We start from the raw sequence: 71,942 nt of genomic DNA on the forward strand, positions 1-71,942 counted from the left end.
AATGTTCACGTTCTTTTAAAATAATAATAATAAAGCGGTAAAAAGTTAAAATTGGCACATCGGTTCATAAAGTATTAAAATCAGATAAATAAGCCGAATATAACAGTTGAGCAACCGTGCTAGAACCACGGACTCGGGAATGCCTAACACCTTCTCCCGGGTTAACAGAATTCCTTATCTGGATTTCTGGTACGCAGACTGTAATATGGAATCATTCTTTTCCTCGATTCGGGGTTAAAATTGGTGACTTGGGACACCCTAAATCTCCCAAGTGGCGACTCTGAAATAAATAAACCAATCCCGTTTTGATTGTCCTTTAATTGGAAAAACTCCCTTGTACCTTCTCGGGTGCGGAAAAAGGAGGTGTGACACTCATTTCACGCTTGGATCCACTGAAGTATATTTTCCAGAACCCTATGCCCACAGGGAGGTTAGCGAAATGACAAATATTACTCACGGAGTTCGACATCGTCTATGTGACGAGGACGGCCATGAAAGCCTAAGAATTGGCCGATCACTTGGCTGAGAATCCTGTTGATGAAGAATACGAGCCATTGAGGACGTATTTTCCTGATGAAGAAGTGATGCATATAGATGAGTTGGAACTATCTGATGAACCAGGTTGGAAGCTCTTCTTTGATGGAGCCGCAAATGCGAAAGGAGTTGGAATAGGAGCGGTACTTATATCTGAAACAGGACATCATTATCCTGTTACGACACAGTTACATTTCTATTGTACCAATAACATGGCTGAATATGAGGCATGCATTTTGGAATTACGGTTAGCTACAGACGTGGATGTCCAGGACGTTTTGGTCTTGGGAGACTCAGACCTCCTGGTGCATCAAATCTAGGGTGAATGGGAAACACGGGATTTGAAGCTTATACCATATCGACAATATTTGCACGATCTGAGCAAGCGATTTCGATCAGTGGAGTTCAGACACATCTCAAGAGTTCACAATGAGGTTGTCGATGCTTTGGCCACTTTAGCATCGATGTTGCACCACCCAGACAAAATTCATGTTGACCCGTTGTATATCTAGGTTCGTGATCAGCATGCATATTGCAACATGATAGAGGAAGAAATGGATGGCGAGCCATAGTTTTATGATGTCAAGGAATACCTCAGGATGGGGATATACCCAGAGCAGGACACCAGAGATCAAAATAGAGTCATTCGGCGATTGGCAAATGGATTTTTCCTCAGTGGAGGAGTGTTATACAAAAGAACACCAGATTTGGGATTGCTGAGATGTATAGATGCTGGTCAACCCATGACAGTGATGACATAGGTACATGCGGGAGTTTGTGGGTCACATATGAACGAATATGTATTGGCGAAGAAGATTCTTCGAGCAGGGTATTATTGGCTCACTATGGAGCATGATTGTATCAATTTCGTGCGAAAATGCCATCAGTGTCAGATACACGGAGATTTGATTCATTCTCCGCCAACAGAATTGCATACAATGTCAGCACCATGGCCATTTGTTGCATGGGGCATGGATGTTATTGGACCGATTGAGCCGGCAGCTTCCAACGGTCATAGGTTCATTCTGGTCACCATCGATTATTTCACCAAGTGGGTTGAAGCTAAAACTTTCAAGTCGGTAACCAAGAAGGCAGTGGTGGATTTCGTTCATTCCCATATCATCTATAGATTTGGGATCCCCAAAGTGATCATCACGGACAATGGAGCTAATCTTAACAGCAGTTTGATGAAAGAAGTATGTCAATAGTTCAAGATTACACACCGTAATTCCACCCCGTATCGTCCCAAGGCGAATGGCGCGGTTGAGGCAGCCAACAAGAACATAAAGAAGATATTGAGGAAGATGGTAGAAGGGTCCAGGCAATGGCACGAAAAGTTGTCATTTGCATTGTTGGGATATTACACTATTGTCCGCACTTCAGTAGGTGCAACTCCTTATTTGTTGTTATACGGAACTGAAGCAGTGATACCGGAAGAAGTAGAAATTCCATCCCTCTAGATTATCGCTGAGACTGGGATTGATGATGATGAATGGGTCAAAGCCCGATTGGAGCAGTTGAGCTTGATTAATGAAAAGAGATTGGCAGCAGTATGTCATGGCCAGTTGTATCAAAAGAGGATGGCAAGAGCATATAATAAGAAGGTGCGTCCCAGGAAATTTGAAGTAGGACAATAGGTGCTGAAATGAATCTTGCCACATCAGGCCGAAGCAAAGGGCAAGTTCGCCCCGAATTGGCAAGGGCTGTTTATTGTGACCAGAGTGTTATCCAACGGCGCCTTATGTCTGACAGATGTCGAGGGAAGATGCATCGACATGGCTATCAATTCTGACGCAGTCAAGATATATTATGTGTAATTCCTTTGATTGCAATTGATGTTTGTCTGTTTGTACTTGACATTTATCGGAGAATGAAATGACGGAGGTAATTCTTTCTTCTATCCAAACACTTTAACCTTTGCTTCCCCCTTTGAGCCTTATTTATTCTTTCATACCCCTCTCTTGGAATCACTAATGAAAATGAAAAAAAAGGAAGAAAAAATAATAACAAAACAAAAAGAAAAGCCACAAGAAAAAGAAATACAAAGGAATCGAATGAACTACGTTCGACCTGATTCCTCAAAGAGGATACGTAGGCGCCTCACGGCTCGGTCATAGTATAACAAAAATCAAAAAAATCCCCCAAACAAGAAAACTAGGGCAGAAGTTACGTTTTAAATTGTGGAAAAAGGTTTGATTCCGAGAGTTGTAATGTTTTACCCATTAAAGTTATTTTGAATATTTTGATATCCTTTTCTTTTTAGCCCCACACAAAAACCCATATTTTATGTCCAAAAAGACCTCCCGATCAGTATCCGAGAGATGTCGAGCAGGCAAATGAAAGCCGAGAATAACACACTGATCCCCGACTGAAAGAGGATAATGAGCCGATGGAATTGATAGCCAAAGGAATCCCCAGTAGAGAGAATCTTATCGGCAACACTCCAATCCCCAGCTGAGAAAGATAAAATAAAATGAGAGAGTCTTATGGTGAAAACCTTCACAGGCATCGTAAGGCGACGAAAGCTGAGAGAAACAAAATGAGAGAGTCTTATGGTGAAAACCTTCATAGGCACCAGAAGGCGACGGGAGTTGAGAGAAATAAGAGAGTCTTATTAGTGAAAACCCCTCGAAGGACACTATGAGGCGACAAGATAAGATTGGCGGAAAGGATCCGTCGAGGCATCAAGCAATGCAAAAGTGTTGATTTGGCAAAAAGAGTTCGGCGCCTGCATATCCCCCAGTGAAATGAGGCCACAAGAAAGATTGATTGATACAAATAGACTGTGTTGATTAATTCGGAATGCACCACATGATCGTTGGGATCGGTTATATCATTCAGATAAGTCCTTTTCCTTTTCTTCTCCCCAGCATTCGTTCGGAAAAACTTCTTCTTTTTCCATCTTTTGAAATCATCACTTTTCATTTGTTTTAAGAATATTTCCTCCAGCAGTTTGCTTTGAGAAAGATTTTTCAGAGCTTACTACCAGTTGCCAAAACGGTGCAAAGCAAAATGCGAACAGGACAGGCCAAAGATAAGGCGACAAAGCGAAAAGAAGTTTGTCGCAAGAACAAATGATGAATGGGTCAAGATTCCAAGAGGACCAAATTTCCAGGGGAAGTTGGAGAAAAACAGAAAATTAGGAAGTTGAAAAGTTATGGATCAAATTCCAAAAGGATCCCCAGCAGATTTGCAAGATGCAGGAACAACTCCGACAGATTGTCGACCAAGTTCCGCGATGGTCGGACAACACAGAGCGGGGAAGGAAGAGAAAAGAAAAACCATCCCCAGCAGGAATATCATCCCCAGCAAATAATATCATCCCCAACAAGTTTTGTAATAAAACGCAAAGCAGGGAAAGGGAAAAGGGGAAAAACCATCCCCAGCAGGAGTGGCACGACCACTCATCACATTTTAAACTAACAAATTTTTCTTTGATTTGAAGTAGGGGAAAGGAAATGTTATTGACAGCGGGGAGACATGGCCACAAAGAAGATTATCAAACTGGGGCAGAAAATTCTCTCATTGCGAAAATTTTCTTGAAATCAGATACCCACTTGAGGAAGATGGAAGATAACACAAGTTTTGAAGGAAGTGGAATCCCCAGCAGTTTACGGGAGAAGGCAATACAAGTTTTAAAGAAAGTAATCCTGGAAGAAGCAAGATAACCCAAGTTTTAAGGATAGTGGTCTTTGAATCAGTATCATCCCCACCATTGTTAAAAGGAGGAAAGTAACTAGTCTTAAAGAAGGAAGATAATTCCCCAGCAGTGTTATCCCCGGCAGGTTTCAGAGAAGTGAAAACACCAATTTGAGGAAAGTAATTGCTGAAGAAGTCAGGAGCCCGCCTGGAGAATGGAGGTTGTTATAATTTTAAGATGAAGTCAGGAGCCCGTCTGAAGAACGGAGGTTGTTATATTTTAAGTTGAAGAAGTCAGGAGCCCGCCTGTTAGAACAGAGGTTGTTATATTTGAAGTTGATGAAGTCAGGAGTCCGCCTGTAGAACAAAGGAGTACACATTCAAGTTGAAGTCAGGAGCCCCCCTGCAGAACAGAGGAATACATTTCAAGATCAAGTCAGAAGTCAATAATGCGGAGGGTTACTACAAAAATCCCCAGCATAAATTCAAGTTCAGAAATCAAAATCTAGTCACAATAAAAAAAGAAGAAGAGGAAAATAAAAAGAGAAAAAAATGAATCCAAAGTGCAGAAGTGGAGAAAAGATGTGGTCTGTTCAAGACATAATTGAAGTCACGAGCTCTGCATGTCCCGTCCTGATATGAAAAAGCTGAAGAAGATTGAACCAACACCTGTAGCTAACAAGCATCAAGATTCAGATCAGAGTCCGCATGAAGCACCAACCAAGATTCAAGATCAGGCTTCAGAAGACTCATAGATAAAAATCTTGTAACTAGTAGCTCATAGGCTTAGTTAGTCTTTTTCATGTTTTTGATTTTGATGGAATAGCAGGACCGCGGACCGGAACCTCGACGGAACGGAACCTCGATCGGCTCTTCACCTCGGTATACTCCATCACCTTACTCACTTCTGAACTACACGTGACCTGATTCCTTTATAGCCAAGGATATGTAGGCAGCTCAGATACCCGGGCTCGGTCACAATCTCTCCCTTTCCTTTAGTTTTAGTCTCTCCGAATAAGGGTCGGGTCAAAACATGTCTAGTCGTTCTTTGTTGGAAAACTCTTCGTATTTTCAATCAAAGAGGGGCCGCTGTAGACGTGTAGTTTTTGACCCTCCCCAAGATTTTTTCATATTTTAGCGCGTAAATATTTAATTTAGGCCTAATATAGCTATTTCAACTCATTTTAACTCTTTTATTTTATTTTCTGACAAGAAAAATAAAAATTACAAACAAGTATTTTAGTTTATGTACTTTTCATAAAGAAAACAATTTTTAAAAAATAGTACCTTATTTTTATCTTTATATAATTTCGAAAACACAAAAATAGTTTATATTTATTTTAATTAATTAGGATTAGCTTTGGTATTGTACAATATTTCTATTTAGTTTAATTAATTAGGATTAGCTTTGGTATTGTGCAATATTTCTATCTTATTTTAAAATGCATTATGTAGTATTTCAGATTATGAAAAAATACAAAAAAAATATATATTGCATCTGCATTTTGGATTTTATTTTATATTTTTAGATTAATTAAGTAAGTTGTTGTTGAAAAAATAGAAAAAGATCATAAAAAATAGTCATGTTACATTTTACTCTTTAATTTTTAAATTTTGGCAATTTTCTTTTAATTTGGTTTTTAATTAGGTGTAATAAGTATTAGGGTTAATTAATTTAATTGCCTAAGATAATTTGGGGATAGAAATTAATTTAGATTTTATTTAAAAAAAATGAAAAAAGAGTCTTACATAACTAATTAGGAAACTTCTATATTGGTAGAGTAAAACTAACACTAATGAAAATTAAATAATAACACTAACTAGTGGATAATTAAAGAAGTTAAAAGTATAATTTGTAATGGAAGATGCACTAATTTGATGCCTATTTAGAGATTAGAGAGCTGGAGAAAGAGGGAGGGGGAAGTTAAAAAGATAGAGAGATAAAGAGGAAAAAAAGATGGCTTCTTCTTAGCGGATACAGGGCGTATACACTCGATATACAGTCAGTATACATTCTATATACACTAGAGATACTCTCGATATACACTGGATATACACGGACAACCAACGAAAAGAGGGTCTTCTTCCTCCTAAAAATTCTACATCTAGAGCTTAACATCCACCATGAAAGAGCCATGAGAGCTCATCTTCTCCACCTGAAAAACACCCCATAAAACGCCCCAAATAGTCCACTTCCAAAACTGTTCCGGCGAGTTTCGAGGTCGTCGAAGAACGTAATTCTGAGGTTTCCAATTCGAGGTCTGGATTTTGCTTGCGGTTCCTGTTTGACTTTGCCGCCGTTATTTTGTTTGAATTTGGAAGATAAGGTCGGCTCCTATTTTCTAGCACTTTGATAGTACTACTGTATCAGTGTTGATCTTCTCAGCTAGTTTGGTTATTGTCGATTTTGCATCCCTGTATTTGTTTGACGTAAAATATTTTATTATCTTTGGTTAGTTGGAAACGTGAGTTTAAGTTGAAGGCCTTCTGATTTATTTGAAGGTTGCTGAAGAAGTACATGATTTCCCTTTGAATTTAAAACTCATTATTTAGAAAGTAAACAACAAAAGCTATGGAAATTGTTAGCTAAAGTTGAAAAGTATTGCTATTTATATCATTGTGTCCTTTAGATGTATTTTAACGATGTGTTGTATGTAGTTGTCAAATTAGTGCCTTTATTTATTATATTAGCGGTTAACTTTAAAGATGCCTGAATGATGTGTTGTATCGTATATCTACTTGTGAAATGACCATGTTTCATATTATTAAATCCTATGAATATTCTCACGATATTTTGTCAATAAAGAATTTAATACCTTTTGATCTCTTCTATTTTGGTTTCACCTGAACCTATGTCAAACAATTTTGATATGCTTGTTTTCTGCACATATTGGAGCAAAACTTTAGCAGTAATGTACCGCAAATGTATCCACAATAGTTCTCCTATTGAAGATGGTTTTCCACAATATATTTTGTTCATAATCCATAGCCCGCATATAACTAATTTTAACCCTTTAGAAATCGAGGCGTGCCATTAGTTGAATTTTCTATGGCCCTCGCAAATTTGAAAGTGCGTAGTTGTTTTAGGCGCGTTATTTTAATAATTTATCTTCCTAAACTCGGGTGCGCATTTATATGACCCAAATCTAAATCTCAACAATGTTGGATAAAATACGTCACAGACCGCGGGTGCATTTATGTGACGGGGTTCAAGACGTGTTTTAGATGACGTTGAATTTTTCTTAAAAAATTGAATAAAGAAAAGCGGTTTAAGTTAAAATTTGCACATAGGTTTAAACATGTACTAAAATCAGATAATATGCCAATTATAACAGTTGAGCGACCGTGCTAGAATCACGGAACTCGGGAATGCCTAACACCTTCTCCCGGGTTAACAGAATTCTTTACCCGGATTTCTGTGTTCGCAGACTGTAATACAGAGTCAATCTTTTCCTCGATTCGGGATTTGAACCGGTGACTTGGGACACCATTAATTATCCCAAGTGGCGACTCTGAATTTTAATTAAAATAATCCCGTTTCGATTGTCACTTGAATGGGAAAAGACTCCATTTATTATACCCTCCCCAGGGTGTAGGTGAAAAAGGAGGTGTGACACTAAGTTCTGCCTCTGCCTCTGACGCGACCTCGGCCTCGATCTCTGCCTCTCGTAAGAGCTGCCACTGGGGGCTCCGGCTGCTGTCCAGCTAAAGATGCAGTACGTGTTCTCGCCATCTGCGAGAGAACAAGAATAGAAGAGTTCAATTATCAATGATAGAATTAAATCGCACGACAAAGACGAATAAAAGTGAAATTGTTCCTAAAATCCATAGCCTCTGGAAGATAAGTATAGACGTCTCCGTACCGATCCTCCAGACTCTACTAAGCCTGCCCATGCCTCGTGAGACTTAGGTAACATAATGCTCTGATACTAACTTGTCACGACCCAGAATTCTCACCTTCGGGACCATGATGGTGCCTAACATTTCACTCGCTAGACAAGCCAATATTAGAGTAAATATTCTGCCATTTTAAACAATTCAAACAAATAAACTCATTTAAACTGAAATAAAGCTAAAATGATGTGCGAAAAGATTAAACAACCAAAAATGTCTCAGTACAATCCCGAAAATGGAGTCACAAGTGCTCGAGCTACTAGAGGTACTACAAATAGTGTCCAAAATAAGTAAACTTGTCTCGAATGAGCTGAACAATAAATAGGGAAAGAGGAAAGGGCCTTCAAGGTCTACGGATGCCGGCAAATCTACCTCGAGTCTCAAAATGTGCCAATTCGAGCTGATGCACCTCACGTTCAACTAAGACCAGTACCAAAATCTTCATAAGAAGTGCAGAGTGTAGTATGAGTACAACCGATCCAATGTACTCCGTAAGTGTCGAGCATAACCTCGACGAGGTAGTGATGAGGCTATGACAGGACATTCACATAATTAAACATGTACAAGTGAAGATATACGTGCAACATAAAAGCAAACAACAACAACAACAACAAACCTAGTATTACCCCACACTGTGGAATCTGAGGAGGGCAGTGTATACGTAGACCTTATCCCTACTTTGTGAGGATAGAGAGGATGTTTCCAATAGACTCTCGGCTCAGGAAAGTATAAAAACCATATTATTGAAAATATAGACAAGAAATACGTACGATTAAATACATACAATTGTGAGGGGACATGAAAAATGGGAACAAGATATGGTAACTACAACAGGAAAGACAACATGAGACAGTCAAACAAATCATCAACCAATAGAATGGATCATCACAATGAATAAAAATGACACGGCACCACCCATCGTGCTTTTATTCTCAATTTCACCATAAAATAATAATAATGGCACGACATTACCCATTGTGCTTTAACTCCCAATCTCTCCATGAAACTGTAAATACGCCATGACATCATCCTTCGTGCTTTAACCCTCTTGCTCACCATGTATTAATCAATAAATGAAGCGATAAATGGCACCACATTATCCTTCGTGGTTTAACACTCTCCTTTACCATGTAGCAATGAATATAAACATCTTGGAGATAGAATAAGCAAGAATTAGCCTTACGTCAACAACGGTTCAAAAATATCAAACCTCAACTTCCAAAAATACTCAATTATCATAAATAGTTCATAGATATGGAAAGAACCATCAATTAAGTAATAAGCTAGTCTAAGCATGGATATGATAATCAAAGAAGACAATAAATTACAAGGAAATTAGTCCCACCCGCATGCTTTAAACAAATAACAACGTATATGTATTCGTCACCTCACATATATGTTGTACCCACACATTTAAACACGTAGCAAATAGGCAAACAAGTCCTAATCCATCAAGTCAAGGTTAACCACGATACTTAACTGGCTCCGCAATCGACTCAAAGTTCAACCACGGCTTTGCCTTTCGAACAAGCCTCCGAACTAACCAAATCTAGCAAATTATTAACCAAACGATTCAAAATAAGCCTTAGGAACTACCCACGAATGAAAGGGATTCAATTTAGGTCATTATTGAAAAAGTCAACAAAAGTCAATCTCCGGGCCCGCTTGGGCAAAACCCAAAATTCTGACCAAAACCTGATTACTCATTAAATTATTTCGAAATCTAACCTTAATTCGAGGTCAAATTCCAACTCTACAAAAATTCCTAATTCTACACAAAACCGCAATTCCTACTATGAAAATTCTAGATTTAAGATTCAAATCTTATGAAATGTAATGGATAATTGAAAGAAAGTAGGTTAAAGTCACTTACCAATGAATTGGAGAAGAAGAGCTCTTGGAAAAATTGCCTCTAAGGTTTTTTAGGGTTGAGAATTTGAAAGAATGAGCTAAAATTCCGTTTTTCCCTTCTTAAGTCCAGGTGCAGATGTCGCAATTGCGACCTGGGGTTCGCAATTGCGACCAATTGCGAACCCCGCAAATGCGAAGTCTTCACATTACTGCTGCTAAAAAACGCAAACAATGTGTTCGCAATTGCAAACCTCAAGAGATCGCAAATGCGAACCCAGATCTCGCAAATGCGAAAACCAGCCCCCAGCCCCTGCTCACAAATGCGAAGAATTGATCGCAAATACGATCCCTTGGTGCCCAGTTATTCTTCGCAAATGCGAACCTGAGAGAGATTTTGATAGTTCGCAAATGCGAATATTGACCTCGCAAATGCTAGATCAGAGGCTGCTCCAGAACCAGATATTGCACCAACTTTTTTCTTAAGTCTAAACCACTCTGAAGCCTATCTGAATCTTGCCCGAGCTCTCGGGGCTCCAAACAAATCTTGTGCACAAATCCAAAAATACAATATGAACTCGCTCGCGCGATCATAAAACTAAAATAATACCTAGAACTACAAATCGGTCACCAAATCAAATGAAATTTTTAATGAAACTTAAGAATTTCTATTTTAACAACTAGACGTCCGAATCACATCAAATCAACTTCGTTTTGCACTAAATTTTTCAGACAAGTCATAAATATAGTAATGAACCTATACCAAGCTCCGAAACTAAAATCCGAATCCGGTAGCAATAAGTTAAATTTTGATCAAATTTTAAATTCTTTAAACCTTTAAACTTCAAATTTTCGGTAAAATGCGATAACTCGAGCTAGGAACCTCCGAATTCGATTCCGGACATACGCCTAAGTCCCAAATTACGGTATGGACCCATCGGGCCATCAAAATACAAATTCGAGCCATTTTCTTAAAACATTAACCGAAGTCAACTCAATTGAATTTTTAAGGCACAAATTCACATTTTAATCAATTTTCACATAAATGCCTTCTGGAAAAAGACACGGACTGCGCACTCAAATCAATGAAGGCTAAAAGGGGCTATTCGAGGTTTCGAAATATAGAATTAAGGTTTAACTCTAGATGACCTATCGGGTCATCACATAAGCTAACACCTAGCACTTCTCAATATCCCCAAACTGATGGTCAAACTGAAATAATCAATTAGAGTTTAGGTAGTTTGCTTCATGGATTAATAAAGAAGAATCTCACTATATGCAAGAGTCCATTCGAAGTCGTCTATAGTAAAAATCCTCTTGGACGACTTGATCGTTTCCCTCTTCTTGTTACTTATTCTTTTAATGGAGATGTTGTTGATCAAGTTAAGCAACTCAAAAAATTACATTAGAAAGTTCGTGCACATATCAAAAAGAAAAATGCTAAATATAAAGAAAAGACTGATATGCATAAGAAACAAGTGATAGTCAGGGAAGGCAACCTAGTTTGAGTTCATTTGAGTAAATAGATATTCCCAAACCGCAAGTTTTTGAAATTACAAAAGCAAGTTGGGGGACCTTTTAAGGTGCTGCAAAAGATTGGTGATAATGCTATCACTTGGAGTTTCCTAATGACTTAGAACTATCATCTATCTTCAATATAACACATTTTGCTTCTTACTATCCGATGACTTGAGGGCGAATCCTTTTCAGCTAAGGGTGAATAATGAACAAAAAAGCTCAAATTATGATGCTAGAGAAACACAAGTAAAGATCGTGAAGATGCCAATGGATTTGGAGAATTGGGCCATGAATTTAAAATGCTTACTAATTAGTATTAATCCAATTGAGGCCCAAGAATCTCAAGAGATTTAAGAAAGTCCAAGAATTCATTTAAGATTATGATTCTTTTCCTTAAAGCTTAGATTTTTTTTATTTCTTGTTTCCTAGTAATTTAATTCTTATTTTAGTAGGATTATATTTGTAGTTCTAGTCAAATTGTGATTGTTATTTGGTATTCCATTCCTACTAGAATTTGTTTTTCTATTTTAGTTAGAATAGGTTTTTCTTAACTTTTTTTTTTAATTCTAGTTTAATTAGGATTAGTTTTTCTTAACCCCATCAAGCTTAGTCATCGTAAAGCCTCTTAAAGGACTCAATATGTTGAAAATAAATATTGGTGATTAGTTTTTCTAAGCTCTTGTTTAAAAACGTGATTTATCTTTTATTTTGTTCTTCTTCCTTTATTCAACACTTCGTGCAATCTAGCAGGATTGAGGAACGACTAAGTAAGGTTTTTTCTTCGTACATTCTTCTCACGTGAGTTTGAAGAATGCTTTTAAGTAAGGTTTTTTCTTCGTACATTCTTATTATGTGAGTTTGAAGAATGCTTTCTCTAGTTCTATGAAAAACTTTGACGGAGTGCTTTTATTTATTTTTCCCTTCTTAGTGCTTGTGGTGCAAAACCTAGAAAGTAGGCCATCTTGTACTTTTAGTCATGAGGATCGATAATGTAAATAGATTCCTAATGTAAGTTTCTGAATTGCATCCACTCTCTCAGAGCACACACCAGTTAAGTTGATGAATTGCTATTAAAAATGATTAACTAAAAAGTAGTTACCTAAAACTGAGAGACCTTAGATTAAGCAAACAAATGTTGATATTCCAAGATCGAACATACATTAACTTATTTTTCAACAAATAATTAAATTAAATAATATACAAATATACAATAAACAACAATTGTTCTCTTACAACAATGAGAACAACACATTTAATAAGTATATATAGTTGGAGGTAAGGCAATAGGTAAACCAAAATATAAAGAGAAAATACAAATCAAAATCAAACAAAATTACATCAGAAAATTTAACATTGAAGAATGACTGCGGGAAGGAAAGAACATACAACTGCAGAAAATCTTCACCAATCATCGTATTTAACCTTCTGGTTTGGATCACCGTGGGATATTTCTATTAAATATAAATGAAGAACTATCCACACTATATTGTCCAGAAAAATTGCTGGTACTATTTGTGGTGGAGTTGGAATTGTATTGTCCGGATAAGTTGTTGAATCCTGTATTAGAGTCAAATTGAACTGTATAAAGATCTGATGATTCATCTTCATTCTCTTCATGATGTCCATGTCCGTTCGGCCAAGGGTTATTTTTGGTGAACTTTCTTAAACTTTCAAGTTCCATTGCCACTTCCTTCATAGTAGGCCTATCTTCACCATGCAGACTAAGACAGCTCTTCACTAGCTCAGCCACCTTTTGGAGTTGCTCAAGACTTCCTTCCCTTACTACTCTGCGATCAAGAATTTGAAACAATTGATTCTTTCTCACGGACAAAACAAAATACTCTGCCAAATTTTTGTCCTCGTCATTTCTTTCCCTCGAAATAGGTTTCATTCCTGTCAAAAGTTCTGCAAGGACTACTCCAAAACTATAAACATCACTTTTCTCAGTCAACTGACTTGTGCGAAAATATTCAGGATCCAAGTATCCTAATGTCCCTTGAACCAATGTAGCGATATGTGTTTGATCAAGAGGGATTAATCTGGAAGCTCCAAAATCTGCCACTTTCGCAGTGTAAACATCATCCAATAATAAATTAGCAGACTTGACATCTCTGTGAATTATAGGCATTGCGGCGGATGAATGAAGATAAGCAAGTGCACTTGCTGTCTCAGTAGCAACTCTTAGCCGATTTTGCCAAGATAACCAAGGCGCTCCATTTCGGCTGTGGATATGCTCATAAAGAGTTCCATGAGAAACATATTCATAGACCAGTAAAGGAACTTCAGCTTCCAAACAACATCCAAAGAGTCTCACAACATTTCTGTGATTGACTTGAGTAAGAATAAGTACCTCATTAATGAACTGCTCAACTTGATCCTCGTCCACAAACTTAGATTTTTTGATTGCAACTATGCGATTATCAGGTAGAATACCTTTATAGACAATGCCATTTCCACCACGACCAAGAATTCTATCATTTGCATAGTTGTTTGTAGCTTTCTTCAACTCTTCTGCTGTAAAAACTTTGGTTGCTTCCACACCACCCTCGTCAGAAGATATTCGTTGTTTCAAAAGCAAACCGCCATTTTGTTGAAAGAATTTTTCCCGAAGTTTAATGAGTTTTCTTTTCTTGATGCTGAAATAGAGCCAAGTTGTCCCAACCACTAAGGACATGAAACCAACTCCCATACCTGTGTTCATAAAAACAAAATTTAAACCCCTTTTTATTTGAATTAGAGAGAGAGCATGATATTAGCTATAAATATGAATTATTTTCACTTCAAGAAACTAGTACTTGTTACTATGTTTAAGCAATTCCATGGCTCATATTGATAACTTGTAAATATATATATAGAGTTATGAGCTGTACTTTCACTTGAAAATCTTATGCAAATGTCTAGTGAATTCACAAGATAAGCATTTGAACTTTTGACACAAGATAGTTTAATTTCCACTCAAGTTTTCTCGTAAAAGAAATTATGCAATCCTTGTTGATTCTACTCAACATTCTTGGACATAGAGGGATTAGGTCAGAACTACGTTACTCATATTTTTGTTTGATTAAGTTGTATGCATTAACATACTATCACAATTCAAACTACATAGTATGTACTACTATGCGAGTAGAGACAAGTATAATTACCTACAGAAAACTTGATCCATGGGAACTCAGAGTTCGAGCTCGGTGCATTACAACCACGACCATTCTTTCTGCCATCACCGGTATAACCTTGTGGACAAAAACAATTGTAACTTCCCGGTGTGTTTATGCAAATTTGTTCACATGAATTGGCATTTGGATCTGCACATTCATCAATATCTGGCACACAAAAAAAGTATTAATTTGTGATGCTTAAGCACCAAAAAATGGAGTCTGATCTAGTAGTCAATAAAGTGTGATGAGAATCACAGAAGACCGTATTCAAATCCTAAAAGAAACAAAAACTGCTTAGAAATCTCTTTTAATATGCCAAAGTTTTGGTGAATAGAGTTATCTATTACGTGTCTTGGTGAACCAAGAGAAATTAATTCTTGATGTTTTTTTTTAATCCTTCTTTTTTTGTGATTATACCCTATTGTAAGATGACAGACGAATTGATGTTACACCATATTCTTTTATCGTATAGCTCTAAAAAAGTATAAAATCATATAGCTTAAATACTTTAAAAGCTAAACAATATTTATATAGCTATGAATCTTTAAACACTACTGCTAGATTGGTTCACCTCAAAAGTCAACTAAATATTTTTCTTAGAGTAAAGTAATATTATTATCCTTTTTTTTTTTTTTTTGATTTTGTGATAGTGCAAGTCCGAAAATTTGAAATCTATCTTTTTCAAGTACCAAATGAGATTAAAAAAATTATACCAGTGATGATCAAACTACCCCACCCTATCTCCAACATTAGGTCAATGTTTTAAAATTGCCTTGAAAGAACAACTTGGGAACTACTATTGATTTTCTATGGATAGTGGTATAAATAAATAAATAAATAAAAAAGACAAATTTCCCATAAGCAAAAAGAAGTTCAAATTTATGTGTTAAAGTTATCGATGAAATAGTTTGGTAATATCATCATAAAAAAATGTGAAAGTAGAAATAGTTAAATAATATCATCGATGAAAATTGCCTCGAAAGAACAAATAGAGAACTACTACTTCATCTGGTCCACTTTAATTAATTTTTTGGCTGTATTCACACATATTAAGGAATTCATCTTTTAACATTAATTAACAATGAAAATGACTATATTAACATTAATTTGTTCATTAAAAGTTAAATATAACAAATACTTCAATGTTAAAAAAAATAAGTTAATTCCTAATTGATATTTGAAAAATCAAATATTATGAAATACAAAAAATACCAAAAGATCAATTAAAGTAGAGGGAAGGTAGTACTGATTTTATAGGGATAGTGGTATTAAAAAAAGATGACAAATTGCCCATAAACAAAAAGAAGTTCAAATAATGAGTGAAAGTTAGCTGGTACCAATGATGGGTGAAATTCAAAAATAGTCAGATTTACAATTGGTAATTGAAAAATAATGACAGTTTCAAAAGTAATCGAAATTTAGCAACTTTTCATGTAAAGATAACTCTGAACGAAAATACTGTTCAAAATCCAGAAAATATTCCAGTATAATATATTGGAGTTCTAGTATAATATACTGGACTTCCTAATATATTGGATTTCCAGCATAATATGCTAGAAGTTCATACACATGTGCTCCAATCTTCAGTATAGTATGCCGGAACTTTGCGTATTGCAGCAAAATAATTGCTATTTTTCAATGACTTTACAAACTTTGGTTATTTTTCAATTATTAGTCCGGAAACTAGCTAGCTCGTGCTATTTTCACATGAAATAGTGATAGTAGAAATCAAGTTACCTTGGCAGCCTGGGCCAATGTATGGATTGCCTTCGTATCCCGAGTTGCAGTTGCACCTATAACCACCAAGGCCAGTATCAGAATCAACGCACCGACTATTTTCCAGGCAAGCATAATCGTTTCGTTTCTGTGCTTCAACACAGCTAACATTTCCGATGGCCCAATCTACCACAATTGGAACATTATTCATAATCTTCTCTACAAAATTAAGATCACCGAGATCCTGCAAACCCTTAAATTCGAATCTACTTGCCTCACCAAGAAATGCATAGCCACATCTATTAAACGACCAAACAGCAGTGTGATTTAATTTCGAGCTTTGCATAGATGTGTTGAAATATTTCAAGCCTTTTGGTATTGTTATTTGGCAGCAACCAGCACCCATACATCTTCCTTCAATTACTTGACTGGAACTCATGCAGACAGTGGGGCAGCCATTAGCGAAGTCACGTCCAGCTATTACAGCAGCTTCATCACAACCAACGACAATGAATCTGTAGAGGTGAATTCATAACTTTATATAGGTGTAAAGAGAAGGCGAAATCAACTTACTTTTTAATAATCCCCCAATCCGTCTAAGTTTAACCGGGTTGAGTTATGAGTTATGACCAGTTTGTTGATTTGATCCAACGGATTAAACAAAAAATGACCCATCAAAATATTTGGTCAAAGCGATTCAAAAATAGTGTAACCCAGTGGGTCAAGTGTAATACAAACCCAAACATACATAAGCTAATAATTTAAGAAAAATACATTTGTTTTCACTTCTTCTTTTTTCAAAAAAGCAAAATAGAAAAGGAGAGTGTATGTTAGGAGGATTGATTATCAACCGTTATTTGACGCAGCTTCACTCAAGCAAACTTTGCGTGAGCTGGATCATGAGACGTTTATTGATTTGACATAGTCTGCTTCGTTTAGATTTGACCTAACACGTCCATTTGCCACTATAACTTATTACTCAAATATAAACATTGTTAAAAATGTTTAAGCAGAAAGCCAGCATTGAAGTACCTGTTGAGGGAAGAGAAACTGTAAGGATTTGAGCTTCCTAAATTCATCCAAGCAGGATCATCTTGGAGCAATACTCCTGTAGATGAGTAACACCTTCGATTTAACGTACTTGATATGCGCATTTCAGCATCAGAAATATCGTAAACTTGTATGTTCCCAATGAAGGGTGATTGAGAACCAGTCGTATTAGTAACACAATTGATTTCAAAATTTGGATCAATGGCACAACCAGATTGTAAGCCAATCCCAAATGGATATGGAACTGTAAGATTTCCACACTGTTTCGGACATCCTGGTTTCGTGATATTAGCAGCTTTGGTGATTGTGTTGGTAGGGGTGGTGGTGTTTGCGGATGGTGAGGTAGTGTTAGTGGGTGGTGGGGTGGTGTTAGTGGGTGGTGGGGTGGCGTTGGTGGGTGGTGGAGTGGAGGTTGGAGGAGGAGAAATGGTGATAATTTGGGCAGTGGCTAATGTCAAGATTATTAGCACAAAGGAAAAGAAACAGGAGAGCTGAAAAGAAAACAGAGAAACTAGCTTATGCTGCTGCATGGTTTTTGGGAGATACTAATGCAAGACGAACGAAATGAGTAAAAGATATTCATTCATATATAGAACTATAAGTACAGAGTGACCTTAGCTTGTTAGATAGTACAAAATCATTAATTTCATAGAACTTTATTTTCTTTTTATCTGATATTGCGAATGACAGTGAGGTATGAGTAGAATAAAGATTTCGATTTGACAAATTCGAAGTTTTAATTTGTCCTGAAATAATGTGCCTACCAAACAGCAAAGACTTTGACAAAATCAAAGTCGACGAGGAATCACTAAAATGAATGCAAGGAAAGTGAAAAGAGTATTCAATAACTGGTGGAAGTAAAATAATTAAGATATGAAGCATGTTGATCCAGACTCTAACTACTGTTAATGAAAAAGAAAAAGGGATGATTTAAGTGTTTCTGGGAATTATTTTTTCTGGCTTGTATCCATGCATTACGTTTAGTCAACGTTCTACTCTTTCTTCTTTCTGTTACAAGAAGTCATGCACCATTTCGAAGCATTGTAGGTCTCTAATCTTGTACAGTGATTCTTTGACCAGGTGTGTTTTATTAAGCAAATGAGAACAGAAAGGGGTTAGGCCTTACCTCAAAATACTAACACAAGAATGGAAAACCAACCCATTCTTCAAAAGCATGGAGTAGGTAGATTATATCAGATCCTACTCCATCTCTACCACTTCTTAACTTACAAAGAAATTGGCCTTATCATATCTAGTCCTAATGCTTGGAAGCTGACACTTATCCAGTTGAAAAGGACCCTTAGCATGTTTAGGAAGATCCTGAAAAGTGTAGTAGAAGGAGTCTTTCCCAGAAGTAGCTGCCAGCTTTGCCAAGAAGTCCGCAACTTGATTAGCTTCCCTGAAACAGTTATGGTTGTGTTGGCAAAATACATGTTCTATGCAATATCTTCAATCACTTCTTTATGCTTGTAGTTGTTGGTATGCTTCTCTTGAATCATTTTAGTAACTATTTGTGAGTCTAGTTCCAAAACCAAATTGGTATAGCCTTTTATGAATACCCCATTGGACTCCAAATCTAGGTGCTAATGCTTCACTCAAGTTGTTACTACTGCATTTAGCTGCGATAGAAAATGCCATGATAAGATCGCCATTATCATTCCTGACATCTCAGTTTGTGTACTACTTCACAGATGTGTAGCCAAGATCATTCTAGTTGCATGTAGGTAAGCTAAGATTCATCGCAACCTGAATAGTCCATTCTATTTGCTGTTTCATTTTGTACAACTTGAAATTTTTTTGATCTCCATAATTACAAGCACAGCAAGCTTTCCAAATTTCCCAACATATTATTATAGGAGTAATATGCAAAAACATTTTGTGCTCAATTTTCACGACTCCAGTTTTCCTCCTTAGGATGTTGTAATGGAACATAGTCTCTAAGACTAGGTAAGCTTAACATTCATGAATACTTAAAGGAATTTAACAACTAAGATAACAAGATAATTCGAAAAACTCATAATAAATCCGAAATAGAACATCTATAACAAAACTCCCAAAACTGGTGGAACTGAGTCATAAGCTCTACATGAATATACTGCAAAATCTCTAGTATAACACTGTCTAGATAAAGAGTAAACACTAGCAAAATAAGGGCAGAAGGTGACTCCGAGGCCTACGAACGCCTGAAAGGTATACCTTGAAGTCTCTGAACTGAATGATCCACTCACTGATGCCTAGCCTGAGTCGAGGTACCTGGATCTATACAAAAAAAGTACAGATGTATAGTATGAGTACACCACAACGGTACCCAATAAGTATCAAGCCTAATCTTGGTAGAGTAGGGACGAGGCCAGGTCAAGATACCTACTAGGATAAGAAAAACTGAACAAGTATAGTATATTCTAATAATGAAAACGAGAAAATAGTGGCAATAAAGCAAAACAACAAGGTAAGCTACAACTGAATTTAAAGCAACAAAGACAACAAGGAAGGTACACAAATTATGAACATCAAAAAAATAATGCAAAAAAATACAAGTGAGGTAAATGAGAGATAACAATAAGAATCACAACCAAGGTACCGCCTCGCAACCTCATTTCACAATCACAATTTTTTCTTATATCGCCGCGTGAGCCTGACATTTAGATAGTTTTGAAAATATTTTTTCCGAAATAGCTGCATGTACTTTAGCCCATCTTATGTCGCCGCATGGCTTCAAGTAATTCCCTTACTAGTAACACGCACATAAATCCCACCATATGCCGCCGCATGCACATTAACCCCTAACCTTATACTGCCGCATATGCATCAATATTACAACACAATAACAACTCACACCGCAAGTGCCCATATGTCACAACTTGCCAAAAATAAACAATACCAAAATTTCCATAACATATAGCCCACGGCTCAGCCACAATATAAATAAGAATCTCAATAATAACAATAAGAACGAGAATTTCTCAATGAGGAAAGATATCTCAATAATCAACAACTTCAACCTCAAGGAAATATTAGCTCTCATAACTTCAACTTCAATAACTCAAAATGAAGGTATTTTCATGGAATGACAATTTCGACTTCAGAATAACAAGACAATAAAATAAGTAACATGACAATAAGAGAGATAACAAAGGCAACTAAAGCATAAAAGAGCATGTTTGACAATAATGGATAGACCATGTGATAACAATCTCAAGTAAAGTATGTGAGGGCAATTTAACAATGAAAAATATAACATGATATCAAACTTCCTAATCTAATGAGTTGTATCATCACTTCTTATCAAATGTTATTGAAAATTGTTAATCTCTTTGTTCTTTCATATTTATATGTCAAGATCTTTTAAATTCTTGATAGGTTACAAGTACTTTGGTCATACGTACTTTACTTTATGTTTTGATGATCTAACAAACTTACTATCCAGAACCAGATAAGGAACCTATTACACATTTACAAGACCTTAAGATCACCAGGTTCTAGGTTGAGATCCAGCTTGCGTTATGATTTAACCCTTCAGATTGGAAGGAACAACTGAGGGAACATGTCCCTACCAGTTCCTGAGGAGACTGTACGAAGTCAACTCTCCAGCTGGAAAGATGCTGCCTGCACACGCTACAGTACAAGAACAGTGTTGCAGTCAACTTTTCAGGGAAGACTTTTTACCTACCTTGCTTACATCATTGTAAGTGATGTCACACATGTATATATACAATCAAGGGAGGTAAAACACAATCACTTAAACTTTTCAGAAGCTCATTCACGTGACCATCCAGCAAGGAAGTTTCAAGTGCTTCAAGAACAAAGAACAAAGCAACTACGGACCAGTTCCCATATCGAGTCATTATATGTCCTTAGTTGAGTTGTAACTTTGTAATAGTTCTTCAATTGTAATTCCTATCTAGCTTGTTTAGAAGCATTCTATAGGAACCCCTTTGTAAACCTTAAACCAGTATGTTTGAGTCTTGGCTAGAGTTAGTCATGTTGTAAAGCCTTTGTAATAGAGTTATTACAAAGTGGCTTGTAATAGAGTATTGCAAGTTAGTGAGGGATTAAGAGGTTAATTTATAGGTTGCATAGGTTGTAATATAAAAGTTTCTCAGTAGTGAAGTTGAAATCCTACAAGGGTAGGTCGTGATTTTTAATTTAGTTATTGTTGTGTGTGTGTACTGTTAAATCTGATAGAGAACCTGGTTCTCTATAGAGTTTGGCGGACCCTTATATTCTATCAATTGGTATCAGAGTGGGTTCTTTCTATCAAGTTAACGCCTAGAAAGGATCCTCATGGTTGCTCCTCCAAACTTCGAAGAAGTCCAGTCTACTTACAGACCACCTAGGTTCAATGGACTGTACTATGGATGGTGGAAAACTAGAATGCATGGCTTCATCATGGCTGAATATTCTAAGATATGGAATGTCATATGTGATGGACCCTTTGTCCCTACCAAAAACCTTGACGACCCATCTGTAGCCATTCCCAAGACAAGGAAAGAATTCAATGATGCAGATAGAAAGGCCATAGAGAAGAACTTTCGTGCAAAGAAAATTCTGGTGTGTGTTATTGGTCCTGAAATAAAATAGGATATTAGCATGTCAGTCAGCCAAAGAAATCTAGGAAGCTCTTCAGACAGCTCGTGAATGAACAACACAGGTCAAGCAATCCAAAATCGACATGCTCACAACTGAATACGAGCTCTTCAGGATGCAAGACGATGAATCTGTCCAAGAAATGCATACCCTGTTCACCTCCATCATTAATGAGCTTCACTCCTTTGGTGAAACTATTCCAAGAAACAAGCTGATTAGAAAAATCCTCAGTGTGCTGCTCAGTTCTTGGGAAAGCAAAGTGAATGCCAATACAAAGGCGAAGGACTTGAAGAGCTAACTATTGATTAGCTTGTTGGCAATCTAAAACATATGAAATGACCTCTGTCAAGACAGAAAACAATGACTCAAGTGGTGAGGATGGTGATATGGCATGCCTAACAAGAAGATTCCAGAAGATGGTTTATAGGAATGGAGGCATTCCAAAAAGGGGAAGTTCTAGCAAGCCAAAGTATTATGACCTCTGTCATAAATATGGAAAGCCAAGGTATTTCATCAAGGATCGCCCTCTCCTAAAGCATGATCAGTACAAGAACAACTCTGACAAAGCAGCCAAAAGGAACCTGGTTCCTGATAGACGATTCAATAGAAAAAATGTCGCTGACAATGTCGTGAGAAAAACTCTTGCTGCATGGAGAGATTCATCAAGCGAATCTGGATAAAATGATGAACCAGGTAACAGCTCTATGATGGTAGTAGAAAGTGAAGCAATCTAGCATGATTCAATTTTTGCTTTGGTTGCCCAGTTTGATGATGAAGATGACAAAGACGATGAGGTAATTTTTCTGGATGTTCAGAGAAATCTGAAATCTTATTCTCCTAAGAAACTCATGTCTTTGGAAAATATGCTAATCAATGCTTATTATAGTCTTATAAATGACAGATATGCCTTAACAGTTGAACTAGGAGAAGTAGAATAGTCTAGAGATGACCTAGTAATAGTTGCAATTGAGTTGAGAGAGTCAATTGAGAACCTGAAGAAAGAAAGAAATGTCTTAGATAAAAAGATTGCAAATGTAGAACAAGAAAGAGATGACCTTCTAGTGGTAGTAATGGATTTGAAGGAAACAATTGGGAAACATAAAATTGAGAGTAGGGCTGAAAATTATCAAAAGGTAAAGGAAGTTGCAAGCGAGGCACACATTAAGCTTGAAAGTGAGCTAAATTCAGTGAAGTTTAGTTTGTGGGTTGAGCTTGAGAAAAACGAACAACTTCAAGAAGAACTAGGTATAGTGAAGAGTGATCTTGAAAAATCACTCAAGTAGACCTGGTCCTCGATGCTATCACTGCCATGTACACCAACAATGGGGGAAACAGGCAGGGGATTGGGTTTCAAAGGAAAAATATTCCCTACAACCCTCATAACAAGTATGTTATTGTACCTGACAATTGGTTTTGCACCCATTGCAGTAACAACGGGCACCATAAAGAAAACTGTAATGCCAGATTTTAGTCACATCAGAAAAATAAATCCTTTGCTGAAAAAGTAACTACTAGTAGAGAACTTGCCCCTCATTTAAAAAACACATAATGCCTGCATGGACCAAAAGATCCCCGATTCACCCCTTTCCTCATGACAAAAGACCCAAATAAGTTTGGTTCCTAAAGCTAACTCCTAACTCTTCTTGTGTAGGGAATAGTGAAAGGAAGCAGCCTACAATTGTACTGGATAGTGGCTGCTCAAAGCATATGACTGGAAGTGCAAATGATTTCCTTTCACTTAAGGCCCTGCAAGGAGGGAGTGTATCCTTTGAAAATGGCAAAAAGGGATACATTCTGGGAGTCAGAAGGATTGCGAAGTCTCTTTCTCACTCAATCTAAAATGTGTACTATGTGAACGGATTGAAATACAACTTGCTAAGCGTTTCCCAAATCTATGACAAGGGAAACAAGGTGGAATTAGTGTCAAAACCTGTACATCACAAACTTGGTGACTGGTGAGGTGGTGCTAGTGGAAAAAAGATACAAGAACATCTATATAGCTGATTTTGAGTCTCTGAAGAATGGTGATCTAAGCCGTCTAAGCGTCGTTGATGATGATGTTGAATTATAGAACATGAGGCTAGGTCATGCAAGCTTCACGTTGTTAAACAAATTAGTCAGGAAGGACCTGGTTCGTGGTTTGCCCAAGTCAAGCTTCAAGGATCATAAAGTATGTGATGCTTGTGTAAAAGGGAAGCAAGTCAGATCCTTATTCAAGCCCAAAAAGGAAGTCAGCATTGCAAGGTCATTTGATCTCCTTCACACGGATCGATGTGGACCTATGAGAGTGCCAAGCAGAGGAGGAAAGAAGTACATTTTTGTGATAGTTGATGACTATTCTAGATTCACCTGGACTTTGTTCCTCAGGACCAAAGATGAAACCTTTGAAGTGTTTGTTGCCTTTTTCAAGAAGATCCAAGTGAAGATAGGTAATAAAGTAGCCTACATTAGGTCTGATCATAGGACAGAGTTTGACAATGTCAAATTCGATGAGTTCTACACTGAAAATGGCATCACTCACAATTTTTCAGCTATAAGAACACCTCAACAAAATGGTGTTGTAGAGAGGAAGAATAGAACTCTTGAAGACATCACAAGAACAATGCTAATTGACAGCGGGATCGCAAAGTATTCTGGGCAGAAGCTGTCAATAATGCGTGCTACTTGGTAAACAGGTGCATGATCAGGTCCCTTCTGAACAAAACCCCATATGAACTGCTGAATGGAAGGAAGCCCAAGCTGACACATCTAAGAACTTTTGGGTGTAAATACTTTGTTTATAACAATAGAAATGAAGCTCTTGGAAAGTTTGATGCCAAAAATTATGAAGGAATTTTTCTGGGATACTCAACTCAAAGAAAAGCTTACAAGGTATACAACAAAAGGACTAAATGTGTAGAAGAAAGCATACATGTGATCTTTGATGAAGCTCACCTCTCCTGTGAGAAGGACAGATATGTTGATCAAGATGGAGAGACCTTATCTGTTCCAGGTGAAGTAATTGACATGACAAATGGAAAGGCAGACATGATGAGACACGTCAAGGAATCTAGTAAAGAAGATGCAAACACAACTCCATTAGTGGGAGAGGAACCTGGTACCTCGATTATAATAATTAAAGTTGAAAATAGAGTTATTGATGCAATCCAAGGAACTCCACTCTGTGAAGTAAGAAATGCTCAAGAACCCTAGTCAGATATACCTGGTTCCTCTACCAATGATACTCACGCACCAAATTGGAGGTTCAAAAGTTCACATCCTCTTGACAACATAATCACTCCTCTTGAACCAGGAGTTCAAACCAGATCGAAAGCAAGAAACTCACTTGCCTTCTCAGTTTTTCTTTCCCAAATAGATCCCAAAAATATAAAAGAAGCGCTAAAAGATGCATACTGGATAACCATGCAAGAGGAGCTGTATCAAGTTGAAAGGAACAAGGTATGACACCTAGTTCCTCGACATGCTGATCGAACCATTATATAAACCAGGTGGGTATTCAGGAATAAACTTGATGAGCTTGGAAATACAACAAGAAATAAGGCAAGGCTTGTAGTTCAAGGCTACAATCAGGAAGAAGGGATTGATTACGATAAAACATTAGCTTTTGTAGCTCGAATGGAAACCATTAGAATTCTAGTTTCCTTTGCATCTCATATGGAGTTCACATTGTTCCAAATGGATGCCAAAAGTGCATTTCTAAACGGCTATCTGAAAGAAGAAGTTTATGTCAAGCAGCCTCCTAGTTTTGAGTGTCACGAGCACCCTGATCATGTGTTTACACTAGATAAGGCATTATATGGGTTAAAACAGGCTCCTAGGGGTTGGTATGAAAGGTTGTCAAAATTCCTTCTGGAAAATGGCTTTACAAGAGGAAAAATTGACAAAACTCTTTTTCTAAAGAAACGAGGGAGAAACCTGCTCATTGTTCAGGTGTATGTTGATGATATCATCTTTGGAGCCACAACTGACTCTCTTTGCGAAGAATTTGCAAAACTCATGGGGAGTGAATTCGAGATAATTATAATGGAAGAACTGAATTTCTTCCTAGGACTTCAAGTGAAATTATCTTAGAAGGGAACATTGATAAGTCAGCAAAAGTACATCAAGGAGATACTGAAAAGGTTTGATATGGAAGCATCAAAAGTTATCGACACGCCTATTGCCACAACCACTCATCTAGACATGGATGAACCTGGTTCCCCTATGTATAGAGGGATCACAGGGTCACTATGTATCTCACTACAAGAAGACCAAACATTGTTTTTAGTGTGGGTTTCAATCCAATCCAAAGGAATCTCATTTGAAGGCTGCCAAAAGAATACTGAGATATCTCAAAGGAATACAGGACCTGGTCCTCTATTATCTTTCAGGAGACAACTTCGATCTTATTGGGTATGTTGAAGCTGATTATGCAGGATATCTAGTGGACAGGAAAAGCACGTCTGGAATGGCACACTTCCTGGTTTCCTACTTAATCTCATGGGGTACAAGGAAGCCGAACTCTATGGCACTTTCAACTGCAAAAGCTCAATTTGTAGCAGCTGCATCTTGTTGTGCTCAACTTCTGTGGATCAAGCAACAATTGGAAGATTTTGGAGTATTCTCAGACTATTTGCCTCTCTTATGTGATAATACTAGTGCACTCAACATGTCAAAAAATCCAGTTTAACATAAGAGGACCAAGCACATTGATGTACGTCATCACTTCCTCAGAGACAATTTTGAGAAAGGGCTTATATGCATGAAATTGTGTAGCACTGAGGATCAAATTGCAGATATATTTACCAAAGCCCTGAGCAGAGAACACTTCGAGCAAAATCGTCTGGCATTGGGGTTGATAAAACCCAATTGAGAACCTACTACCTCAATGATTGGCTATCAAAGAAAGGTTCAGGTAAACTTAGTTAAAAGGTGTTTTCTGGCAAAGTCTAACTCGTCTTTATACCGTTACAGGTAGACGCGCTTGATAATTATAGAGCAAATAAGCAATTGAGGCTGTATACACTGGTAAAAAGGGCAAAGCTTACAGATAAAAGATCAATCAAGGAACCTGGTTCTCCTAACACAGGTTAGTAGTTTCTTTGTTCTCTCATGCACAATTCTGAACAATTAAAACAAGTGCCACATTATCGGTATGTCAATTTTTAGTTTTGTGTCTTTTGAACCCAAACATGTTCACCAGCTATTAATCGACGCATCTCCCTAAAACCTGTCATCATTTCTAACCGATCCCTCTGTCATCATAAATACATCTATCTTTGTCACCACACTTCACATCAACACTTCCAAACCTATTTCCTATCCTTTCTCTCTTCAGTTCACCAAATCTTCTCTCTTCTTCTCACCATGGCTGAAGATCAAATAATCTCTAGTTTCACCGACTCCTCACAAGTTGAAACACCAACACCAGACTTTCCTCCTCAAACTACGGATAACCAAAACCATAGAACAGAGTCACCCCCACACTCCGTCTCCTCTCCTATGCATTTGAGTTCTGGTTCTCAAAAGAGTTACCAAGCAGCAACTCTCACAAGAAGTGTTGCTCCGAGCTCTTCTCTTACCTCTCCAAAAAAGAGGGATGAAGCGAGCGTTGCTGAGAATGCAGAAAATCAAAAAAATCTCAAGTTCTCATATACAAGAAGGGTTAAAGATAGACCAGGCTGAGGGAAAATCATCGACTCAACAAAGGCTGCTCCTAAACCCATGTCCACTGGTACTGCTTCTACTGCTCCTAGCTTCTCACGAATCTACAAGAAAAGAAAGCAATTAAAAATATGTTGTCCATCACCAGTGAAGGGGTTTTTGTCGGAGGAAGTAAGGATGGTCTTAATACTCCGGGGGAAGAATATAAGCCGGTTGGTGAGGATAATGAGCTTGTGTCTATTGAATTTTCAGCAAAGGAAGGTGCTACTGGGGAACCTGCTGGAGGACCTGATTCGCCTACAGAGGATCCAACTCCGGGTCCTTCTTAGGAACTCCAAGTTGGTACTGACCCTGCTCCCTCTACTCATTCAGATGTTGAGCCTCTAAGTGTGATTATGCCTGAGACAAGCCATGTGTCTGAAAATCAAAAGGAAGATAGTGAAAAAGATTATAATGACTTACCAATTGCCTGCCTAGGCATAGAGTATCTGCTGGTGAAGAGCCAACTCCTAAGCGACCCACAACAAGGTTGCAAAAGAAGGAGGCTCTTCAGTCTGCTCTTAAGAACAATCAAACTAAGTCAAGGAGAAGAAAATTAGTGAAAGATGGCAAAATTGTAAATGAGAAGATAGTGCATGTTGTGAATGTGGATGAAGAAGAAGCGGAGGAACCTAGCACGTTGACTAAGAAGTTATCACAAAATCATGGTCTTCTCAAGACAAAAGGGGGATCTACTGTGTCTGTTAAACGTCTGACTAGGTCTGTTGATGTTGTTGCTACTAAGAATGTGGAGAAAGAATCAGGTGAAAAATCTGTGAAGTCTGATAAAAAAGAGAAAGGTGTTCGCAAGACTGCTAAGAGAAAGGTTGATACTGATGTGGAACTCGGTTACTCAAAGAAGGCCAAAGTTGGTAATCTGGGAAGTGCTGGGAAAGAGAGATTGAGAAGTCAAAAGGTACTATGGGAGCGCACATTTGCCTCTGATGTCTTGGAGGAGGCTGGTATGTGACAGTTAGTTGAAATATGTGATTTCCAACAATGGACATACTTGTTCACAAGTGATGCTTCTAGGGTATATAAGGAGGAAGCTTAAAGTTTTTATGCCGACTTGTACAAGGTTGAGGATGGTCACATTTGTGCCTTGGTGAATGGGGTTGATATGGTAATAGACTCTGCCCTGCTGAGATCTATTCTTGGAGTGCCCACTGAAGGGCTGTCTAGTGTTCAGGGAGCTTGTACTTAGAACTTCAGAAATGCAATCTTGAAGGATAGAGCAGTTCAACAGGGGGAACGGGTTCAGAAGAAGGCCCTCCTTCCTGTTTACCAACTACTTTTCAAGATAGTAAAAAAAGTATTGCTGCCTCGAGCTGAGCGAAGATCCATCACCACTTGTGCAGACCTATTCCTCATGGAAGCACTAGACAACTTCATTACCATCAATCTACCTGGGATCATGATAGAGCATATGAAAAAGGTGGCAGACTTTAAAGATGGTAATCATGGGCTGCCGTATGAGTTCCTTCTTACCAAGGTCTTTGAGTACTTCAAGGTTCCTCTCGGGCCAGTCAAAGTGGGTGCCAAGTAGCAAACTTTTTCAAAAGGCACTCTTGAAGAATGCGAGTGCATAGAGAAATTTGGAGGGGTTGCAAGCACTTCTACCATTTCTCAGTTAATAAATGCTCAAAACAGTGCTACCACTAAGATTAGGCAATTGAAAAAAGGAATGATATCCTTGAGACTCAGATAAGTTAGTTGCACGAGGCACCTGGTTCCAGTCGCTCTCAAAGCGAAAAGGTTACTCGCCTTACAAAGGATAACGCTGAGCTCAGGAAACAAGTGGAGGACCTGAAAGAAAGACTATTCAATGAGCAAATGTCAGCAAATTCTCGAATGGATTTAGTCCTCCAAATAATTTCCTCTGCCTCCAAACCTTCTCCTCCCTGTGCTTCTTAAAGTTTTTCCCTTCTGTGTCCAGTCTATAAACCAGTTTGTGCTCCTCTCTCCGTGTCAGTTCTTATGATGATAACTTGTGGTATTTTTGTTAATTGTTCTAATTTGTGGATGTGGAAGTAACATTGACTATGCTCCTACTCCAAAATCCAAAACTATGTTAATGCAAGCTTTTGCCTTGTTGCTATTTATATCGTGCTTTTAAGCTCTGTTCTTAATTATGACTGTGTGCACATAAGTGGCATGAGTTAACTTAAAACTAGACTTCTTTCTTGCTTAATTACCTATTTCTGATCTTTTTATGATGCTAAAATGGGAGGAAATAATTGCACTGATTAAGGGTTGCAATGATTAAGAGGGAACATGCAGAGATTGAGGAGGAAACTCAAGGTCTTTCTAGTTCACAGTCTAGTTCTATGTGGTTCTTTCTGGATTTTTCAATTATGAGTTTTTCATCATCAAAAAGGGATAAATTGATAGGTTACAAGTACTTTGGTCATACGTACTTTGCTTTATGTTTTGATGATCTAACAAACTTACTATCCAAAACCAGATAAGGAACCTGTTACACATTTACAAGACCTTAAGATCACAAGTTTCCAGGTTGGGATCCAGCTTGCGTTATGATTCAATCCTTCAGATTGGAAGAAACAGCTGAGGGAACAGGTCCCTACTAGTTCCCGAGGAGACTGTACGAAGTCAAATCTCCAGCTGGAAAGTTGCTGCCTGCATACGCTACAGTGCAGGAATAGTGCTACAGTCAACTTTTCAAGGAAGCCTTTTTACCTATCTTTCTTACATCATTATAAGTGATGTCACACATGTATATATACAATCAAGGGAGGTAAAACACAATCACTTAAACTTTTCAGAAGCTCATTCACGTGACCATCCAACAAGGAAGTTTCAAGTGCTTCAAGAATAAAGAACAAAGCAACTACGGACCAGTTCCCACATCTAGTCATTGTATGTTCTTAGTTGAGTTGTAACTTTATAATAGTTCTTCAATTGTAATCCCTATCTAGCTTGTTTAGAAGTATTCTATAGTAACCTCTTTGTAAACCTTAAACTAGTGTGTTTGAGTCTTGGCTAGAGTTAGTCATGTTGTAAAGCCTTTGTAATAGAGTTATTACAAAGTGGCTTGTAATATAGTATTATCTTATAAGTTAGTGAGGGATTAAGAGGTTAATTCCTAGATTGCATAGGTTGTAATCTAAAAGCTTCTCAGTAGTGAAGTTGAAATCCTACAAGAGTAGGTCGTGATTTTTAATCTCGTTAAGCTGTGAATTTTCCACGTAAAATTTCTCTTGCCACTTAGTTATTGTTGTGTGTATACTGTTAAATCTAATAAAGAACCTGGTTCTCTATAGAGTTTGATGGACTCTTATATTCTATCTATTCTTTTTCTTTTTCGAATTTGAAATAGTATTTTGATAATTTTAATACGTAATGGAACATATCATTAGGTTTCATATTTATTTTTTTATTTAATTAATAAAATAGGTGAACTTTGAATGCGTGCATCAAAAAAATTATTATTAGACGACTAAGAAAATAAATATCATGTGTTACCAAAAATATTTACTGTAAGAATATTTTAATAGGTTATATGTTTGTCAGTTTTTTCAATTTTACTACACATATATTCTATCAAAACTTTATCTATAACTTTAACAAAGTAAGATTGAAATAATATTCGTGTAACAAAGCACCTCAAAAAACCTGAAGAAAATCGACAAAATCGAACCAATCCAAACCGATACATGGTTTGGTATGGTTTTGACAAAAATTGAGCCAACCCGATCCATGTACACCACTGGAGAGAACGTAGTTCTTCAGGCAATCCAAAAAACATAAAAAAATACAAATCGAATTAAAAACAATAAACTACATCAGAAAATTCAATATGGAAGAAAGACTGAAAGGAAATTAAGAACTTACAAATGTATAAAATTTTCATCAATCATCATATTGGCCTTCCGTATTATAATTAAGATCGCCGTGGAATATTTGTTTTGTATATTTAATGAGGAATTGTTCGAACTATCCTGTCCAGAAAAGATGCTGCTATTTGTGTTGTCGTTGGAGCTGTATTGTCCAGAAAACTTATTGATACCTGTATTAGATTCAAGTGGAACTGCGTAAAGATCTGATAATTCATCTTCATTATCTTCATTTCGATGTCCGTTAGGCCAAGGGTTATTTTTTGCGAACTTCTTTAAACTTTCAAGTTCCATTGCCACTTCCATCATCGTAGGTCTGTCTTCTCCATGCAAACTAAGACAACTCTTCACAAGCTCAGCTATCTTCTGAAGTTGCTCAAGACTTCCTTCCTTTACCACTCTGCGATCAAGAATTTGAAACAATTGATTCTTTTCCATGGACAGAATAAAATACTCTGCCAAGTTTTTGTCCTCGTCATTGTTCCTTGAAATAGGTTTCATCCCTGTCAAAAGTTCTGCAAAAACGACTCCGAAACTATAAACGTCGCTTTTTTCTGTCAATTGACTTGTGCGGAAATATTCAGGATCCAAATACCCTAGTGTTCCTTGAACCAATGTATCAATATGTGTTTGATCAAGAGGGATTAATCTTGAAGCTCCGAAATCTGCAACTTTTGCTGTGTAAATATCATCCAATAATATGTTGGTAGATTTGACATCTCTATGAATTATAGGCATCGATGCAGATGAATGAAGGTAAGCAAGCGAACTTGCAGTCTCTGTAGCAATTCTTAACCGATTTTGCAAAGATAACCAATGTGCTCCATTTTGGTTGTGGATATGCTCATAAAGAGTTCCATGAGAAACGTATTCGTAAACTAGTAAAGGAACTTCAGCTTCCAAACAACATCCAAAGAGTCTCACCACATTTCTGTGGTTGACTTGAGTTAGAATAAGTACCTCATTGATGAACTGTTCAACTTGATCCTCGTCCACAAACTTAGACTTTTTAATTGCAATTATGCGATTATCAGGTAGAACACCTTTATATACAATCCCATTTCCACCACGACCAAGAATTCTATTACTGGCATAGTTGTTTGTAGCCTTCTTCAACTCCTCAGCTGTAAAAATTTTGGTTGCTTCCACACCACCCTCGTTAGAGGAGATTCGTTGTTTCAAGAGCAAACCACCATTCTGTTGGAAGAACTTCTCCCTAAGCTTAATGAGTTTTCGTTTCTTGACGCTAAAATAGAGCCAAGTCGCCGCAACCACTAGGGACATAAAACCAACTCCTACACCTACGTTTATTATAACAAAATTTCAAGCACCTCTTAAAAGAATTACATCTTTGTCGTAACAATAATTTCATGCTTGAGAAAATCAAAGACAAGAAATAGCGTAACTAATGTAGTACTCCCTTCGTTCCAATTTATGTGAACCTGTTTGACTGGGTACGGAATTTAAGAAAAAATAAAGACTTTTGAAATTTGTGGTCCTAAACAAGTCAAAAAGGGGCCCAAAGTATTTGTGTGGTTATAAAAGCTTCTCATTAAGGGTAGAATTGTAAGTTTAAGCTAAATTGGTTTCAAATTTAGAAAGGGGTCATTCTTTTTGGAACGGACCAAAAAGGAAATAGGTTCAACGGAGGGAGTATCTAATTTCAGGTACAGTGGATATTACAATTTCTAGATATTTTTCTAAGTTTGAGGAAAATATCCTATGATTCTTTTCTTCAACTGTTGGCTCTCTAAGGCTTGATATTGTTCTTGAGTTTGATTGTTCTGTATATTACTTCAACGCGGCTTAATTAAAAAAAAAGGTGGAAAATCATGCAACGACCTATGTTCAAATGGGTTCAAGTTTCGAAGAAACTTACCAACAGAAAACTTGATCCATGGAAACTCAGAGTTTAGTGCTATACAACCACTACCATTCTTCTTTCCATTGCCGGCATGTCCTTCCGGACAAGAACAAGTGTAACTCCCGTGCGTGTTTATGCAAATTTTTTCACACAAATTGGTTTTTGGATCTGCACATTCATCAATATCTACCAAACAAGAGAAAAAGCAGTCACATTAATGCTGATACTGCACGTCTAAGTATCTTTTATGGATTTGAGTTAATACTAACATGACCGGGATAGAATTTTACACTATCAATGTACTTTTAACTTATTCAATATAGTAGGTTAGTTTTCATTTTGACCATGTTAATAATTAATGCTTAATATAGAGACTTAAGTACAATTACCTTGTGATTTATGTTATATACACAAACAATAGTAGTAATTTTTACACAATTATTATACATGTTACTTACTATTTATTGTAGGTTAACCAATCAACACCAATTAAATAAACATGCAATTACTTTCTAAATGACCTAATTTTGTAAAAAATTACTGTGTCGGTGCATAAACTTAATTTTTTATCTCATAGGTGACCTGTCACTGTCAGTGCATAGATGATCACAAAGATACGGGCTAACTACCTTGACAGCCAATGTAAGGATTGCCTTCATATCCCGGGTTACAGATACACCGATAACCACCTATGCCAGTGTCAGAATCAACACACTGGCTATTATCTCGGCAAGCATAATCGTTACGTTTTTGTGATCCAACACAAGTAAGATTTCCAATGGCCCAATCTAGTACGAGGGGCACACTAGTCACAATCCTATCTACCAAACTGATACGATCTTTTAGATCCTGCATGCCCAGGAATTGGAAGCGGCTTGCCTCACCAAGAAACGCATGGCTACATGGATTGAACGACCATACTTGTGTGTGGTTTTTCGGGCTTCCCAATGATGTATTGAAGTGTCTCAAGCCCTTTGGTATCGGTATTTGGCAGCAACCGGCGGACATACATGTACCATCGACCACGTCAGTCGAGTTCGGACAGAAGCTGAGGCAGCCATTCATGAATTCACCCCCAACCATTACACCAGTAGCATCGCAACCAACAACAGTGAATCTGTTGAAGCGGATTTAAAGTCAATTAGATGCAATTTACTCTAATATATTTATAGTGGGAGTTAAAAAGTACAAAGGTCAAACTATTTGTAGGTGTTTGTCATTTGGGAAAAAGTATGGTTGAAGTTGACAAAAAAAAAGGTTCAAGTTAAAGTTGCAAAAGAATATTTGGAAGTCGACGCAAACATAAAAAATTTTCAGGTTCTTTGATTACATATCTAGAAAATTAAATGAAATGTCATGTACAAGTCACAATAGTTAATTAATGGTTCGAAATATTTACAAATATTTGAAAAAATTGTGGTAAAGAAAAATCTCTTCGATGCTCTAAATAGTAGTAGTCCGCGTAATGTAGAACAGCGCGGGAATAAGCAGTTTCTTTCATATATATGTATATATAGTTCGAACGAAAAAATTATAGATTCAGTTGAACCCGTCTTAAGACTTAAACCTGTTAAGGGTAGAGAAACTGTAAGGATTATCAGTTCCTAAATCGGCCGATAGCAGATAATCCCGGAGCAGACGTCCTGTGGGTGTGTAACATTTCTCTGCTAAGATATTGAACAAGCGAATTTCAGTGTCGGAGATGTCGTGGACCTTGACACCGGTTGTGAGGAATGTTGGAGAACCTGTTGAAGTGTTACAGTTGACCTCGAAACTCGGGTTTATGGCACAACCAGATCCTATGCCAATCCCAAATGGGTATGGAACTGTAAGATTTCCACACTGTTTTGGGCATCCTGGTTTCGTGATATTGCGGTCTTTTGTTATGTTGTAATTGTTGGGTTGAGAGGTGGTGTTAGTGGTAGTTTGAGCGGTGGCTAATGTCAAGATTATTAGCGCACAGGAGGAAAAACAGGCAAATAGGAAATGAAGCTGAAGCACTTGTTTTTGCTGCATGGTTTTGAAAGATTATGGGAAAAAAAGAACGTAGGAGTATATATGAGGTGTTTCATCTTATATAATAGAGGCTATTAAGAAGATAACCCTTGCTAGTCAATGTTCTATTACTTTTTATCCTTTCTGTCTGTCATGCTCGCCACAACAAGTCATGGAACACCACTTCGAAACATTAATTTCTGGGAGTGGCCAATTTGCAGTTTTATAGTGCTTTAATGAAGGTTTAATTTGTCTTTCTTTTAATTTTTGATTAGTACAACTTGCTTGGAAAAGTGTTAGAGAAGAACTGGAACACAAAGGGCGTGTTGGTACGGATGAGAAAATATTTTTCAAATTTTCAATGTTTGGTTGGTTAAATATTTAGGAAAATATTTTTCTTGTGAATTCATTTTCTCCGATATAAGGAAAATGGCTTTCCAACCAAGAGGAGGAAAAACATTTTCCAAAACTCTCCTCTAAAACCTCCCTACCCAACTGCACACCTAATCCACCGACGCCACCCACTGCTAAAAATTTGCAAAAAAGAGTCCACACTACTAGAAATCCGGTAATTAGCGACCATAAAAACGTTGGTCGGTTTTGGCAAATTACCGACTAAAACGCGTCCAAACACGCTTGGTCGCTATTTTGGTGGTCGTTTTAGTATACCGACCAAGGTTGGTCGCAAAGGTAAAAGGACCAAGGTTGGTCGCAAAAAAAAACGACCAAAGTTGATCGGTATTTTAATTAAGTAATCAAAACATTCACCATCTGGGAATCGAACCGGTGTGTGTACTGTTGCAGGAAACTATTCTACCACTAAACCATTGGTGCATTTTATTTTAAGATTGTCTTATTTTTTATATATACTCTTTAATTGTATTTTCGCACGAAAATAACCGACTTGGTCGGTTTTTAAAATGACCGGCCGAATTTACCGATCAAAGTTGGTCGGTTTTTTTAATATTAATTTTTATTTATTTTAATTGCAAAAACCGACCAAGGTTGGTCGGTTTCTTGAAAAATAAATTTTGCGGGACTCAAAAGTAGTTTCTCGTATTTTTGCGCCAAAGAAAACCGACCAAAGTTGGTCTATTTTTGGCCGGTTTTTTGACCGACCAAAATTGGTCAGTTTTTCTTGATCCGTTTTTGCCGAATTTCTAGTAGTGATAGTCTACCGACAGATTTGTAAGCTAAACCGATAGAAGTTCGTCGAAAAATCGGCATATCAGTCTTATAAGTTAAAGCAAAAATTCAAAATAAAAATACCGACCACCATCGGTCGGTAACCGTGGTAACAAAAGACCAGGAAAATACTTTTTATGGGTCAAACATGGTCAAACCTTTTATGGGTCATTGAAATTTACAATCTACATATAATTAATATCCTAAATTATAATATATATAGAGAGAGAGTTGTAACTTAAGTTTTGATATAGCACTACCTCTTTTTGCACTATACATTTTATTTTCAGATGTGTTTTAGCGTGTTGGATACGGATACGTAAGACTTGATCAATCACACATTTGGCCTCAAGATTTACTATGGACTACAAGAAAATGCTTATTTTGTTGAGGTTATTTTACTAATTTGTGGTGGTATTGGACCCCCACAAAATGAATTGTGTAGGTTTTAAAAAATGCCACTGTTACGATTGCCACGCTCAATATTATAGCAATTTTTTAAAAGCTCCATGACGACCCCACAAAATGAATTTTTTTTGACGGCTTTGAAAGACAAATAGTGGCAATTTATAACCTCCTCAAGATGATCTCAATGTTTTAAAAAAAAATATTTGTGGGGGCTTATAACCCCCAAAATATGATCTCAAATTTTTAAAAAATTAATTAGTGGCAGTTTATACTGCCACAATAGTTATGCTTGACGAAATTTCATTTTCTATTGTAAAATTTTATCGGTAGCATTAGATGAACAGTTTTATTGAATAACCTATAACATAAATCAAATTTCATTACAAATAGCCATAGTAACAAGCATCCGAAATTAAATTCTTATCAAACTAATTTAATACTAACTCACGCAATGGTAACTCAATTTCACTAACCAGCGTGGTAACTTAAACATTACCAATTTCTAAAGTGGTTCTACAATTTATAAGTATAGAAAGATACTATATATTTGCTTGGTGATTCACACTGCTGCCACCAGATGATCCTCTTAGTCCACAAGTAGATTCACCATGGCTGAAATAATGAAATAAAAATATTTTATGAGAAACTTAAAAACCACTAGCGTTTCTCTAATATTATGCCTATCAAAGAAAGAAAAACATGTCCAAAATGCTCAAATTTAATTACAAAGAAAAGCAAAATTATAGCTACATAAAAACGAGACAAAAGCTAGAAATTCTTCCTACATATTGTACTGAAGTTATTGGATATTCACATGAATAAGAGCTTAATTACATATTTATTTCCTCGTCTATCATCACAAAACTCAGTTGTCTGGCAGCATGTATTCTATCCATATTGTCAAAATATAAGTTCACCTAAATTGGCTTTCTAACAAAAATTAGAATCAAACAAATAAAGCTTGACAATAGCTCTTATAGCATAAAGGTCGGTATGAGGTTTGAAATTAGAGCAGCCAAGACAAATGGTCTGTCTATATTGCTCAAGAACCGGCTCCACAGAGGTTCTTATCAACTTTGATGTTGCCTATACCAAGAATCAATAGAAACTTAAAATAAGACAAAAGAAAAATAGCAACAACCAATCAAGAAAAGGGAATGCTGGAGTTTCAACAACACAGTTACCAAACAAGGTCAAATTTTCTCTCAGTGCTAGTTAAAGATCCCAGTCAAGGTGCAACATTCTGCTGAAGAAAATGATTAACTTGATTTGAGAGGATGAGAATGGTACCTATATAATGCCCCATGGCTATATTGTTAGCAGCATCTCATTGCGAGAAATATATCGTTTAGGATGGCAGAGTTGCTTGTAAGCCCTAGTCCTCACTTCATCCACAAAGGTAGGCTCCAGATAATAAATACAGCTCTACGGACGTGTTTCCCGGCACTTGTCTCGTAAAGAACATAATCTGAAAGAACCATTTGTAGCACCAACTAATGGGTCACTGCAAGTAAAAAGCAAGACAGTGAGACATAAAAAACAGAATTAGAAGCAGGATGACCGTAGATTTCAATAAAAAAGTCGCTCTAAGAAATTAAACTCTGTAGGATTATAAAAAGAGCAAACTTTCCGAAAAAAGAAAGCAAAATATTATTAATATCATTACTCTAGTGTTTCGAATCACTACAAACTTATTGATAATGATAATCAAGACAGATACTCATAGCAAGAACCAGATAATAACATTGTTAAAATTCACTTTTTTCTGACACTCTCTTCATCCTAAAGAGTCTTGTTTTTTCTTATTTTATGCATTCTACACTTCCTCCTAAAGTGACAATGCAAATATAGAGAGAATGCACATGGTGAAAGTGAGGACAGATTATCATGAATACTTCTCATCCTTTCTCTGCAACAATCATAGAAGAAAGACCAGATGATTATAATATTGAGCATTTCTAAATAGAAAATCAGTTCTCCATAGGGTTTTGGAAGAACAAAAATTTCCTTACACCAGCATATTGTCCTTTACACTAATATAAACTCCATGCTGATAGGCAGTAGGGGCTTCTTAGTTTATCCTCCCAGCTGGAACAACTAAAGGGAGATTATGTAAGATCCTGACACATGAATCCAAAAGATTGTTAGGGAAGAGTAGTTAAGAAGAGTACAATACTCTTAAAGGAAAGTTTGAAGGAAATATACATGAATATCAATTCACCAGACCTCTGCAACCCGCAAATTGTTATATATCTCAAGAACATATTGACTGCATTTCTGTGGATCCTTTTGATCAGAATATGTCTTATGAAATCAAACTTTGTTGATATTGCTGGTGCTGCATCACAAACAACTTTCTCATGTGCCTATTTTATGTTTAATGAGTATGGAATGCTAAACGAGAAAAATTAACAGAGCAACGCGGTTGCAACAAAACTGAAACAGAGGAGAACTAGTAGATACAAATCCTTCTCCAGAGAAAATGTCAAAGATAATATATTCACTTAGTACCCAGGAATAAAGTATGAATATAAGACGAAAGCTTCCTCTTTGATTCTAGATATTGCTACAGAGAAATTTGCTTATTATCACTTATCATCATCTCCCTTCTTTAGTCCATACAACCATAAGTTTGTCAAAAGTTCTGTTGCTACAATGAAATAATTAGAAAGGAAACTGGCCTTTTTTCTAAAAGCTTTTGATTTCAGAAATATATGATTGCATTGCTGGTGTATATTGAACTTTTTATCTGAGTAACTATGATTAAAGCTACATCAATTAAAACTACAAGTACTCCAGAGAATCACATATTTACCTAAGATGAACAACTATCAAAAAAGAGCGACCACCAAGAAGCCCTCAGAAAAATCAAAACTTGGAAAGATCTAGAGACATATAGAAACCCTAATTATTCAATCACTAAAGGAGATGAAACAAATTACACAGAATGTAGAGAAACAAGGTACGCGCAAATGAAAGAGTAAACTCACCATTTACCGCCACCGAAGACCTTTTGAACAAGCTGCTCTCGAAAAGCCAACTATTCCTAAACTTGAATGACGGCTGCGATGAATTTGTTTTCTTCTCAACCCTAGAATCGGAAGCAGATGATGAAGAATGGTCATTCTGGTGATATTTTCAGTTATTTTCTCCATAATTAGACCCTTCCGCCGATTTGTGCTGTCTTCCCAAGAACCCTATCTCTTAGAAATCACAGACTTGAAAAAAAAACCGCACACCTTTAGAGAGAAAACGGAGAGGAAACTTCTGGACGAGCAATGCGTTTTTAGAAAAGGGTTTGGCCGGAAGGAAAAAAGGGGCAAAGGGTTTGGATCGGGGAAAATGAAAAGATGCTGCCTTATAGCCTTTTTGGCCGAGCCGGAGAAATCAGCTTATTTTGAGAAATATTTTTGAAAAAGGTATTTTTAGAGAGAATCAGTTTGTGTTTGGCTAATCAGTCTGAAAAGCACTTTCGAGAAATAATTTGTGTTTGACCAAGCTTTTTAGAAAGTGCTTTTAAGTGTCAAATTACGAATAAGGGCATGAATAGATTTACTTAATAATTAATATTATAAGTAAATAAATAATATCAAAATTTTGTTATTACATGCAATAATTAAAAAAAATATTTAAGTAAAATATGAAAATAAAATTAAAAAGTACTTAATTCTTTTAATATAAGTTAAATATATTAAAATTCCTTCAACAAATATAAAAACATTCACCCCTAAAGTCACTATATATTAGAAAGTTTCCTAAAAATAAGAAGAAATATTTATAAATTAATATCCTAAGTATTAAGTTTTATGGTTATTTTGGTATATACTATATTTTGTTAAGGGTATTTTAGGTAAGAAGAAAACCCAAAACTGCTTCTGCTTTTGGAAAGAAACTACTTTTTGGTGCTTCTCTGAAACTGCTTCTGCTTCTTCCCAAAAGCACTTTTTTCCCAAATAAGCTTGGCCAAACACCTCAAATTAGGAAAAAAACACTTTTTTGTCTTGAGAAGCTTGGCCAAACATGCTATTAGTGCTAGTACGTTTTTAAAGTTCTGTCGCAAATTGCATTTTAAATTGAGGGGGTTAGACTGACCGTCGTAATGGCATCCAATTTGCGGAGTTACTATTAACCTCCTCAATAAAACTGCCGCAAATTGACAGTTTTTTTGTAGTCGGAGCGTCTAGTCAAATAAACTTAAAAAATGATACGTCTAGCTTAATTAAAGTGATCAAAGAAATATTAATCGAATATATCTGTTTTTTCAAATGATCTACTGATCAAATATTCGAGCGAAGTACTGATCAGGTGAGAATAAAACATCCACACACGTCATATATAAGTATAAATTCTCATAAGTGAAACAAAATAATACACTTTATAATCTATTTTTAAATGTGTTTTAGCATATGTTGGATGCATGTACAAATATGGAGACTCAATCGATAACACATTAGGCCTCAAGATTTACTAAGGCACCCAGTATACGAGAGCATCTAGTCACTTAAACTCAAAAATGATGCATGTCCTAGGTTAAATAAAGTGATTAAAAAATATATCCTCGATTAATCGAATATAATTGGTTTTTTAATTGATCTGCTGATCAAGTATATTCGAGCGAAGTACTGATCAGGTGAGAATAAAGCATCCATGTGTGTCATACGTAAGTGTAAATTCTCATAAGTGAAACAAAATAATACGTAATAATATTAATTCTTAATCAATTTGTTTCAAACTAGGGAACAAGATGTTAAAACTCAAAACAATCGGTTGAGTCGTTAGTCGTTATATACGTTCAAGCTAGCTCATGAGGTTAAAATTCACTATCTCATTTTCTCAACCAATGTGTGACTCAAGCACTGAGTATGAGGATTTGCCACATTTTTTTTTAGAAGTAGAAGATGGTTTGGCTTGACGACTGCATCTTTTTCGAGCCTTTGGCATGTCTGAGGGCTACTGGTAATCATATCTTGTAGGGCATGAGTAGGAATGGGAAACGGGCGGGTCGGGTCGGATATGGTTCGGGTCGAAAACGGGTAATGAAAAAAAGATAAATTACCCGACCCATATTTAATACGGATAAAAAACGAGTTAACCGGCGGATAATATAGATAACTATTTTATCCATTACTTCTTACATATGATCACTTTTGGGAGAATTTTTAGTCTCTCTAACTTGAGTAACCCCCAATTTGAGGCTTTACAATAAAAATTAGACCCATTGATTATCCATTTTCTAAATGGATAATATGGTTCTTGTTCATATTTGACATATTTTTAAAAAGTTCATTATCCAACCCATTTTTTAGTGAATAATATAAGTGGTTAACTGTTTTCTTTTAACCATTTTGCCACCCCTAGGCATGAGTTCATCAAAACATTTGATCGAACAGAAAGAAGAGCAAAGCATGGAGTGAGGAACATATGTGTTGCGCTCAAGTCAATATGCTCTTTAAAAAGATAGGCAAAGTACATTATAAAATAATGAATATAGAAAAGTAAATTAGAAATCTTTCACTGAGTGTGTGTTGAATCTCTTTGAATGTGTATATTGCCTATGCTTGAATCTTCTTAAGTTATTTTTGATACTTATATTTTTCGAGTTGCAAAAATTCATTATCATGTAAAGACGACATACTCGGGGTTTTGCCTTCCGCAGTATACCAGATCTTATGCATATTTTTGTGACTATTATTGAGGGGGGAAAAAGTGTACTGCTTTTGAACCCCAGGAATTAACTTAAGTCGTTCGGGAAAGAGGCCTTCCCGTCTTCTTTGTGTGCTTTCTAGGTGTCCTTTTCTTCTTCTTCTTCTTCTCGAATGGCGAGGTCACTCATCAGAATGTGCGTAATGTTCTAAGAAGCATTAATCAGAATGCGCTGGAAACGTGCAGGATTATTTCCAATCGTCATGCTACAAATGGCAATAAATTAAACAGGAAAGCTCATACACCATTTCAAATTATCTGGGTTAACAATTACATGTTCTTTGCTGGTTTTCAGAAAACTTCTTAGTGAAAGGCTTTCTGAACTTCTCATGTAGCTTGTGGAGGAAAAAGAAAAGTTTGTTTTGGAAAAGCTCAGCACTCATGAAGGAAAACATAGAAATACAGATTTTAAAATCGTGAAGAAGAAAATGAATAGAAGAATCTATAAGAACATTTCATTGCGATAAAACTTTGTAAAAGTTAGATTACATAAGGCTTGTCTAGTACTCCCTCTGTTTCAAAAAGATTGTCCTAGTTTGACTTAGCACAAATTTTAATAAGGAATGAAAGACTTTTGAAATATGTGGTTTTAAATAAGCCATAACATTTCTGTGACCGTAAAACTTTTGAAACTTGTAGTCCTAAATCTGCCATAGAATTTGTGTGGCTATAAATATGCTTCATATTAAGGAAATATTGAGAGGTGTGATTCTTTTAGAAACGGACTAAACAGGAAACAGTGTCAATCTTCTTGAAACGGACTAATCAAGAAATATTGTCAATCTTTTTGAAACGGAGGGAGTGGTATTATCCATTAAGGTACTATTGCCACATGCAATAAAAAAATCAATGTATTCATGAGATAAACTATAAGAACATGTTTGATCTATAAATGATACAGATCTGTACGTCTATGCCACAAACTTGTACGTCTGAAATGTTCAAATTTTAGAAATGCAGAAGGGAAGCTAAAACACCAGAAATCATGAAACTAGCTTACTTATCATCAGCAGGCACCATTGCAGCAGAGTCCTTGTTGATAGCCTTTTTATACTTGTACCTCTTTGCAACCGCAAGAAAAGCAAAGAAGTTTAAGACACTTAAAATGGCTAACAACAAGAAGAAGTAATGCAGCTTGCCGCGATTTTGATTGTCCGCTATCCATCCTGGCTTTCCATTTCTTGTGCTAATATCTGTGACAACGGTTACTAAGAATGAGCTCACATAACTTCCAAGTGCAGTGGTCGTGAGAGAGAGGGCAGCGCACAAGCTCCTCATTGAATCAGGTGCTTGATCATAGAAAAACTCCAACTGACCGATAAGTGTGAAAACTTCAGCACAACCAACTATCATATATTGGGGAATTTGCCAAAATACTGACATTGGCACATTTGTGGTGTTATAGTAATTGTGCCTTCTTACTATGCCCAGCCTAACTACCTCTACAATTGCTGCAGATACCATTGCAAAGACTGATATGACGAGCCCAGTCCCCATCCGTTGAAGTTGAGTCAAGCCATTTTTGTGACCTGTGAACTTTCGAACAAATGGGATAAGCATTCTATCATAGATAGGAACCCAGAGAATCACAGCGACGGTGTCAAAAACAGAAAGTGAAGCCTCAGGAATTCTAAATTTTCCTAAATGTGTATCCATGTATGTAGCTTGCAGCACAAACATATTACTCATTTGGTTATACACTGTGCTGAAGATAATTCCAGTAGCCCAAATAGGTAGCAACTTGATAACAGACTTGAGTTCTTCAACTTGTGTTACTGTGCAAAGCCTCCAATTGTTTATTGAACCACTATTCTCATCTGACTCTAGCTTCACAGCAGCTTTGTCGAAAAAACTGCAGAGCAAAACAAACATCCAAGTTAAACATCTCATATATAAAACTTAATGCGATAAGTATCAAGAAAGTTTAATCAGTTTCAAACTAGATATTACACCCATATAGCATCGAGGATGATCGTATAAGGTATCCACGAATTAGATCATGAGCCCTTTGGATGTCATAGTAAGTTAATTTTTATGTATGAGCTTTTGAAGACTTCATAATTCACAAACATACCACAACTCATTTGTATGAGCAAGTTTGCGACTCCCTTGGATGGCAGATTCAGCTTCTGCTGCAGTCTCATGTAGCAGAGATTTATCAGCAGGCAATGCAACGCGGTATTTTCTAAAAGAAGCCACAACAACTTGGCATATACGCGTCAAAGGGCTGCCTCCAGGCTTTTGGTATCGATATAGCCGGGTTCCTGAAAAGAAAGATACAACAGCAAGTGCCATGGCCACAGCTGGAACACCGAACCCCCATCCCCAGCCAATGTCTTGTTGTATCCAGACTATCAATGACGAAGCAACAAGAGCCCCAACATTGATGGAGAAGTAGAACCAATTAAAGAAGGAATTCTTGTGGTTTCTCTCAATAGGATCAGCATCATCGAACTGGTCTGCTCCATACGATGAGACACATGGCTTGATCCCTCCAGTTCCCAGTGCTACTAAGTAGAGTGCAATAAAGAATACAGAAGTTTGACCGTTGGTCGCATGACATTTATCTTTTTCATAGCAAGTTGGCTTAAGCCCTGGCACTGATGCCGAAATTGTCAATAATGTCATCCCCTTGAATGATAAGAAAAATCAGTTAAGATTGGATTTATATAACAAAATAAAATGAAAATTAAAATATTGGATTTATAGATAAAAGCCTAGAAAAACAACAATGAGCCAACAGAGCCAAATAAACTCACAAAAACATAGATAATAGAGAATATGGCAATAGTCCAGTATCTTCCAAGATAAGAATCAGCAAGAAATGCTCCAAGCAAAGGCATGACATAGCATGTCCCTGACCAATTTGATTGATTTTTTGAAGCAGTTGCATTATGCTGATGGAGTTGATTCTTAAAATAAAGGACAAGATTGGTACTCATCCCATAATATGCCAATCTTTCAGAGCATTCATTCCCTGTCAAGTGTTAACAATATTTTAAAATCAATAATTATGGTATTAGGACAGAGAATATATATGATGATAAAGATTAGCATGTTTACCAAGTATGTAAGGGCAAGCCTTCCAAGTTCCTGTTTTCTTCTTATTTGCAGGCTTATTCCGATAATCCACAGTCCCATCCTTGGTATAGATATCTTCTTCTGCCATGGCCTAACAACAACAAAAATCAATTTAGAGGGAGCCAAAAGATTGAGTTATGGCTCCACCCTATTTTTTTCTTAGATAGAATATCTCAGAGATTTAAAACACTATTCTAAAGTTCATTCACATAACCAAAGATAATTGTTATTGTTGGCAGCATAGATGCAATTTGGTTTTGGATGAATCAAACTCATTAGCTTCGTCTATCGGCCAGTAAAATGGCTAGATACATCTTGGAAAAGATTCTCTTAGTTTGTTGGAGAATTAATGGCTCATCTTTTTACAACTGATTTCCTTATGCTATCAAACAATAGGAAAAAGTCAAACAAAGAAAAGCAGTAAACACTCCTCGTAAATTCAGCAACCATTTTGTTCTATTTTATTTTTTTGTCTCATATCTAATTCTCATAAATGCACAAAGTGGTAGTCATATTTGACAATTTTATTTATTGAACCAAACAGATTTTAGAAATACTAAAAAGGAATAGTACATAAAAAAAAGGGACTAAACTTAACAAATAAATAAACTCATGAACTTTACCCCTAATCTCTCTATGTTTTACAAGTACATAAAAAAAGGGACTAAACTTAACAAATAAACAAACTCATGAAATTCCGAAAATGATAAACAAATTTCGCCAGAACAGAAAAGCAAAATAGACGTTCATAAATAATTAATGTTTGTTTCATCGACGACAAATGCTCCACTTATGGAATTTATGAAACGACAAACAAAGAGTTTCGTTTCTTTCACTTTCTCATAAATTCAATTACTCCACTATTATTTTGCTTTTGGAGAAGTAGGAGCTGTTGTTACAAAACATATGCATGCGCTTCTAGATTTGCTTCTCATCTGTGATGATTTACAGAATCTGGAAAACAACTGTTTTCTAATCATAAAATGAAACATCAAACTTTATAACGTATAACAACTATATCTGAGAGGCAGAAGCATAAAAAAATTAAATAAATAAGAAAGAAAGCCGAAGATGGTTCAGTAATTGAGTAGCAGTTGGAGAGAAAATGATACAGGACATGGAATAGCAGAGAAAATCGCAGTAGGAAGAAGCATGAATAGAGTAACAGAGAGAGAGAAAGAACCAAACCTCAAACTTGTGTTGGTGTAAGAAAAATTCTTAGTAGACGAAAAGATTGTCCAGGAATTAGGACAGACACCCAAAGTAATGTTTCGTCTTGTTAGAGATGTTTCTTGTTGAGTTTAATTTGTTTTCTCTTCCGCTGTTATATATAGGAGTATAGTTGTCACCCCATGCACCCCTACATCTGCATTTCCCCTTTTAACCCGGATTCCACCCACCAGTAATAAATATTTTACTTTTAAAAAAGAAAATTTTATTTTATGTCTTACAAAAAAAGAATTATACTTAAGTTCAATCCAAATTATTTTCCAGGTAAAAGATTTCCTACAAGTTTTTTTTCTTTCGAAAACTAAGTCAGACAAACAACTTTTTCTTTCCCAGAATCTTTTTTTTAAAAAAGTTACTCCCTCCGTTCGAACTTGTTTGATTGGGCACATAGTTTAAGAAAAAATGATTTTTTTTTGAATTTGTGGTCCTAAACAAGTCAAAAAGTGGTCCACAATATTTGTGTGGTTATAAAACCTTCTCATCAAGGCAATAATATAATTGGAAGATTAAGTTAAATTGTTTCCAAATTCAAAAAAGGGTCATTCTTTTTTAAAATGACCAAAAAAGAAATAAATTCATATAAACTGGAACGGAGGGAGTACTTAGTTTTTTAAAAGTTAATCTATAGCAAATCCAATGCTAGGAATGTTAATTACTATTTCAACAGTATTGACTATCCTAGGAATGAATGCTAATCCAATTGAAGATCTTAGGACTAAGCTTGTTACTAAAATTGCAAAAATGATGACTCACCGTACATTCAATGATGTGAATGTCAAAGTGATTTAAAGCAATCAATTTCCATCTATTAGGGTCTGTTTGAAAAGCCCTAAGATAATTAGAATTGGTGTAATTACTCACAGCCTAGTAATTACACAGTATTATAATTACAACAATTTATTTATTTGTTATAATATAATTACAATGTAACTATAATTGTATTGTTTGGTTGCACAAGTATAATCACACAGTTAAATTATATTTTAAATATAAAGTTAATTATCAAAAATTTAAAGTTAAGATTTACAAATATATGCCTTTATAAATAATATTAAAATTTACATTTAAGATAGATATTGTTTCTTGAAAATATATTAATTATTAATCATATATTTGAAACTAATGTTGTAAAAATACTTGATATATATTTTTCAAATTAATAATATTTTTCTTTAATCAATTAAAAAACTAAAAGTACATATTTGTAAGAATATCATGGACTTCATCCTTTAAAAAAAATATTAATATTTATAAATATAATGCCATAATATAACTCAAATATTTTACGAAAAAATAATCTATCAATTTTAACTGAAAAATAAATGTCATGCAATCCAAATTAATAAGTGAATAGTACTAAACAAAATAAAATGGAAGCAAAAATATAACATAAATTAAAAATCCAAAATAAATAAATAAACATAATACTCTTATGTAAAATTACAACATAACATAAAATAAGTTTCAACATAATTTAAGTAAATATAATTCAAAAGAAAAGAAAAGAATAAATCTATAACCTCATTCAACAATAAGTTCTACTTTAATGATACCAATAATTATATGATAAGTTAATAAATGATTAATTATTTCTAATATTAAGAGGAATAGTTTCAAAACTAGAATAATGGCACAATTACGCTAAATAAAAAAATAAAATAAAAAATATGAGTAACTACATGGACTCGCAAAAACTAAAGGTTGAAAAATGAGAATATTATTTAATTATTAAAAAGTTATAGGAGTATATCATTTTAACATAGTTAATATTGCATATAACCTCATTTAATAAATACAACTCTACTGACATCACTCATTATAAGTCAAGTTTGTGGATGACTTATTCTTCTAAGATTATGAGGTATAATTTTTTCAAAAATATTAGAATAATAACATAGCTAAGTGTAATTAAAAATAAATAAAATTAGTTAAAAAATAAATAAAATATGAGAAATTATGTAGAAACACGTGAAGTAAATGTTGGAATATGAGCAATAAGAAAATAAAAAATAAATAATGTAAAAAAATACATTTGATTTTTTTAAAATAAATTAAAAGTAAAAAAGAGTAGAAATAAAAAGTAAATTAGAATAAGAGAGTTCAAAAAATAGCCTGGTAATTATATCAAATTCTCAGCTCCCCCTTGAGAATTTCAAAGTGTAATTATACCCCCTCAATTACACTCAATTATATGTTAATCAAATAATTACTTGGTCACACAAACATATCAAAAATGTATAATTATATTTAATTACATGGTGGCTTTCCAAAAAAGCCCTTAGTTTTCATCTAATGTGTCGTTGTGTACGTGACACAAAAATGAGGCATTAGCTTAATTCCAAAGCCCACTTCTGAATGGAAAGGAATCAATTTTAGAGGGGTCTCAGATTATTTTCTTATTGTAATTACAATTTAGCATGTTGATCGCCTGCTCATTTAATGCTTGATGTTTTTTATTGATTAGGATGTACATATTCTTATTTTATTTTGATTCTACTGTATTTATATCATGATCCAAAATTTTATCAAGTCGTAATGTCATTTAACTCAAAATCACTAAGTCAGTCAACTAACATAAAGTATTATCCATCCCGAAGATCAGTAATAAATACAAAAAAAAAAGAATACAAATTTAGTATATAAATTCTTTTTTTTTTTGAGCAAACAAGAAATATATATTAATAACTAAAGAGCGTTCAGTACATGATTATCATAAGATATGTCACGAAGGACACATTGGTTCCCTAAGCTTGCCAACAGTTGGCAAGCTTCAAAAGATAGTAATTTTTCATCAGTAGTAAGTTCAAGTCTTTCCCTATCTACAAAATATATTACATCACTTGGAGGTCTAACAAAAATATTTTTTACTGCTCCCCTAATCATTACTTCTTATCACAGTAGATACGGCCGTAAAGAAAAAGGATTCTTTTTGTACTCCCAATACATCTTGCATGCATATAGTCTCATAAAATGAAAATATGTATGTCCAATTTGAATCGATCTCATCCAGCTGCTCCAAAAACTTGACTTCCCATATTCAGGCACTTTTTTGCTAGTTGATGAGCTATCATATTCCCCTGCCTGAAGGTGTGTTGGAGGATAACCTTCTGCTGGTGCATTAACCACCAGCAATCATTCACAACCTTATTAAATAAATTATTACCTTCATGTATTGCTTGGATTACCTCTGTGCAATCTGTCTCTATTTCAAGTGGGAATAGATTCAAATCCGTTGTTGTTCTGAGACCTTCTCTTAGGGCTTTCAATTCTGCTGCTAGTGAACCATTTGCATGAGTTGATTTTGTAAAACCAACCACCCAATTACCATTGGCATTCCTGAAAACACCACTTAAGCCACAACTTTGGTTATAGTTATTGAAATTGGCATCAACGTTTAGTTTAAACCAACCCCTTTGAGGTTTATGCCAATCGATTTTAATGATAATTTCGGAGGCTTTATAGAGAGTTTATTCGTGAGTAATTGGAATTCTATAGCTCTCTGCATAATAAGAGAATCAGTGATAGGGTTGGTAGTATTATTATGGTTATTATTATTTCTATTTATACAAATGTGCCAAATGATAAAGGGAAAATAAGAGTTCCAGTTTAAGTAAGTGTTATTAAGAGGATAGTTAAGGTCTCTTGCTTGGATAAGCCAGTACTTACCATTTAAACTATTGTGGTTTTGCCATCGAAGGCAAGCCCAGAATATTTTTACGGCTTTGCATTCTAGGAAAATATATTTTATGGATTCTTCATTAGGACATTTATAGATGAGACAGTAAGGGTCAATATTTAGCCCAATCTGTGAAAGGTATAATCCTGCAGGGGATTCGATCATGAAGACATTGCCATAAAAAATATTTATTTTATTGGGGCAGTCTAGTTTCCAAATCCAGTCAAATTCTAAGTCAGTATTTTTTGGTGTTTCTAGAAGAGTATAACAAGACCTAATAATGAACACACCCTTTTTGTTGAGAGACCAAATAGGTAAATCATTAGAGGGTCCCTTGAGACGAATTATGATCTTTGTGATATTAGCTAATAGTCTCGGAGGAAGAGGAAAGGATAGGCCATCCAAGTTCCAATTGCAACCATCGAAGATATCTCTAATTTTTGTCATAGTATCCCTAGTGGAGGGTGGGCCTATCATATTTTTTCTTAGGTTACCAAATTTAGGGATCCAATTTATTTTCCATATGTTAAGATTGGAGTGAAAGTGGGGAGACCATATTATACCCTTAGAGAAAATTTCCCAACCTTTGCAAATACTTTTTCAAACGAAGGAACACCTATTCATTATGGTACTAGTACAATAGTATGAACTGATAAGCTTGGCCCAATGGATTGTGGCATTTGCAAGAAGTCTCCAACTTAGGCTAGCTAATATGCACAGATTTTTATTCAAAACACTATGGATACCTAAGCCACCATTAGGTTTAGGCTGGCAAAGGGTAGATCAGTTGACTAGGTGAATTTTCCTTTTTTCTATTGAGCTACCCCATATAAAGTTTCTTTGGACTTTGTCAATTTCTTTTAGGGTTTGCTTGGGAAGAAGGGTGTATTGCATATAGTGGTTGTGTATGAAATTTAGGCATGATGTTGCAAGGGTTGTTCTTCCTGCCATATTAAAGAACTTCATTTTCTAGGAGGCAAGTTTGGTTCTCATCTTGTCGATTAGGAATTGATAGTCTCTAGGCTTTGGGCTATGGTTTAAGATAGGAAAACCTAGGTAGGTGCTAAAATGAGTACTTTTTTATACCTAACATAGTGGTAATATCTCTAATGAGAGTATGATTACAATTTTGGGAGAAGAGTATTTTTTATTTTGTAATAGTGATACATTGACCTGATAGGGAACAAAATTGGTCAAGGCCATATTTAATGGCTTGACATGATTTATCATTTGCTTTAGCCATTAGGGTAAGATCGTCTGTAACTAATAAATGAGAGATTTTTGGGCATCTATTTCCTAAGGATATAGGATCCCAATTTTTAGTATCCACTTGGTGCTCTATGTATCAAGTGAGCATTTCCAAGCAAAGATTAAAGATATAGGGATAAATGGGGTCTCCATGTCTTATTCCCCTACTTGGCTCAAAATAATTTATGACGGATCCATTTACTAAAATTGCTATACTACTAGTTGAGATGCAACTCAGTAACAATTTAGAAAATTTGAGTGAGAATTTAAAATAATCAAGAGTGTGACTAACAAAAGACTATTCTAAACGATCGAAGACCTTTTCTAGATCAATTTTTAGAATCATGTGGCCCTGCTTTCCTTTTAATTTATTAAATTTAGAAACCAGTTCCTGGATGATGATGGCATTATCAGATGCTCTTCTATTTTTCATGAAGCTAGCCTGATATGGACTGATCAATTGATCGAGGAATGGTTTAAGACGATTTGCAAGGATCTTAGTAATTAGCTTGTAGATAGTATTGCATAAACCAATAGGCCTGAAGTTTTTAATGTTGTTGACATTGTGGATTTTAGGAATACGACAGAGAAAGGCTTTGTTAATTTCAGAAGGGATTTCTTAGTTGTTGAAAATGTCATGACAAAGGTTACAAACTGATTGACCTATGTGATTCCAATATTTTTGAAAACAAAGGATGTAGACCATTCAGACCAGGAGATTTAAAGGGGTTGAACGAAAAAATAGCTCTTTTAATTTCAGAGTCCAGAATAGGGTATCTAAATTGCCTAAGTTGATTTTATTACAATTAAAACGATGATGTAGGGGGTTAACCCAGCTAGTTGGTGAGTGAGAAGTGGTAAAAGTAGAGGTAAAATAATTATGAACATAAGACATAATCAGATTATGATCATTAATCCAATTACCAGCATCATCTTTGAAGAAATTAATTTTGTTTCTTCTTTTCCTATTGGTGGCTGAGACATGGAAGAATTTTGTATTTGTGTCTCCTTCATTTAGCCACAAGACTCTAGACCTTAGTTTCCAATAATCTTCCTCAATTTTTAGAATGACATTGTATTCATTTTTAAGATCTAATTCTAAATTACAAAAGAAAGTACTGGTAGTATAACTATTGAAAGTTTGGATACCTTGGAGTCTAGCTAGTAATTTCCTGTTCCTTCCCATAATATTACCAAAGGTGCTATTTTTTTAGGGTTTTAAATTTTCCACAAAGTTAAGGCTGGCTTTGAAGCGGTCACTACCATACCAATTATTTTTCACAATAGTCTGGAATTCTGGATGTTTACACCAAAAAGTCTCTAGTCTAAAAGGTATTTTATGAAGAGACCTATTTTTAGGAATCAATTCTATAAGAATAGGGTTATGGTCAGAGTGAGTTCTAGGCATGTGGATTATTGAGCTTTTAGGGAAGAGTTCAATCCACTCCTCATTTCCAAAAACTTTATCTAATCTTTCCATTATAAGACCTTTTTTATTATGCCTGTTGTTTGTCCAAGTGTATTTACTACCTTAAAAGCCTAGATCGAGCAAGTTACACTTATTGATTTTTGATTATATGTACCTAGCTCTACTATCCTTAATAGGTTTACCACCGAATTTTTCACTAGCGGCTATAATATCATTAAAGTCACCTCCTACTCTCCAAGGCCCTTTATAAGAGTTGCTAATATTTTCTAGATGCTCCCACATTATATTTCTATTGTAGACACAAGTACTAGCATATATAGAACTAAGGTTTACGTATAGGAAGTACTTCTATGGTTGCATGGATTTCCTGGTTCCTATGTACTGCATTTTGAACATTGATTACTTCATCATTCCACATCATAACCATGCCTTATGACTGACCCTCCGAAGGAACTTTAATCATCTTCAACCCAAAGTCATTAAGCTAGGCTGCATGGTTAACCATTCTTATTTCCAACAGTGTCACCATGCAGGGCCTATGAGTATCACTCATTTCCCTAAAATTTCTCCTGAAATTTTCATTGTTCCCTCCACTTATATTCCAAATTATAAAATTTGTAGGACGCTTCATTGATAGATTAACTTCTAGATTTGCCCCCTCTCCATTCTCCCTTACCCCCAAAGGACATGGTTTCTTCACATCGAAGTTACTAGGATCATTGCTTTGTTGCCCACTGTTGGATCGTGTGGTGGATGGATGTCCATCGAGCACTTGTATAGGGCTAACGGGTAGCTGAGCACATGCTTCTTCTCGTGCCTCTACGTGAAGAATTTTTTTTTATTACGTCTAGGTTTGAGAGTTCTAGGACTTGCCCTAAGTTTAGGTTTAGAGGGACATCGTCTTCCTCCATTTCTACTTCTACTGGACTGAGTATTGAGTCTGCCTGGTGATGTTGTGGAGATACTGGAGGGGTTATCGGTGGGTTTGGAATCTCCTGGTTCCCCTGGTTGATGTCCCAAGAAAGAAAGATGTGATTGAGATGGGTGTACATCTCCGAGGGGAAGAACAGAAGGTCCAAGTGAGCATTTTGAGGGTTTATGGGATTGAAGTGGGGTGGCATGCTCCATTGCTCTCTCATTACCTGAGCCATTTGGGGGTTTAATGATGGTTCCATTGGATGAATGATGTTGTTTAGCCAAACTTGGTTTATATAGTTGTTCATAGCTAACCTCATTCCTTCCGTTATGAGTTGTTCTAGATATTGGGTGTTGTGGAGGATTACTATTGCCTCTTGACCGTTGATTAGGACCGTGAAGGATATTGCATGGCCCATGAGGCCTAGCTCCATCCAACTGGTAGGATGATAGTCTTGCGTTTGAGGGGGTTGGGCATAAATTATCTGAGGGTGTTCCTGAGGGTGAAGGGGTGGAATATTTTCCATGTTGAGAGGTTTGTGTTGGTGTAGAATTTGAATTAGACGGTTCCTCCTTCGTAGGGATGATGGAATCCTTGGCATTTTGGATAGGATAAAGAGTATTTAATGAACTAAGAGTAGGCATAGAGATGATGTTAATGGAGGGGAGTGGCAGATTGGTGGAAGAATAACTGATTGAGCATTCCAGTTTTGTGTCTTTTAGTTTCTTAATGTCTTGATATATAGGACTATTTATTGCTTCTTTTTGGTTTTCTAAGGGTGTTGCCATTTGGCTTCCCTTTTCTGCTTCCATTGCCATTTGGCCAACATGCGGTGGGATGGTGAATTTGCCAAATCTCAAGGAAGTATTTTGTTGAGATCCTTCGGATAACACTAGATTTTGCAAAGATTTTTGCTTTGGGGGGAGGGAGGTTTAGGGTAGTAGGGGTATGATTATTAGGAGGGTTAGTAGTGTCCATTAAGGTACTATTTTGCATGGCATTGTTTGTATCTAAAATGTTAGAATCAATTGATGCCACGTTGGAGTCACTCATACAAGTGTCATTTTCTCCAAAGGCCAAGTCATCACTTAATTGAATAAATTTATTATCAAAAAGAAAATTAGTATTAGCCATAGTGATTTTTGGAGAAACCGTTTGCTTATTGTCTAAGAAGTGATTTTTGGCTAGACTAGTGGTTTGATCTTTAGTAATGATTGGTTGAGTATTAGCTTTTGAGGGAATATTAGAAGTGGGATGATCTTTAGATTTATATTGAAGCATTTGAGTATCCAAATACTTACTTGTATTAGCATTGAACAATTTAACCGCTATATCTGGACCATTACTGCCTTTTGCTTGGGTGTTGATAGGTTGAGATGGAATTTTTTCTACCTTGATTTCTTCTCTTATTGAATGAAACAGTTATCCATTCAGTTTCAGCATCTCCCTTTATATCTGTAGGTTGATGTTCTTGTCCTGCATGGTAAGGATCATTACTTTGTTTCTTGATATAGTTTCACTGTCTCATTGTGTGACCAAATCGACCACAATTTTTGTAAAGGAAATCTTCCCCTTCATAATGAATGTATTGCTTGTGGTGTCCAACAAATAGGTAGGGTTGGACTGGAATTTCTAGAGGAATTTCAACACAAATCCTTGCATATCGACCTCTTAGGGTTGTTGATGTGCATGTGTCTATTTTCAGTAGGCGTCCTATTGCATTTCCAATTTTTTCTAGGACTTTTCTATCGTAAAATTCCGTTGGCAATTGAGGGAGCCTAATCCATACAACGGAGGTAGTTAATTTTTTATTTTTAGCCACAAAGTTTGGTTTCCATCTAGAGATGGACAGAAAATGGCCATTTATGAACCATGGACCTTGATGGATAGCTTTGTCCATGTTTTCCTTCTTTTTGAATTTGATGATATAATAGTCATCTTCAAGATCAATTAGTGAGAAATCTTCCGTTGGATTCCATAGATCTTGAATTTTCCTGTTTAGATAATGATGTAGCATACGTTTCCCTACTAGTTTGATTATGATAGAATATTTCCATGGTTCATAGATACGTTGTCTATCTTCCGTGGAGAGGGAAATTTTTATAAAACCTCTTGTGCTATCTTCTGGATAATGCACAAACTCCTTTTCTTACATTGAGTTTGTTGTGTAGACCATATCTTCCTGTTCTATTGTAGGAGCAAAATCCATTGGATTTGACTCCAACAATTTGTCTTTGAAGAATGAAAACTTTTCCAAATCATTTTGTGACAAGTTTCGATGACCCATGTCAGGTGGTTTTGGAGGGATATTGTTTTGGTTTTCAAAGGGTTGGGAGTTCATGTTAGAGAGAAGTAATGCTAATTTTAATCCTTTAAGGCTTCAAATCTACACGAAGTTAGAAAGCCACAAAACCTAAGGCTAGCTAAACATGTATTCATTATACTCAGATAGGTTAGTATATAAGTTCTTAAATCTCATGCATAGTTAAACATGTCACCTCTCTCCTCATTCCCCCAAACCCCTAACCCGCCGCACCCCTTCCCCCTCCTTCCGACCACCGGAGACCGCTCTGGAGGTCAGCTAGTCCTCATCATCAACCCCACAAATCCAATTCCATCACCACCCAGTTATGCAGCAACAATTGGAGGACAAACTAATGGAGGAATGAAGAAATTAATACGACTTGAACCTAGGCCTTATGAATTGATTGATGGTAAGGATAGGTTGATCTTTACCAAGGAAGAAGATGATCAACTGGCTGAAAAGTGTCGACTCACAGTGGTTGGAAAATTTCTCTGTTCCAGACCCTAAATTGACAAACTTAGGGACGAGTTCAAATGACTTGTTCCATTGAGGGGGCTTGTGAAAATTGGTGCTAAGGATTGGAGCCATGTGTTTATTTTTTTCTCTGATGAAGAAGACTTTAAGAGATTCTATGGTAGACGTTTGATGTCAATATGTGAAATGTTAATGCGGGTTCGGAGATGAACTCGAAATTTTAAGGCAGATATGGAGTCTACTTTAACTCTAGTTTGGGTGACATTGTCGGATTTGCGTTGGCATTATCATGATTGGCCCGCATTATAAAGGATACTTGACCCTATTGGCACGATCATTGCACTTGACAAAGCTACTATGGATTGTACTAGATCGATAACTGCCAAGGCTCGGATTGAAATTGATCTGACAAGACCCAGGCTAAATGAAGTTGAGGTAGAACTGCTGGACAACAATGGAGAAATACAAACCTTCATTCAACCTGTGGAGTATGAGCAAGTGCTTGAATTTTGCTACTATTGCAAGATGCAAGGGCACTCGGATGCGGAATGTAGACTACAACAAGCGAATAAACCAGCAACAGGAGAACCAATTTTTGAAATGCCTATTGAAAAGGATCGGACTTATATGGAAAACGAAGAGGGATGGATAGAGATATCCAGGTCAAAGAAGAAGACATCAGGGAAAGACAAGGAGGGGATGAAAATTGAAATTGTTCAGAAACAAATAGCAAAGGCACCCGGTGATCAAGAAAGTGGCTCGATGACACAAAACCTCAAACACGAAACCAATGTTATGGAGGATAGTGAAAGTCAGGAACATGTTCTCATACATAGCATGGATCTTCAAGGTGCGAGCAGGTTTGAAAAATATGCTAAGATGGAAGTTCAAAATGAAGGGATTGGGAGCACTGAAGCCTTAGTTATTTCAATTCCTACTCTGTCTAAAGATGGTCTATGAACTATGTCTCAGAGAAGGGACAAGAAGTTGAAGAAACAGAAGCACAAAAAGAAAAAATAGCTACTACAAAAAGGTGAAGAAACATAAGAAAGTGCACGTTGTGTTATCTAAGCAATTTGAAGAGCAATTATAGATAACAGGGAATGAACTTTTTAATGTGTCTGAGGAGCAGACCGAGAAGTTAAATTTGAAGAATGATGCAGATTCAAGTCAAAGATATTACTCAATGACTTACCTGAGTCTGACCATAAAGAGTTAGGCTTAGAGAGATTGGAGTTTCCAACTTTGAATATAGGTGGACTTAATTCTGGGGACAAGAATAACAATTGTAATTTCAATGACGAACTAGACTTACCAGTTGACAACAGTACACCTGGGATGTATTCCAAAGTGAAGTCAATTGGGAGAACGACCAACATGACACAAAATACTAATGTGTTATGTGTTGTCTCTCAAGGGAATGTAGAAACTATGGATGAAGAAATGCTACAACAACAAGATGTCAAAGTAGAGGTAAGATCAGATGATGAGTTTGCAAGAAGACCCCACAGAGCTCTTGATTTTGAGAATGAAGACACCCCACAGAGTGTTCAAGACAAAATTTCATAGTTTAACAACCTCATGCCTAGAGGAACTCAGGGATTAGGTGGTGGCAGTACTAAATGGCCTTCACCAAGGATGTCCAAAATTAACAAGAAAAAGTCCAAAGCCCCCACCCCTAATGTTTCCCATGATTAGTCTGCTTTCGTGGAATATTAGGGGCATGAAATTCCAACACGCTTGTGGGCGGCTTAAAACTCTCATAACTCAACATCACCTAACCTTCATTGCCTTACAAGAGCCTATGAATAGGTCTTCTAAGATAGGAGGTATCAAATTCAACTTGCTTTACATCATATTTTTTTCAATTACAACAATAAAATCCAGCTTTTCTGGATGAGAGCCGTGCGGTGAATTTACTGGAGGAAACTGAACAACAAGTGACATGTAGCATTAGCCATCATATGGGAACTGATCCTTTGTACTTGAAAGTGGTGTATGAAAAATGTAAAACTCACTTAAGATTACAATTATGGGATGAGTTAAGATCTCTTGCAAATAGGATTCATGGCTCATGGGGTGTAGTAGGAGATTTTAATGTAATCACCAATATAGCGGAAAAGTGGGGAGGCAAACCATAACGAATTGAGAAAATTTTGACTTTCTAAGCTGCATTAGTGATTGTGGACTTAATGATGCATGTTTCTTTGGTAACATATACACCTGGAGTGACAACCAAAGGCCCCCACACACTATCTAGAAACGATCAGATAGACTCTTACTCAGTGAAAAACGGGAAGATGAATTTTCACATACGTCTGATATACATTTAGCCAGAGTATGCTCGGATCAAGCCTCATTGTTGAACAATATGAAAAATGTAATACCTGACAGTCCAAAATACTTCAAGTTTTAGGACATATGGGTTGAACATCAGGAGTTTCTAGATATAGTGAAGGAATAATGGTAGGAACTAGTCCAAGAAAATGCTATGTGGGTGTTGCACCAGAAATTGAAAAGGGTGAGTAAAAGATTAAGCATATGGTTAATATAAGCTTTTGGCAATATATATGAGGAACCCAAGAATCTAGAGAAACAAATAAACGACCATGAAGAAGTTCTAGCAATCAGTAATATACCGGAACAGAGGGCAGAAAATCAATGAAGCAAAGGCCAAATGTGTGTACAATTTAAAGCTTCAAGATCAGGTACTGAGGCAAAAAGCTAAAGCAAAATGGTTGGAGAATAGGGACATAAATACTGCATACTTTTATAGTGTAAACAACGGTAAGAGAAGGAGGCTCTGTATTCAAAGAATTCAAGATGAAAACGGCCACTGGAGGGAGGGAGGAGCAGATGTATCAGATGCAATAGTTGACTACTTCCAGCACATTTCCAACCATGATGAAGATGCAAGTGACTTCTTCGACCTAAACTATATCTTGCCCAAGACTTCTAATAAGTATAATGAAATGTAGCTATCCCTACAAAGGAAGAAACTAAGGAGAGTATCTTCTCTATTGACTCAGTAGTGGACCTGATATGGTCTAAGTGCACTTTCCTATCAGAGCTACTATCATTGCAGATGATGTACACAACGTCGTGACTACTTTATTCTCTAGTGCTACTACCCCTAGTTTTTTTATCTCACACATGTATTGTGTTGCTGCCCAAGGTAGGTTATCCGCAAAATCTATCAGACTTAAGATCCATCAGCCTTTGTAATATCTAAAGTAAGATCATATCCAAAATGTTGAATGCAAGAGTAGCTCAAATGCTACCCAAAATAATCTCTGCTAATCAGTTGGGATTTATAAAGGGAAGACAAATCTCAGAAAATGTATTACTAGCTCAGGAATTTACTAATGAAATTAGCATGGGGGGGGGGGGGTAAAGTGGTAATAAAGCTAGATGTGACAAAGGCATATGATAGAGTGTCATGACCTTTTTTATATTAAATGACGAGGAAGATATATTTCTCACAAAAATGGATTGACTTGATTTCCAGACACGTTGTAACGACCCGACCGGTCCTTTCATGAGTTACCGCTATGTTTCCCCCATTTCTGCTTCTTTATGTGTTGTTCAACTGTATTTCATTGTATCGTGTTGGTTGTTCTATGTTCGGAGTAGTTTTGGAGAGGAATGAGACACTTAGTCTCTTTTGAGTAAGCTTAAGTTGGAAAAGTCAATCAAATGTTGACTTATGTGTAGAAAGCCTCGGATGTGAATTCTAATGATTTGGATAGCTTCGTTAGGTTATTTGGGACTTAGGAGCATGATTGGAATGTATTTTGGAGGTCCGTGGTAGCTTTAGGCTTGAATTAGTGAAACTGAAAATTTGAAATTTTCGGTCGGCAGTGTGAAACTTGATATCAGGATCGGAATGGAATTCCTGAAATTGGAGTAGGCCCGCTATGTCATTTGGGACGAGTGTGCAAAATTTCAGGTCATTCGGAGGTGAATTGATAGGTTTCGGCGTTGTTTGTGGAATTTAAAAGTCTCTAAGTTCTTAGTCTTGAATCCGAGGTTGATTTGGTGTTTTGGTCTTGTTTTGAGTGATTCGAAGGCTCGACTAAGTTTGGATGATGTTATGGGATGTGTTGGCATGTTTGGTTTAGGTCCCAAAGGCCTCAAGACAGTTTCAGGTGGTTAACAGACCAATTGTGGCTATTAAGAGTTTGATGATCTGCAAGTTTTTGCATTTGCTGGTTTCCTCTTACGCGTTCGTGAAGCAGTCATCGCGTTCGCGAAGAGTATCTGGAGATTGAGGAAGAATTGGCCTTCGTGTTCGCGAAGTATGGGTTGCGTTCGCGAAAGGTTAGGAGCTGAGTGCATTGAGAACGCGAGATGAGGTACGCGTTCGCGAAGAAGAGAAGAGGCAGCTGGGGACCCCATTCATTTGGCCTACGCGTTCGCGATGAGGAGGTTCTATAAAGCTTCGTGTTCGCGAGAGGTGCGTCGCTTTCGCGTGAGATGTGTCTCTTGAGGAAGCTTGTGCTTCGCGAATGCGAGGGAGCTACCACGTTCGCGAAGAAGGAAATGTCAATGTTTAAGTTCTAAAAACGAGGGTTTTGGTCCATAATTTCAAAATTCATTAGAGAGCTCGGGAGAAGGCGATTTTGGAGGGGATTTTCAGAGGATTGATTGGGGTAAGTGTTCTTCACACAAATTTGGTTAAATCCCATGATTATGTCTTGATTTCTACCATTTAATTTGGGAATTTGGGGTGAAAATTGGGGGAAATGGAAGAAAATTTGGAGAGTTGATTTTGAGGATTTGGATAGCCATTTAATGTCGGATTTTGGAGAATCTGGTATGTATAGACCAGTGAGTGAATGGGATTTTTAGTTTTGTGATTTTTATCGGATTCTGAGATGTGGGTCTGGGGGGCGGGTTTGAGCAATTTTGGGATTTTTGAGTTAATTGATTATTTTTACTTGGGCTTTGTTCCTTTAACGTGTATTAATGATGTGATACTGATTTTGGTTAGATTCGAGGCATTTGGAGGCCGATTCGAGAGGCAAGGGCATCGCGGGCTAGAGTTTTGTCCGGATTGAGGTAAGTAATGATTGTAAATATTGTCATGAGGGTATGAAATCCCAGATTTCACATCGTTTTACTACTTTGAGGTGACACACATCCTACATGACGAGCATGAGGGCGCGCACCGTTGGGGATTTTGAGTTGGTCCGTCCCGTACGACTATTAAGTCGCGTATTTGATTGAAAACTATTTGATATCATTGTGTTTTAGAAAATATTACTATGTTTTGGACTGAATGCCATATTTGGGCCTAGTGCTAACTGTTTAGACCCTTATGGGTTTTTCACTACTGTTTCCTCACTGTTTTGGTTTAATATCTACACTCAACCGTGCTATATTTCACTGACTTCATAATCCAGTCTTATTTACTCCGTTTTGATACTATAAATGATATTTTGGGCTGAACACCCTGTTTTACTGTTGGCCTGAGTGGCCTGAGAGGTTTATGACTGAGTGAGGCCGAGGGCTTGTATTGTGAGGATATCATGGGATCGGGCTACGTGCCGCAACATGTTGTACTGATTTGTGATATATGAGAGACTCAAGGCCTGATTATTATACCACGAGATGACTTGTGATAGCTCTTAGGTTGTAAGAGCCCATCCGGAGTCTGCCCACCCCTAGTGAGCGCGGGTACCCAGTGTGAGTGATATATTGATGCCCGAGGAGCAGATTCTGATACATGTTATGCCCGAGGGGCTGGTTACGAGTGATTGTGAGGTAGCCCGAGGGGCTGGTTATGTTGATATTATGCCCGAGGAGCAGTTTATGGTACATGTCTTGCCCGAGGGACGATTTACATTTTTATCATTTTTACTCACTGCTTCACCACTCGTTTGAAACTATTGAATGATGTTTTTAAAAGAAAAGAGTTTTACTGAAACTGAGTTTGATTTATGAGATAATTGATTTCTATACTATTTTGAAACCATACTGTTTTGCTGTGGTGTTATGACGTGGATTACGTATTTTTTTACTGCTCAGCTTTCATTTACTTTTATTACTTACTGAGTTGGCATACTCACATTACTCCCTACACTTTGTGTGCAGATCCAGGAGTTGTGGGTCTTGATACGAGCGTTGATCGTCCATTCAGCAGGTTTTGGAGTTGATAAGGTAGCTGCATGGCATTCCCAACCCTATTCTTCTCCCTCATATCTTCCCTAAATTTTATTTGCATTGTATTCCAGACTTTGTTAGACTTTATTGTATCTGGATAGAGTTGTAGTTGCTAGTGACTTGTGATACTCCGATGTCGGGCTTGTCTATTTATTCCACACTGGTTATTTAGACTCATGTTATGAGATTTTTTTAAATAATGGCTTAAAAATAACTTTTATGGAATAATGGTTGAACTTGAGAATTGTGTCGGCTAACCTAGTTTCACGATAGGCCCCATCACGACCGGATCGATTTTAGGGTCATGACAAATTGGTATCAGAGACTAGGTTACATAGGTCTCACGAGTCATGAGTAGGTTTAGTAGAGTTTGGCAGATCGGTACAGAGATGTTTGTACTTATCTTCGAGAGGCTGCAGAATCTTTAGAAAAAATTTCACATTCTTGAATTCCTGTCGTGCGAATCTGTTGATTCTGGTAACTAAACTTCTATTATTCTATTCTCTTATATATGGTGAGGACATGTGCTATCGGTCAGGACGGACGACCACCGGTACCACCAGTTAGGGCCACTAGAGGCCGAGGACGAGGACGAGGTCGAGGCCATGGTAGGGGCATGGGTGTAGCCCGCATAGTAGCCAGGGTAGCACTTGCAGATCCACCAGTCGCCCCAGTACAGGATCAGGTCCCAGTTGCGCACGCTCTAGCAGTACCAACTCAGGAAGTTGTGCCTATTGTTATCCCAGGCCTTCAGGAGGCCCTAACCCATATTGTATTAGTGTGCACTGGCCTGGCTTAGGCGGTCTCAGTTACTACGTCCACATCTACTTCTCAGGGCGGGGGAGGGACTCAAACTGCCACTGCCCGCACACCTGAACAGGTTGTTCAGGGACTTCAGACACCGGGGGCACCTCTAGCCCAGACGGTTGTAGTTGCTCAGAACTATGTGGTTCCAGTCATGCCTAATAATGAGCAACATCAATTGGAAAGGTTTGATAGACTTCAACCTCTGACGTTTAGTGGCAGAGAGGGCGAGGATGCCCAAGGTTTCTTGGACCAATGTCAAAGGATTCTCCGTACAACGGGTATTCTGGAGACAAGTGGGTCTCATTCACTACCTTTCAGTTCTCTGGAGTTGCTTTCACTTCGTGGGAGGCGTATGAGAGGCGTAGGCCTGTTGGTGCAGTGCCTCTTACTTGGCAGCAGTTCTCTGTTCTCTTTTTGGAGAATTACATATTGTAGTCCCGCAAAGAGGAGCTATATAGGCAGTTTGAGCAGTTGCGTTAGGATGATATGACTGTGATACAATATGAGATGAGATTTTCCGAGTTAGCCCGTCATACTATTTGGTTGGTTCCCATAGACCGAGAGAGGATTAGGAGGTTCTTTGATGGCCTCACCTATCAACTACAGATTCTTATGACCAGATAGAGGGTGTCTGGTGCTTATTTTGAGAAGGTTGTCGATATTGCTCGGGATATAGAGTCGGTTTGCCGCTAGGAGCGAGTGGAGAGGGAGGCCAAGAGGCCTCGGGGATCTGGTAGTTTTGGTGGTGTTCCTTCGAGAGGTCAGTTTCAGCGCGGTAGAGGCCGTCCATTCAAGCATGCTCAGTCAGCTCGCTCAGATTATCGGGGGGCATCATCGGGCCATGGTTCTCACGGTTCTCATCAGGGCCATTCATCACTTAGCGCCTTTCCAGCCTAGAGTTCACCCCGTGCTCCATCAGTTCAGAGCTCTTCCATGCCAGGTTCTTCTGCTAGTCATCTCGGTGCTAAGGGTTCCCTTTAGTCCCCGTCTCCAGCACCCGGGGGTTGTTATGAGTGTGGAGAGTTGGGGCATATGTGGAGGAAGTGTCCACGTTGTCATGGGGGTCTGCCTCAGCAGAGAAGTCAGCCATCGACTTCAGCACCATTTACCTGATCACCCACCCAGTCAGCTAGAGGTGGAGGGCAGTCAGCTAGAGGTTGCCCTAGAGGGGGAGGTCGATCAGGTGGTGGTCACGCCCATTTCTATGCACTCCCAGCTAGACCAGATGCTATTGCTTCAGATGTTATGATTACAGGTATTGTCTCAGTTTGCCACAGAGATGCCTCTGTGTTATTTGATCCTGGTTTCACTTTTTCATATGTGCCATCATATTTTGCCCGTTATTTGGATACGCCCCGTGAGTCTCTAGTTTCATCTGTACGTGTATCTACTCCAGTGGGTGATACTATTGTTATGGACCAGGTATATCAGTCATGTGACTATTGGGGGATCTGGAGACCCGAGTAGACCTTCCGTTGCTTTGTATGGTCGATTTTGATGTGATATTAGACATGAATTGGTTATCTCCGTGTCGTGCTATTTTGGACTGTCATGCTAAGACAATGACGTTAGCTATGCCGGGTGTGCCACAGATTGAGTGGAGAGGTTCGATCGATTATGTTCCCAGTAGAGTGATTTCATTTTTCAAGGCCCATCGTATGGTTAGGAAGGGTTGTCTTTCTTATTTGGCTTTTTTGAGGGATGTCGGTATAGAGACTCCCACTATTGATTCTGTCCCAGTAGTACAAGATTTCTCGGATGTGTTTCCTGCAGACCTACCGGGCATGCCGTCGGATAGAGATATTGACCGGTATTAACCTGGTGCCGGGCACTCAGCCCATTTCTATTCCACCATATCATATGGCACCGGTGGAGTTGAACAAGTTGAAGGAGCAGCTTCAGGAACTCCTTGATAAGGGGTTTATTCGGCCTAGTGTGTCGCCTTGGGATGCGCCTGTTCTATTTGTGAAGAAGAAGGATGGCATGATAAGGATGTGCATTGATTACATACAGTTGAACAAAGTTACAATCAAGAACAAGTATCCTTTGCCTTGTATTGATTATTTATTTGACCAGCATCAGGGAGCGAGAGTGTTCTCTAAGATTGACCTCAGGTCAGGGTATCACTAGTTGAAGATCAGGGACTCGGATATTCTAAAGACAACTTTCAGGACCCGATATGGTCATTATGAGTTCCTTGTTATGTCTTTTGGGCTGACCAATGCCCCAACAACATTCATGTATTTGATGAACAACATATTTTGGCCTTATCTCGACTCGTTTGTTATTGTATTCATTGATGGTATTCTGGTGTACTTGCGTAGTCAAGAGGAGCACGTTGATCGTTTGAGAGTTGTATTGCAGTAGTTGAGGGAGGAGAAACTTTATGCAAAGTTCTCCAAGTGTGAGTTTTTGCTCAGTTTAGTGGCTTTCTTGGGGGACGTGGTGTCCAGTGAAGGTATTCAGGTTGATCCGGAGAAGATAGAGGTAGTTCAAAGTTAGCCCAGACCGTCCTCAGCCATAGAGATTCGTAGTTTCCTTGGTTTGGCGGGTTATTACCGTCGGTTCATTCAGGGATTTTCATCTATTGCATTACCCTTGACTAAATTGACTCAAAAGGGTGCTCCATTCAGGTGGTCGGATGAGTGTGAGGCGAGCTTTCAGAAGTTCAAGACTACCTTGACCACAACTCCAGTGTTAGTTTTGCCATCAGCTTCGAGTTCATATACCGTGCATTGTGATGCTTCGAGGGTTGGTATTATGTGTGTGTTGATGTAGGAGGGTAGAGTGATTGCTTATGCTTCTCGTCAGTTGAATCCCAATGAGAAGAACTACCCTATTCATGATCTAGAGTTAGCTGCCATTATTCAGCGTTGAAGATTTGGAGGCATTATCTGTGTGGTGTGTCTTTTGAGGTGTTTACTGATCATCATAGCCTCAAGCACTTGTTCCTGCAGAAGGATCTCAATTTGAGGCATCGGAGATGGTTGGAGTTGCTAAAGGACTATGATATCACTATCTTGTACCATCCGGGGAAGACCAATGTAGTGGCCGATGCTTTGAGTAGGAAGGCAGTGAGTATGGGGAGCTTGGCATATATTCCTGTTGGGGAGAGACTCTTGCAGTTGATGTTCATGCATTGGCCAATCGGTTTGTGAGGTTGGATATTTTAGAGCCCAGTTGGGTCTTAGCTTGTGTGGTTTCTCGGTCTTCCTTGTTTGATCGCATCAGAGAGCGCCAATATGATGATCCTCATTTGCTTGTCCTCAATGATAGAGTTAAGCACGACGATATCAGAAATGTGACTATCGGTGATGATGGAGTATTGAGGATGTAGAGCCGGATATGTGTGCCCACTGTAGATGGGTTTCGAGAGTTGATTCTGGAGAAGGCCTATAGCTCGTGGTATTCCATCTATCCGGGTGCTGCGAAGATGTATCAGGATTTGAGACAACACTATTGGTGGAGGAGAATGAAGAAATACATAGTGAGATTTGTAGCTCGGTGTCTCAATTGTCAGCAGGTAAAATATGAGCATCAGAGATTGGGTGGATTGCTTTAGCGATTCAATATTCTAGAGTGGAAATGGGAGCGGATCACCATGGATTGTTTAGTTGGGCTCCCACGGACTTTGAAGAAGTTCGATGCTATTTGGGTGATTGTGGATCGGTTGACCAAGTCCACGCACTTCATTCTTGTGTGTACTACCTATTCTTCAGAGCGGTTGACAGAGATCTATATCCTAGAGATTGTTCACTTTCATGGTGTCCCGGTTTCCATCATTTCAAATAGAGGTACTCAGTTTACTTTGCAGTTTTGGAGGGCCGTGTAGAGAGAGTTGGGTTCTCAGGTCAAGTTGAGCACAACATTTCACCCTCAGATGGACGGATAGTCCGAGCACACTATTCAGATATTGGAGGACATGTTACGCGCTTGTGTCATTGCTTTTGGGGTTTCATGGGATCAGTTTCTACTGCTCGCGGAGTTTGCATATAGCAATAGTTATCAGTCGATTATTCAAATGGCTCTATATGAGGCTTTATATGGGAGGTAGTGTAGATCTCCAATAGGTTGGTTTCAGCCGGACGAGGCCAGGCTTTTGGGTACAGACTTGGTGCAGGATGCTTTGGACAAGGTGAAAGTTATTCAGGAGCGGCTTCGTACAACGCAATCGAGACAAAAGAGTTATGCTAATAGGAAGGTTCGTGATGTGTCTTACGTGGTTGGAGAGAAGGTCGTACTGAAGGTTTCACCTCTGAAGGGTGTTATGATATTTGGGAAGAAAAGTAAATTGAGTCCTCGGTTTATTCGTCCTTTTGAGGTGTTTCGGAGGATTGGGGATGTGGCTTATGATCTGGCTTTTCCACCTAGCTTGTCGAGTATGCATCTGATATTTTATGTTTCTATGCTCCGGAAGTATATTGGCGATCCGTCTTATGTTTTGGATTTCAGCACGGTTAAGTTAGATGGTGATTTGACTTATGATATGGAGCCAGTAGCTATTTTAGAGCGGCAGGTCCAAAAGTTGATATCAAAGTGGATAGCGTCAATGAAAGTGCAGTGGAGAGGTCGGCCCGTGGAGGAGGCCACTTGGGAGACCGAGCGGGATATGTAGATCAGATATCCACACTGATTTGAGGTTTCAGGCATGTATCTTGACTCATTTGAGAACAAATATTTGTTTAAAAAGGGGAGGATGTAACGACCCGATGGGTCGTTTCATGAGTTACCGCTCTGTTTCTCCCATTTCTACTTCTTTATGTATTGTTCAGCTGTATTTCATTGCATCGTGTTGGTTGTTCTATGTTCGAAGTGGTTTTGGAGAGGAATGTGACACTTAGTCTCTTTTGAGTAAGTTTAAGTTGGAAAAGTCAATCGGATGTTGACGTATGTATAAAAGTCTTCGGATGTGAATTTTGATGATTCGGATAGCTTCGTTAGGTGATTTGGGACTTAAGAGCGTGATCGAAATGTATTTTGGAGGCTCGTGGCAGATTTAGGCTTGAATTTGCGAAATTGGAAATTTGGAGTTTTCAGTCGACAATGGAAATCTTGATATCGGGATCAGAATGGAATTCTGGGATTTGGAGTAGGTCCGTTGTGTCATTTGGGACGTGTGTGCAAAATTGCAGGTCATTCGAAGGTGAGTTGATAGGTTTCGGTGTTGTTTGTGGAATTTAAATGTCTCTAAGTTCTTAGGCTTGAATCCGAGGTTGATTCGGTGTTTTAGTGTTGTTTTGAGTGATTCGACGACTTGACTAATTTTGAAGGATGTTATGGGATGTGTTTTCATGTTTGGTTTAGGTCCCGAGGGCCTCGGGAGAGTTTCGGGTGGTTAACGGACCAATTGTGTCCATTAAGAGTTTGCTGATCTGCTGGTTTTTGCATTTGTTGGTTTCCTCTTACGCGTTCGCGAGGCAGGTATCACGTTCGGTAAGAGTATCTGGAGATTGAGGAAGAATTGTCCTTTACGTTCGCGAAGTATGGGTCGCATTCGCGAAGGGTTAGGAGCTGAGTGCATCGCGAACGCGAGATGAGGTACGCGTTCTCGAATGTCACGACTCAAACTGATAGGCCGCGATGGACACCCGGTATCTTACTCAACCGAGTACCAACGTAACGTATCTTTCTTATTACATCATCATATACACGTGACATACGGTCCTAATAGGCCAACATAATCATTTATAAACTCAAAATATAGACTGACAAGGCCGTACAATATTTCACGTACACGACATATGTCTACAAGCCTCTAAGAGTACATAAATGTCATAAAGGTCAGGACAGAATCCCGCCATACCAAACAATATACGTCTAAATCATACTAACCAAACAAGCAACTCCGAAGCAAATGAAGCGCACCAACATCTTCCGCTAAGCTGATAGCCTACTTGGAGGGCTCTCGACATGTCTATCAGTACCTACGGGCATGAAATGCAGCATCCCCAGGCAAAAGGGACGTCAGTACGAAAAATGTACCGAGTATGTAAGGGACATAAATAAGTACATAATAAACATGGAAGAAATATAGAGTAATTGACTCAACCTGTAAGTCTGGATAACTCTGTAAATCATAAATTACTTTTAGCGTCATGCATATGCGTATGAATGTCATGTCATGCATAGGTACATGTTTCATAACATCGTCAGCCTCTAAGGGCATCCCATCATATCATATCGGCCACTGTGAGAAATATCATCAATGTATACCAGCTGATCTGGTGGTGGTGCGTATATAATGGCATAACCTTTCCCATATCCCATATACATATATATATACGCGTATATACACATACATATATACGCGTATATAACGCCATCTGGTCATAGGTCAATGCACATGAATGCAATGCATTAAAAGTATGTTAATAAAATCTTTCGGAATTTCATAAGACCGTTTTGCCTTTGAGTAATATCATAAAGTAAACTCTTTTTAACTTTCGTATTTTTCTGTGACCCATGAACAGATGATAAAATATTATGACACATGAAAATTCAAGAACATAGATATCTTTAATACTTCTATGATAGAGTCATTTATGGAATTTTGCATTTGCACGTTTCGTTCGTATCGTATGGATCATGCCAAAAGAAAGAAGGGATAGCCTTAACATACATGTTCCTGAAATTATTTGAACGGAATGAAGCTTCTGCTTCTGTGAAATATGTTGAACGAAATTCTGCTTGAATCCTTTGAAATTTTGAAACGAAATTGTGGTTGCTTTCTTTGAAATTTCAATCGAAATTTGGCTAAGGATTTGGACGAAATGGTAACGTTCTTGGTTTCCAACAGATTGTTATATCAAGCCTTTAAGCTTTTTAAGCTTAAGTCATGACTTGGTTTCAACAACTTTTTACAAAGAAGTGATTACAAGCCTCCTGGATAAGGTTTTCAAATACAAGTCCTGTTAAGACTTTAAGCTTATGTCACGACTTGGTTAAGTTACTTTAGACACTTACACATATATTCAATGAGTCACCTTTCTTGATTAGTGGCCTTGTGCCATGTTTCTTTTGGGCATAATTAGATAAGTTTTGTCCTCTTATTAGTTAACTGGGTAGTATTCTGTTACCCGATAATTAATCAATTACCCGCAAAATTAAAAATTATTCCCACTTACTTAAATTATTACTCACTTTTCACATACTTTATACACCTTACTAGCATGGGCATGTAGTACCAGGCATGTCACTAGTCCATAAATATCGGGTATTTTAGCTCGGGCCATATTTTATCCCAATATGCCAAACTTGGACGAAAAATTCATTTTCTTTGACTTGCTTCTCCTTTCACTTTCACGAATTTATTCATCACTTGTGAAATAGCATAATCCTTATAATCTCCAAATAATCTTTTACTTGGACTGATGTCAATTACCTTACGACAAAATTTAACGTACAATACTACAGGGTGCAACATCGTCATAACTTAATATTGCGAAGCGTGACATCAACGTAATATAATACTGCTGAGTGCAACACTGTCGTAACTTAATACTGCAAAGCATAACATCACCGTAATGTAATACTTCTGGGTGCAATACTGTCGTAACTTAATACTGCGAAGCGTAACATCATCGTAATGTAATACTGCAAGGCGTAACACCATCATAATATATTACTATAGAGGGTAATATCATTGTAATATATTACTGTAGAGCATAATATCGACGTAATACCACGGGGCGTGACAGCGAAGAAGAGAAGAGGCAGCTGGGGACCCCATTCATTTGGCTTAAGTGTTCGCGAGGGTGATGTCGCGTTCGCGATTAGGATGTTCTGTAAAGCTTCGCGTTCGTGAGAGGTGTGTCGCGTTCCCGAAGAAGGAAATTTTGGCCTGAGGAAGCTTGTGTTTCACGAACGCGAGGGAGCTACCGCATTCGCGATGAAGGAAATGTCTGGGTAGAATGTTTAAGTTCTAAAAACGAGGGTTTTGGTCCATAATTTAAAAATTCATTAGAGAGCTCGGAATAAGG

The 71,942-nt window shown here is 37.3% G+C and overlaps 4 protein-coding genes and 1 long non-coding RNA gene across 11 annotated transcripts; 1 reads left to right on the forward strand and 4 right to left on the reverse strand.

Annotated features, from left to right (window-relative positions):
* Positions 1-12,644: 12,644 nt before the first annotated feature.
* LOC107760828 (wall-associated receptor kinase 2-like) lies at positions 12,645-17,972 on the reverse strand. The gene is made up of 4 exons (XM_016578929.2): positions 17,337-17,972; positions 16,326-16,819; positions 14,577-14,753; positions 12,645-14,124 (listed from the first exon to the last, which is right to left on the reverse strand). Exons 1-4 carry the CDS (start codon positions 17,882-17,884, stop codon positions 12,869-12,871), a joined length of 2,475 nt encoding a protein of 824 aa, XP_016434415.1. The 5' UTR covers positions 17,885-17,972; the 3' UTR covers positions 12,645-12,868.
* Positions 17,973-21,638: 3,666 nt separating this feature from the next.
* Positions 21,639-22,239, forward strand: LOC142165084 (uncharacterized). The gene is made up of 2 exons (XM_075223717.1): positions 21,639-21,905; positions 22,006-22,239. Exons 1-2 carry the CDS (start codon positions 21,639-21,641, stop codon positions 22,237-22,239), a joined length of 501 nt encoding a protein of 166 aa, XP_075079818.1.
* Positions 22,240-31,290: 9,051 nt separating this feature from the next.
* LOC107760832 (wall-associated receptor kinase 2-like) lies at positions 31,291-35,357 on the reverse strand. Its single transcript, XM_016578933.2, has 4 exons — positions 34,909-35,357; positions 33,971-34,458; positions 33,357-33,527; positions 31,291-32,778 (listed from the first exon to the last, which is right to left on the reverse strand). Exons 1-4 carry the CDS (start codon positions 35,355-35,357, stop codon positions 31,472-31,474), a joined length of 2,415 nt encoding a protein of 804 aa, XP_016434419.2. The 3' UTR covers positions 31,291-31,471.
* Positions 35,358-37,290: 1,933 nt separating this feature from the next.
* Positions 37,291-40,264, reverse strand: LOC107760829 (uncharacterized). 5 transcript variants are annotated; one of them, XR_012695463.1, is made up of 5 exons: positions 39,920-40,253; positions 39,156-39,267; positions 38,942-39,049; positions 38,220-38,433; positions 37,291-37,541 (listed from the first exon to the last, which is right to left on the reverse strand). It is a non-coding gene; the product is annotated as an uncharacterized LOC107760829 (long non-coding RNA). The 5 variants fall into 5 exon arrangements; XR_001642474.2 differs by having other exon boundaries at positions 38,220-39,049; XR_001642475.2 differs by having other exon boundaries at positions 38,220-39,049; positions 39,135-39,267.
* Positions 40,265-43,467: 3,203 nt separating this feature from the next.
* LOC107760830 (protein NRT1/ PTR FAMILY 8.1-like) lies at positions 43,468-47,010 on the reverse strand. Of its 3 annotated transcripts, none has more exons than XM_016578931.2 (5): positions 46,902-47,010; positions 45,696-45,804; positions 45,392-45,609; positions 44,707-45,263; positions 43,468-44,484 (listed from the first exon to the last, which is right to left on the reverse strand). In XM_016578931.2, exons 2-5 carry the CDS (start codon positions 45,799-45,801, stop codon positions 43,629-43,631), a joined length of 1,737 nt encoding a protein of 578 aa, XP_016434417.2. In that variant the 5' UTR covers positions 45,802-45,804; positions 46,902-47,010; the 3' UTR covers positions 43,468-43,628. The 3 variants fall into 3 exon arrangements, with proteins under 3 accessions (XP_016434417.2, XP_016434418.2, XP_016434416.2); XM_016578932.2 differs by lacking the exon at positions 46,902-47,010 and adding an exon at positions 45,928-46,065; XM_016578930.2 differs by lacking the exon at positions 46,902-47,010 and having other exon boundaries at positions 45,696-46,171.
* Between the last annotated feature and the right edge of the window lie 24,932 nt (positions 47,011-71,942).

This window comes from Nicotiana tabacum, chromosome 10 (assembly GCF_000715075.1).
Source record: "Nicotiana tabacum cultivar K326 chromosome 10, ASM71507v2, whole genome shotgun sequence".
Lineage (NCBI taxonomy): Eukaryota > Viridiplantae > Streptophyta > Magnoliopsida > Solanales > Solanaceae > Nicotiana > Nicotiana tabacum.

What these genes read in the sequence shown, in the direction of transcription:
- LOC107760832 (XM_016578933.2), bottom strand. Translation starts at nt 35,357, where the DNA reads ATGCAGCAAAAACAAGTGCTTCAGCTTCATTTCCTATTTGCCTGTTTT. An exon ending in AGTTTCTCTACCCTTAACAG is followed by an intron (nt 34,459 to 34,908) that starts GTTTAAGTCTTA and finishes CCGCTTCAACAG; the next exon opens with ATTCACTGTTGTTGGTTGCG. An exon ending in ATGGATCAAGTTTTCTGTTG is followed by an intron (nt 32,779 to 33,356) that starts GTAAGTTTCTTC and finishes TAATAAACGTAG; the next exon opens with GTGTAGGAGTTGGTTTTATG.
- LOC142165084 (XM_075223717.1), top strand. Translation starts at nt 21,639, where the DNA reads ATGGTTGCTCCTCCAAACTTCGAAGAAGTCCAGTCTACTTACAGACCA. An exon ending in TTCGTGCAAAGAAAATTCTG is followed by an intron (nt 21,906 to 22,005) that starts GTGTGTGTTATT and finishes TGAACAACACAG; the next exon opens with GTCAAGCAATCCAAAATCGA.
- LOC107760828 (XM_016578929.2), bottom strand. Translation starts at nt 17,884, where the DNA reads ATGCAGCAGCATAAGCTAGTTTCTCTGTTTTCTTTTCAGCTCTCCTGT. An exon ending in AGTTTCTCTTCCCTCAACAG is followed by an intron (nt 16,820 to 17,336) that starts GTACTTCAATGC and finishes TCACCTCTACAG; the next exon opens with ATTCATTGTCGTTGGTTGTG. An exon ending in ATGGATCAAGTTTTCTGTAG is followed by an intron (nt 14,125 to 14,576) that starts GTAATTATACTT and finishes TTATGAACACAG; the next exon opens with GTATGGGAGTTGGTTTCATG.
- LOC107760830 (XM_016578931.2), bottom strand. Translation starts at nt 45,801, where the DNA reads ATGGCAGAAGAAGATATCTATACCAAGGATGGGACTGTGGATTATCGG. An exon ending in GGCTTGCCCTTACATACTTG is followed by an intron (nt 45,610 to 45,695) that starts GTAAACATGCTA and finishes AACACTTGACAG; the next exon opens with GGAATGAATGCTCTGAAAGA. An exon ending in GCTCATACAAATGAGTTGTG is followed by an intron (nt 44,485 to 44,706) that starts GTATGTTTGTGA and finishes TTTGCTCTGCAG; the next exon opens with TTTTTTCGACAAAGCTGCTG.